This window comes from Pelophylax lessonae (genome assembly GCF_965119305.1).
Source record: "Pelophylax lessonae genome assembly, chromosome: 12".
Lineage (NCBI taxonomy): Eukaryota > Metazoa > Chordata > Amphibia > Anura > Ranidae > Pelophylax > Pelophylax lessonae.
The window spans coordinates 36,956,211-37,028,299 of record NC_138779.1 but is presented as its reverse complement, the minus strand read 5'-3'; the positions used below and the strand labels follow the sequence as shown (position 1 = coordinate 37,028,299).

The window sequence follows — 72,089 nt, the reverse complement described above, 5'->3', positions numbered from 1 at the left end:
TCAGCTGGTCTAATCACTAGGTTCTTCTTCTCACATAGGGATTTAATACCCTTTTGTAAATCTCCTTGAGGTTTGAATTCCAGCTCTTTTTCTTCTAGTTCTTTAAGAACCAGATCCCTAAATACCGTAACATGATGGCTTGGGACTCCTGGAGGATTAAACAATGAGGCATTCTTCAAACCTGATGGAATTACAGTTGAGGTTTGATAGGAAACATAGTTCCTCTCTCCTGCTTTTGACAAAAAATGTCTCTTTATGTTGAGTTTCCTCACATATTTGTGGATGTCCACAAATGTCTCAAACTTATTTAGGGGTTTCTTCGGGGCATATTTTAGCCCTTTACTCAGTGTATGTTTCTCAGAGTCGGAGAGATCTATCTTACTCAGATTGAAAATCCCTTGGATTTCGTGACTCGTCCTTCTTTTCTTTGAGCCTCCTCTGCATCCTCTATTTATTTTCTTATTTTTTTGCCTTTCTTTGGGCCCTGCCCTAAAAAATTCCTCTTGCTGTTTTTCATGGGTGTTTTATTCTGTGGAGGTTCAAATACCTCTTCCCTTTCTTCATATCCACTGTGTCGTATGGGTTCGAATCTATTTTGGGTATATTGGGGATAAACTCTAGGGGTATGGGGAGAATCATTGTAATTCCCCATATAGTCCATAGACATCCTTCTCGGTGATCGAGATCTTGATCTCCTTTTTTGTCTCTCCCTTGAATTCGTTCGTTGTTCATGTTTACTCCTAAAGGAGTCATGTCTGGGAGGTCTCGTTCTTTCTTTCTTGTAACTATTAGGATTGTCTCCCCCATTTTGCTGTCTCGTATTTTGGCTTGAGTTGTTCTCTCTCAAAGGTTTGAACTTATCAGTTCCTCTATACCCTAGATGTTCTGCATCTTTTTTGGGGGGTTCTTTTATTTTCACCTCTTTCTTAGGTACATCCTTCGGTGCTCTATAACCAAACGGTTCCAAAGTTTGCTGGGAGGTCCCTTCTCCTGGTGAATTTTGGGTTTCCATATTTTCTTCTTCTTCCACCTTAAGGTTAAGTTGCCACTTAAATACCTTTGAGGTCCGGTAATCATCCAGGTCTCTAAGATATTTTTTCCTTTTCTTAGTTTTTTGTTCTTCATCTTCCATAGCTAGTATTTCTCTCAGTTCTTGGTTGTATACCTTATATGCTTCTTCTTGCATGGATGGTACCAACTTCTCCTTAATTTCTAATATTTCTTTATTTAATTTTAGGACTTTCTTTCTCTTCCTATCAATAAGGAAATTAAGTAAGCCCATACCGGCTCCATTGAAAAAATGAAACCATTCCTTGAGATCTGGATCCCCTTGGTCTGGGTATAAATTCCACCTCAGACTCCTGGGGACCATTTTCTCCTGGACATATTTCTCAAGAAACGCTATGTCCCAAGACGCATGTAATTCAGAGATCATTACATTTTTTAGTCTCATGAAGACTCCTCTTAAATCTGTGGTCTCATGAGTGGTTTTAGTGAAGATGTCTTCTACTAACAGTTTCCGTGTGCTGTAATATTCAAAAATATCCATATTGACCTGCTGCTACTTGAAAGTGTATGTATAAATGATATGAAGAGTAAAGTGCGCTGGTCTGTGATATGCTGCTACCAGATGAAAAAATATGTGATAGAATAATTAATGGTGCGCTATATCAAAACTTATAAAGTGTGTATTCCAATCAATACAAAAACAATTCCAAATATAAACAAAATATATATACAGAAATGGTGAAGAAAAGTCCCACGACACAACTGTGTCAATAGTGAGACCACCAACAGTGATGGTGACAAGTGAATGTGTCTTCTATACAATACAAATCAATGTATAAATGTAAATAAACAGTGTATAAGTCCCAACACAATTTTATCAATGGTGAAACCACCAGCAATGGTGAGGTGCTGACAGGTGATGGTTAATTCGCTTTGTGAATTTAAGTTCCCTCCACCTGCTGGAAAGCCTCCTTACCGGACGGAATAGGGTAAGTGCTTTTCTATAGTGAAAATAAACAATCCTGGTGCCCAAACTGAACAAAGTGCTCCCCGCCGTGCATTCACAAGAGCCCGTCAGGCCTCTTACCAGATCAAATGGGTATATCAAGCACTGCTCACTGCTCTCAGGTTCAACCGATATTGGCAGCCACAATGGATGTAGAAGTCATATGCCACTCCACTGTTCACAGTCGGGTAGGTTTCTGTGTTCAGATAGTACTCATGGCCACTTGTTATGGGTGATTATGAGGATCATTTCGCTCCAGCATTAACATGTAAAAGAATAACTGCCCATGGTGCATTACCCTTGATATTGCTTTATTGAATAAAAATTGCACTTACATGTATGCGGAATAGACTTCACATAAAGTTAGAAAGCGTTGAGGGATTCCTAGATGCCTGGGTCCGGCTGCAGCTCGGATCCTAAGCGACGTGGTGACGGCACGCCTCCTGCCTGACGCGTTTCCGCCGATTGGCTATCTTCAGAGAAAGGAGGTTCTCGCGCGCCGTCACTTCCGTCCTTTTATTCTAAAGGGAGCCGCGTCACTTCCGGTGTCTGCAGAGGAGGCGCCGGAAGTCTCTTATGGGTTCCTCGGCTTCAAATTATTAAATATATCTTAATATCCATAACAGTAATCAAATCTGGAGGTGGTTTAGTGATATTTGAAACGGAAAGGTTCCTCTTCAATACTTTTAGTACATCGCAAGTGACTGTATATCCCCTCGTTTCTCGATCTCTCTACTGCTAAAATTCAACTATTTAATATTGGATGTACTTTAAACTCTCAATAGAGAGTACAGTCTATCCACATTTATAATTGGGATAAAATCTTACATAAATATCTCTATTTAAATGTCAACCTTGACACCGGATGTGAAGGGTCCGATATTCCTATAAGTACATCCAATATTAAATAGTTGAATTTTAGCAGTAGAGAGATCGAGAAACGAGGGGATATACAGTCACTTGCGATGTACTAAAAGTATTGAAGAGGAACCTTTCCGTTTCAAATATCACTAAACCACCTCCAGATTTGATTACTGTTATGGATATTAAGATATATTTAATAATTTGAAGCCGAGGAACCCGTAAGAGACTTCCGGCGCCTCCTCTGCAGACACCGGAAGTGACGCGGCTCCCTTTAGAATAAAAGGATGGAAGTGACGGCGCGCGAGAACCTCCTTTCTCTGAAGATAGCCAATCGGCGGAAACGCGTCAGGCAGGAGGCGTGCCGTCACCACGTCGTTCAGGATCCGAGCTGCAGCCGGACCCAGGCATCTAGGAATCCCTCAACGCTTTCTAACTTTATGTGAAGTCTATTCCGCATACATGTAAGTGAAATTTTTATTCAATAAAGCAATATCAAGGGTAATGCACCATGGGCAGTTATTCTTTTACATGTTAATGCTGGAGCGAAATGATCCTCATAATCACCCATAACAAGTGGCCATGAGTACTATCTGAACACAGAAACCTACCCGACTGTGAACAGTGGAGTGGCATATGACTTCTACATCCATTGTGGCTGCCAATATCGGTTGAACCTGAGAGCAGTGAGCAGTGCTTGATATACCCATTTGATCTGGTAAGAGGCCTGACGGGCTCTTGTGAATGCACGGCGGGGAGCACTTTGTTCAGTTTGGGCACCAGGATTGTTTATTTTCACTATAGAAAAGCACTTACCCTATTCCGTCCGGTAAGGAGGCTTTCCAGCAGGTGGAGGGAACTTCAATTCACAAAGCGAATTAACCATCACCTGTCAGCACCTCACCATTGCTGGTGGTTTCACCATTGATAAAATTGTGTTGGGACTTATACACTGTTCATTTACATTTATACATTGATTTGTATTGTATAGAAGACACATTCACTTGTCACCATCACTGTTGGTGGTCTCACTATTGACACAGTTGTGTCGTGGGACTTTTCTTCACCATTTCTGTATATATATTTTGTTTATATTTGGAATTGTTTTTGTATTGATTGGAATACACACTTTATAAGTTTTGATATAGCGCACCATTAATTATTCTATCACATATTTTTTCATCTGGTAGCAGCATATCACAGACCAGCGCACTTTACTCTTCATATCATTTATACATACACTTTCAAGTAGCAGCAGGTCAATATGGATATTTTTGAATATTACAGCACATGGAAACTTTTAGTAGAAGACATCTTCACTAAAACCACTCATGAGACCACAGATTTAAGAGGAGTCTTCATGAGACTAAAAAATGTAATGATCTCTGAATTACATGCGTCTTGGGACATAGCGTTTCTTGAGAAATATGTCCAGGAGAAAATGGTCCCCAGGAGTCTGAGAGACCTGGATGATTACCGGACCTCAAAGGTATTTAAGTGGCAACTTAACCTTATAGTGGAAGAAGAAGAAAATATGGAAACCCAAAATTCACCAGGAGAAGGGACCTCCCAGCAAACTTTGGAACCGTTTGGTTATAGAGCACCGAAGGATGTACCTAAGAAAGAGGTGAAAATAAAAGAACCCCCTAAAAAAGATGCAGAACATCTAGGGTATAGAGGAACTGATAAGTTCAAACCTTTGAGAGAGAACAACTCAAGCCAAAATACGAGACAGCAAAATGGGGGAGACAATCCTAATAGTTACAAGAAAGAAAGAACGAGACCTCCCAGACATGACTCCTTTAGGAGTAAACATGAACAACGAACGAATTCAAGGGAGAGACAAAAAAGGAGATCAAGATCTCGATCACCGAGAAGGATGTCTATGGACTATATGGGGAATTACAATGATTCTCCCCATACCCCTAGAGTTTATCCCCAATATACCCAAAATAGATTCGAACCCTTACGACACAGTGGATATGAAGAAAGGGAAGAGGTATTTGAACCTCCACAGAATAAAACACCCATGAAAAACAGCAAGAAGAATTTTTTAGGGCAGGGCCCAAAGAAAGGCAAAAAAAGAAGAAAATAAATAGAGGATGCAGAGGAGGCTCAAAGAAAAGAAGGACGAGTCACGAAACCCAAGGGATTTTCAATCTGAGTAAGATAGATCTCTCCGACTCTGAGAAAAATACACTGAGTAAAGGGCTAAAATATGCCCCGAAGAAACAACTAAATAAGTTTGAGACATTTGTGGACATCCACAAATATGTGAGGAAACTCAACATAAAGAGACATTTTTTGTCAAAAGCAGGAGAGAGGAACTATGTTTCCTATCAAACCTCAACTGTAATTCCATCAGGTTTGAAGAATGCCTCATTGTTTAATCCTCCAGGAGTCCCAAGCCATCATGTTACGGTATTTAGGGATCTGGTTCTTAAAGAACTAGAAGAAAAAGAGCTGGAATTCAAACCTCAAGGAGATTTACAAAAGGGTATTAAATCCCTATGTGAGAAGAAGAACCTAGTGATTAGACCAGCTGACAAGGGTGGAGGGATCGTATTATTAAATAAGGATGACTACATCCAGGAAATGGATAGATTGGTGGGAGATCAGACCACATACGAAGTCCTAAGAAGTGATCCCACCTCCGTATATAAAAAGAAGCTGGAAAAACTAATCCATAAAGGTTTTGATATGGGAATTTTAAATGAGAAAGAAAAAGAATTTCTAGTCCCTGTCTCACCGAGAATCCCGACTATATACTACCTCCCGAAAGTTCACAAATGTCTGAATAATCCACCCGGGAGGCCTATAGTCAGCGGAATCGAATCAATAACCTCGAGGATAGGAAAATACGTTGACTATTTCTTACAACCTCTAGTACAGGAAACACCTGCTTTCCTTAAGGACACATCACAATGCATTAAGGATATCACAGAGGTTGAGATTCAAGGTGACGTACTACTAGTTACAGCGGACGTCACCTCGTTGTACACCATCATACCACATGAGATGGGGTACGAAGCAGTCAGCGTATTCCTGGATGCGAACCATGATATTCCGCTCAAACAAAAACAATTTGTTTTGGACCTTCTAACCTTTGGGATGAATCACAATTATTTTTACTATAACCAGAATTTTTATCGCCAGCGAACAGGTGTGGCTATGGGGGCAAAATTTGCCCCCAGCTTAGCCAACCTGTTCATGGCTCTCTGGGAGGACCGGAACATTTTCACCAATCGTGTGAAAGAACTGGTCATTTGGAGGAGGTATATTGATGATACACTGCTGATATGGCAAGGAGATGAAATATCGTTGAAAAATTTCATGGATAACCTCAATTGTAACAAATGGGGTATTAGATTCACCTACCAATACAGCAATACCTCCATTAACTTTCTTGATTTGGTGATCTATCGTAAAAACTCGGGCTTTGCAACCAAGTCTTTCTTTAAACCAACTGATAGAAACGGTTTCATAGCTATCGACAGCTGTCACCATCCCAAATGGCTTGGCTCAGTACCTAGAAGTCAATTTAGAAGGATCCGCAGGAACTGTACTACACAAGAAGATTTCCAACAACAAGTAGGGACCCTGAAGCAGAGGTTCGTGGAAAAAGGGTATGACACCTCGGAGCTGGACAAAGAGATTGAAAATGTCATGCCCATGGAGCAAAAGAACTTAGTGGAACCAAAATGTAAAAATACTTCAACTTCTCCTCACTTTGAATACGCATTCACCACTAAGTTCTCCAGCAATTATAAGTGGCTCAATTATATTTTTAGGAAGTACTGGGGTGTCCTACAAGAGGACAAAATCTTAGGGCAAGTCTTACCGACCCAACCTAAAATAATCTTCAGGAAGGCGACTAACCTGAAGGAATTAATAGCCAGAAACCCAGTCGAAAGACCCATTAAGATGGAGATATTCCCAAACATGAAGGGCTTTTATCCCTGCAAAAGGTGCCGGATATGCACAGAGGCAATTACACTGAGAACCAACAAATTTATTTCCACCACTACAGGGAAAGAATATCCCATCAGAGAGTTCATAACATGTGATACCAAAGGTGTAATATACCTACTACAATGCGAATGTAACCTACAGTACGTAGGTAGGACTATTAGGACAGCAGGCATTCGTGTTGGAGAACACTTAACAAATATCCACAATGGATTCCCAGGACATAGTGTCTCCCAGCATTATGCTACTTGCCATAACAAAGATCCAAAAAAACTCAAAATCACGGTCATTGAAAAACACGTCCCACATTGGAGAGGTAGTAACCTACAAAGGTCAATTTCGAGACGTGAGACCTTTTGGATTTATGAGCTAAAATGTTACAGACCTAGAGGTCATAACATAGACTGGGATATCAACTCTCATATTAACAACAGTTAATACATAGCTAGTATTAAATTCATACCTTCCAGCATGTCACTTTTTTATACATACATACATCCAGACCACATGTAGAGATCTGGTATGTTAAAATTTTTTATTATTTTACAGAATGTATTTTTATATAGAGGTGTTTTATTCATTTATATATATTTTAAAAGGTATTATGTTGTATTTTAGCTTTAGATTTTAAATATATATCTATATGTCAACAAATCCCTAGTTATAGGAATATCGGACCCTTCACTTCCGGTGTCAAGGTTGACATTTAAATAGAGATATTTATGTAAGATTTTATCCCAATTATAAATGTGGATAGACTGTACTCTCTATTGAGAGTTTAAAGTACATCCAATATTAAATAGTTGAATTTTAGCAGTAGAGAGATCGAGAAACGAGGGGATATACAGTCACTTGCGATGTACTAAAAGTATTGAAGAGGAACCTTTCCGTTTCAAATATCACTAAACCACCTCCAGATTTGATTACTGTTATGGATATTAAGATATATTTAATAATTTGAAGCCGAGGAACCCGTAAGAGACTTCCGGCGCCTCCTCTGCAGACACCGGAAGTGACGCGGGTCCCTTTAGAATAAAAGGACGGAAGTGACGGCGCGCGAGAACCTCCTTTCTCTGAAGATAACCAATCGGTGGAAACGCGTCAGGCAGGAGGCGTGCCGTCACCACGTCGCTTAGGATCCGAGCTGCAGCCGGACCCAGGCATCTAGGAATCCCTCAACGCTTTCTAACTTTATGTGAAGTCTATTCCGCATACATGTAAGTGCAATTTTTATTCAATAAAGCAATATCAAGGGTAATGCACCATGGGCAGTTATTCTTTTACATGTTAATGCTGGAGCGAAATGATCCTCATAATCACCCATAACAAGTGGCCATGAGTACTATCTGAACACAGAAACCTACCCGACTGTGAACAGTGGAGTGGCATATGACTTCTACATCCATTGTGGCTGCCAATATCGGTTGAACCTGAGAGCAGTGAGCAGTGCTTGATATACCCATTTGATCTGGTAAGAGGCCTGACGGGCTCTTGTGAATGCACGGCGGGGAGCACTTTGTTCAGTTTGGGCACCAGGATTGTTTATTTTCACTATAGAAAAGCACTTACCCTATTCCGTCCGGTAAGGAGGCTTTCCAGCAGGTGGAGGGAACTTCAATTCACAAAGCGAATTAACCATCACCTGTCAGCACCTCACCATTGCTGGTGGTTTCACCATTGATAAAATTGTGTTGGGACTTATACACTGTTCATTTACATTTATACATTGATTTGTATTGTATAGAAGACACATTCACTTGTCACCATCACTGTTGGTGGTCTCACTATTGACACAGTTGTGTCGTGGGACTTTTCTTCACCATTTCTGTATATATATTTTGTTTATATTTGGAATTGTTTTTGTATTGATTGGAATACACACTTTATAAGTTTTGATATAGCGCACCATTAATTATTCTATCACATATTTTTTCATCTGGTAGCAGCATATCACAGACCAGCGCACTTTACTCTTCATATCATATATATATATATAAAAAAAAAAAATTACACAAATACCAGCCCTTAGAAGGGCTTTTTGGGGTGCTGTCCTTACAGCAGTAGTGGACCAAGAACACTGCAAGACCAGGAACACTGACTAACTGTCCCTAGCTTAACAGCAGCAGCAGCAGCAGCAGCTCTCTCCCTACTCTCACTACACACACTGCTTCAGAATGATCTAAGATGGATGCTGCCCTTGCTTATTTATAGGAGGTGGGAGGGTGTGGGAGGGAGGTATGCTGATTGGCTGGAAATGTGCCTGCTGACTGTAAAGTTCAGGGTCAAAGTTTGCCTCAATGATGTATTATGGGGGTGGACCGAACATCGCATATGTTCGCCCGCAGCGGCGAACGCGAACATGCTAAGTTCGCCGGGAACTGTCCGCCGGCGAACAGTTCTATACATCTCTATTGAGCATTATAGTTACTTTTTCTTCTGTAGCACACCAATCATCTTTTACATATTTCACTAGGCACAGTTTCTTGGTTGCAACTTTACTAATACCCACATATTATCAGCGCACTTTCATTTAATTTCTTTGTGATTAATTGCCCTTCATTTCCTTTTATAATGCTAATGTCCAAGAAATCAACCTGATGTGAATCGTACTTTATAGTGAAGAACAGGTTCATATCATTTTGGCTAAATTTCTGTAGACACTCTTCCAAAAGTTTTTCCGGACCGTCCCAGACTAGGAAGATGTCGTCGATAAACCTCTCCCACATAAGAAAGTGGCAGGAGTATATCGACAAGTCTTCACTGGAAAGAAAGTTCTGCTCCCACTCCCCCAGGTACAGATTGGCGTACGATGGGGCACAGCAGGTCCCCATCGCCACTCCCTGTACCTGGAGGTAGTGGGAGCTTTGAAAAGAAAAAACATTGTGATAAAGTATAAATTCCAAAATGTCCAAAATAAATAAATTGTAGCTCCATTCCTGTAGCCTTCTTTGTTGCAAAATATTTTTTATTGCACTGAGGCCTTTATCGTGAGGGATAGAGTTATACAATGATTCCACATCCACAGTCACCAATAAGGCATCCTGTGGTATTGCCACATTTTCCAGGATTTGTAACATGTGAATTGTATCTTTCGTATAAGATGCGAGACTGGTGACATGCGGTCTAAGGTGGGCGTCAACTACACGGCTCGCTGTCTCAGAGATACATCCATTTCCCGAGACAATGGGACGGCCCGCTGGGTTTTTGGGGTCTTTGTGAATCTTGGCGAGAGTGTAAAATATGGGAATGCGGGGATGTGGTGTCCGCATATATTCCCACATTTCCACTGTAATTATTCCATCTCTCTTAGCTTTATCAACAATTTCATAGTATTCTTGATTATACTGTTGGATAATAGAAAACGGTATCTTGCGATAGCATGATCTATTTCTAAGGAGCTTAAGGCGCATTTCCTCATAATCTTGGTTATTCATCAGAACTATGTTGCTTCCTTTATCACTTGATTTTATTGTGATCTGTGAATTCATTTTAAGTGATTTTATGGCCAAACGTTGGCCTGGAGAAAAGTTATCAGATGCTGGGCCGACCCTTAAATGTCCGATGTCCTTAGTCACTTCTCTGACAAAAAGTGACAAGGTAGGATTTTGGCTCATCTGAGGGAATCTGTGTGATTTTTTTCTAAATTTCTTTGTGGCAATTTCTTCAAAATTTCTTTCCGTAGTTTCTTCCTCATTGGAGGAACTGCTAAGATTGTCCCAAATGTCCGGATCATCGTATCCGCTTTCTTGTAGCAGTAAATTTAGATCACGGGTGTGCCCTAAATTCAGCTGCTTTTAGTTTTTGATCCGGATTTTCTATTACTTCTGTTTGTTTGAAAAATGTACTTTTATAAAATAAATCTCTAGCAAATAAATTAATATCCTTTATTATCCCAAACGTATCCATTTTTTTATTCGGACAAAAAGTTAGACCCAGCATTAAAACCTGTTTCTCCATTTCTGATAAAGTGTATGAAGAAAGATTAACAACTTCTCCGTTACCTTCACCATATAGGAGTCCATGCCTGTTTGTGTCCTCGGTGTCTGCCTAAAAAAAACCCTTATTAGTGTTACCTTGTGTTTTCCTTTGTTTGTCCACCACCAAACTATCAGATTGTGAGCCTTGTGTTTCTCTATCATGAGAGTACCCACCACCATTATCACCACATGTAGTGTCTGTTGTTGGTGTGGCCGATGTGCGTCCTCTAATTGAAGATGTTGTTTCCTTGCTACTTTTTTCTTTCTTTTTGCCTTGTTGAACAGTATTTTTTCTGGAGTGTTCTGGTGTCTGTGTTTGGGAAGAATTAGAAACAGAGGAATCAGATGAATAGTTAGCATTACTCCTTCCTTGTTCATATCTTTTTTTTTTTTTTTTCTCGTTTTAATTCAAAACGCTCCTTTAAATTAATCTTTACCATTTTTGGAATCTCTTTCTTAGAGATATTCTTTTCTCATAAGAAAGCCCCGTTTCTCCCATTTACCCCATCCGTCACCTAAATGTGTAAGGATGGTGCATCTGGGGAAGTGGGATTAGGATACCAGGAGATACAGGCTCCGGTTAAGTCCATGGAGATCAGTGGAACTGCTGATTTTGATAGTTAGAAGTTCCCAAGGCAACGGGAAGCTTCGGAGCGGCGGAAACAGGAAACCGATATATCCGGAAGTGACGTCAATACGTCCACACATACTGCGTTATACCGTTTGGTGCAGGCGCAGTCTTCTTAAGGAGACGCCGGGAGCCATTAGGGAGATGGATCACTCTCCCTTATCCATGTAGGAGGGAACCGCTCGTGGGGTCTCCGCGGTACAGACTAAACACGGATTGAAACCTTCAACCTGTAAGTACATGATTCTAAAGATTTTTCAGCCCTAATGGAGGTAAAACATTTCCGCCATTCTGGGAACAAGGCATTAAATTAGATCCCTCTTTTTTCTTTATTTTTATATAACTTATCAAGGCAAGTGGCAGATGACAAAGGCTGGGGACTATATATCTTCTATCTCATCTTTCCACCTACAAACAAACATCCAAATTGTGGGTTTATTGTGTGTATATATCATATACACCTCTATGGCCTCCACTTTACATCTACTTTGGGAGGTAAGACACTTTGTTACTAAGAAAGAGAGATCCTAAGGACAATACTAATTTCTATACTTAATTACTCTAGTGGGTCTTTTTCTTTTCAAATATACCTATTTTTCACTCACAGAAATGTGTATAAGGATTATACAGATACCTTTTTGAAAAATCAAGAGAACATTTTTCATGCCTATTTACCAGAGGTCGGTGCATGTCCTCCTATCGATCTTTATTCTGGCCACATATAAAAATATATGAAAGGCTTCTGCTTTATATGGGGGTAAGTAACAAGACTCCATTGTCTTTTAAGTAGGCTATGGGATAGAAGACTCTTTGGAAAACTTTTGAAAACTGTAGCTCATAGGGGCATAGGTATTTCAGGTTTAAAATCAGTTGGACCTTTGAGAAAATTGTTCATTTGGCTCTTGCATCTGTACGGTGAAGGGGAGCACACACAGGGGGGGAGACCCGGAGAGTGTTGGATACTAGGTATGCGCCATGATGGGGAGATAGATTGGAGACAATGCTCCCTCTTTAGGAGCATGTCGTTCATTGCATGTTTTTGAGATAAAGAATTTCTGTAATTTAGAAGTGTACTGATTACTGTTATGCTTTTCAGGAGTGGAGTATTAAATCCCTGATGAAGATTTCTCAGTATATTTACCTATCGAAACGCGTTGGAAGTATACACCACTCCATCAGTAGTTCAATATGTATTTTATGTATTGTACAATCTTTTGACCAATCAATATTAATTTTTGATGTTTAAATGTATACCATGTTGATCTATATAATCTACTATCTAGTAGTTTCTTGGAAAAATAAAAGTACTCATTTTACTAAATGTCATAACATTTTTTGGATGATATCCGTAGTTTAACTAATAAGGTTACCATAAAGTCACACACAATATAGGGTTTTTTCTATACAAAATTTGTCAAGAGATTAGGGTAACACATATACCCACAGGTAGTGAACACATTCATGTTCACATTTGGTATTCCACTGGGCCTGAATGGACTCCTTGGACCCCTGAGGCCCCTTCTTGAGAACTTCAGCCTTCTTGGCGGGTGGATCTTCTTCTACTGTTTCCCTTTTTAGCAATTCATTCAGTGGCTTAGCTATCTGTGCAAAGTTCTTCACAAATCTTCTATAGCAGGAACAAAACCCTAAGAAAGATCTCAGCTATGTAACAGTTGTAGGCCTTGGCCAGGTAGTAACAGCCTCAAGTTTCTTAGGATCAGTAGAAACTCCTGCAGCAGACACCACATGCCCCAGATAGGTAACAGACGTCTGGAAAAACTGGCATTTCTCCAAGGATAGCTTCAGTCCCTCTTCATAAAGTCTCTGGAAGACTTTCTCCAAGCGGGCCTCATGCTCCTCCAGTGTCTTCCCAAAGACAATAATATCATCTAGGTACACAAGAACCTTGATTAGGTTCATGTCGCTCACTGTATTTTCCATAGGGCGCTGGAAAGTTGCAGGAGCCCCTGTCAGTCCCTGTGGCATCCGATTAAACTCATAAAACCCCAGTGGGCTGATGAAGGCAGTCTTTTCTCGATCATCCGGATGCATGGGTATTTGGTAATATCTCACTCTTCAAATCTTGCACACTGAACCACTTGGCCCCAGACAGGCATTGTAGGGCATGAATAATGCACAAAGTGGTCACCGCCTCCAGCTATAACTGGTCTTAGTGGTAAGGAGCACTGGAAGGGCTCAAAAAAATGAAGAGATTTCCAGTCACAACTTACCAACCAGCCAGCGACCAACCGAATTGACCTGTCTAACAGTATGCATTAAAAACAGGAATTTGGTTGCACACATTTGCAAAAACATGCGTAAGCTGCAGGCCCCGACAAGGCACCCTGTGATCTGTAGTCCCTAACTCTACAATTTAAAGAGTCTCTACAATGAGAGCACATGCATTTAATGGGATAGATGGAGGACAGGTGACTAGAGGGAGCCCACCCCTCCTTAAAGACACAGGGTTACACTGAACACCCAGCACATCGCACAATGGCGGCAAAGGTGTCAGTGCGTTGCCTGGCTCAATATAGATATCAATAATGCACAAAGTGGTCACCGCCTCCACCTATAACTGGTCTTAGTGGTAAGGAGCACTGGAAGGGCGGATGCAGATCAAAAAACGAAGAGATTTCCAGTCACAACTTACCAACTAGCCAGCGACCAACCGCATTGACCTGTCTAACAGTATGCGTTAAAAACAGGGGTTTGGTTGCACACATTTGCAAATACATGCGTAAGCTGCAGGCCCCGACAAGGCACCCTGTGATCTGCAGTCCCTAACTCTACAATTTAAAGAGTCTCTACAATGAGAGCACATGCATTTAATGGGATAGATGGAGGACAGGTGACTAGCGGGAGCCCACCCCTCCTTAAAGGCACAGGGTCACACTGAACACCCAACACATCGCACAATGGCGGCAAAGGTGTCAGTGTGTTGCCTGGCTCAATATAGATATCAATAATGCACAAAGTGGTCACCGCCTCCACCTATAACTGGTCTTAGTGGTAAGGAGCACTGGAAGGGCGGACGCAGATCAAAAAAACGAAGAGATTTACAGTCACAACTTACCAACCAGCCAGCGACCAACCGAATTGACCTGTCTAACAGTATGCTTTAAAAACAGGGGTTTGGTTGCACACATTTGCAAATACATGCGTAAGCTGCAGGCCCCGACAAGGCACCCTGTGATTTGCAGTCCCTAACTACAATTTAAAGAGTCTCTACAATGAGAGCACATGCATTTAATGGGATAGATGGAGGACAGGTGACTAGCGGGAGCCCACCCCTCCTTAAAGGCACAGGGTCACACTGAACACCCAGCACATCGCACAATGGCGGCAAAGGTGTCAGTGCGTTGCCTGGCTCAATATAGATATCAATAATGCACAAAGTGGTCACTGCCACCACCTATAACTGGTCTTAGTGGTAAGGAGCACTGGAAGTGTGTTCAGATCCTCCCCTGAGTCCCTTCCAACCCGACTGACACTATAGGTTCTGATAGTCAACAACAAAGGTTCAATAATGAAAGATCAGTTTTACTGTCTTTTAGCAGAAAAATGAGCAATTGTGAATTCAACACATACAGGAAATATAGGCAAAGATAACCAAACTAAGCCTCTGAGTCCCAAAACTCCAATGTCATAAGGGGACTCAAGACTCAGAGTCCCAAGTAAACAAATGTAAATATCTTACTTCTTTGAATACGGAATAATATATTAGTTGCTACTTCAATAGATCATTCCTCCTTTAAAGATGTGAGAGTGATTGAAAGAATGGTGTCTTGGGAGAATGGTAAATCAGATTCTCACACTATCATGTGGTCAGTATGGCTCAATTTTAGTTTTTCCAGCGAATTTGATACTTTTGTGTCTGACTCTCCGGCCGATCCCCCATAGGCTCCCCCCGCTCTTTTTCCTCCTTTTTCTTTCTATGCTTTAACTCTTTCGGCTTTCTCTTACTAAATTAAATTTGCATATTTCCGTATATAGTCTTTATTAACACTTATGATTCCCCATCGCGGCGGTCAAACTGAGAACTTGGAATCATGCAATACACTATATTGTTTAAGCCCCTATACCGGTTATGTCGTTTATAGTTGCTGTTCCTATAGATGTTCATTACCTATCTGGTATTGGTTTACTGTGTGATTCGTTGATATTGTAAGCAATGTACATTATGTAACTTTCTCTGTGCAAATGCTTGTTCTAATAAAAATACATTCAACATAAAAAAAAAAAAAAGATGTGAGAGTGACCAAACAGGTATAAACAAATATCCTCAAGTCATTAAAGAATAATGTATTCAGTATGAATTAACTCAGCTGCTCTAACACTATATTGCAATACAATCTAATAGAGTGCACTCTGTCACCTATAAGGGGCCCCCTTCTCTATGGATTGTATGAGTCTCCTCCTGGGCAAGGCCTTGCTTATCTTCGCTGGCAGTGAAGCTCTTTAATCATTCCAAGAATGATATTTGTAATCCAGTATGAGAAAGGGAAATATTTGTAACCCAACAGGGAAAAGGAAATATTAATATCCAGGCTCTGTCTAGGATGTATACAGTTTAAGGGCTGGCGCTAATCCGTTGGTGTCTTTGTTCAGCAGTCCTCCACACCAGGCCGGTTACCCCCAGTAACACCCGTCTCTTCTCTCCGGTGTCTCTGCGCTCAGCCCGTCACCTTCCTCTGTGACGCACGCCATCTCTCCCCGGTGTCTTTCGCTAGGCCCGTGGCCTCTCCTTCTCTGCACTTCGCAGCAGTTCTTCCCTCCATCCGCACAGCACATTGTCCTTGAGGTAAGTGAGCGAACCTTTGGTCCCGTCCCTAATTTATATGCTCTCCCATCAGTTCCCCGAGGAACCCACAGCTCCCTGGGAGTACAGTCCAATCCAATCCGTCGTCCACAATCTTCACCCGCCTCGGGACTACATTTCCCACAATCCAACACACCATCCTCTTGACGGAGATCCAGGAATTAAAGAGATAGTCCATTAGCCTTAATCATACCGGAATTGATTTCTTCACCTGGCTATAGAAGGATCACAGGTGCTCTGTGATCATTTCAAAGAGAAGAACGGTCGGCTGTGCTTACAACAGCTGACTGTCCTTCTCTCTCAGCGGTGAGCGATCGCGGTTGGCCGGCGGCAATCTGTGCCGCCAGCTCTGTGCATCGGCATCCCCGCTGCCTAGTGGGGGTGGGAGCACGCCGCTGATGGTGTGCGCCCACCACCAGGAGCGCTCCGTATGGGTACTTCGGTTCGCGCAACCGAGCCAGCCTGCCGCAGTATATCTGCGGCAGGCGGTCGACAAGTAGTTAATAGGGTCTGCACGTTCACTAGAACTTTTTCCCTGTTTGAGATATTCTGGTGCGAACCAAACAGGGTGGTGTTCGGCCCTACACTATTTGGTACCAGTTTTCATCTTATAAGTAGGGATGATCGAACTTTTGAAAAGTTCGGTTCGACCAGAACACCCGAACTTCCCGAAAGTTCGGTTCGGATTTCAGAACCCCATTGAAATCAATGGGACCCGAACTTCTGGAATCAAAAAACACCATTTTTAAGCCCTAAAACCCAATAAATGCCCCTAAAAAGTGCCTAGGGTTCTGGGTCATGCCCCAGGGACTATTAATCACACAAAAAAAAGTTCTTAAAAATTGTCGTTTTTGATAGAGAGCCAATTATTGAAAAAATTAAAAAAAAAAAAAAAAAAGAGATTTCTTTGGATTTAGTGTCTGGGGGGGTCTAAAATGTGTACCTGTGAAGTTTCAGCTCTGTAGCATGTCCAGAACCAGAAATACAGCATACCAAACCTTCAAAAATGACTTTTTTTGCTTAACCGCACCATTCTTTTGCTCCTAATCAACGGCTCAGCCAATGTGTATGATGGGGACATAATGCAGTGCACTGGGAACAAGATTAGAGTTTTTTTTGGAAAAAGGTGCTGTCTCTTTAAATGTGCATATAATTAACGGGTGTATTTCCACAATGGGGCTATTATTACCAAATGTTTCAAGAAGTCCAAAGATGTATGTAATTGCACTTTATTTCATGTAAAATGGTGTTTGGTGCACTTTAACTTGAATTCTCACAAGAAACAGACATATATGCACGGATACATTGAGGGTTAGGGTTAGGGGTAGGGACCACAATGTAGTGCACAGTGAACAAGATTAGAGATGTTTTGGATGAATACTGTTGTCTCTTGACTTTGAATAGAAGTAAAGGATGCTTAAAAATTGGGCATTTGGTGGTGCAGACGATGCCTTGACACCATATCCCTATGAAAGTGCTGGTAATGAAGGCAATAATTGCCTTTGTAAGGAAAAAAATTACAATGATATGCATCTGTGTGACAGGTGCGCAAAAATTGTTGTTTGGGTGTTGGCGGAGCCATACCACTGTAAGCCCAAAGAGCTGGTGTTGAAGAAGGCGTAAAAATTATGAAGGTGTGCACATGTGGAACAGGTGCGCAAACATGGTAGTTTTGGTGTTGGCGGAGCCTCCCCACCATAACCCCAAAGAGCTGGCTTTGAAGGAGGCCCAAAAATTGTAAAGGCGTGCACCTGTGGAACAGGTTCGCAAACATGGTAGTTTTTGTTAAGCATAGCCTCCCCACCTTAACCCCAAAGAGCTGGTGTTGAAGGAGTCCCAAAAATTGTAAAGGTGTGCACCTGTGGAACAGGTGCGCAAACATTGTAGTTTTTGTTTTAGCATAGCCTCCCCACCTAAACCCCAAAGAGCTGGTGTTGAAGGAGGCCCAAAAATTGTAAAGGTGTGCACCTGTGGAACAGGTGCGCAAACATTGTAGTTTTTGTTTTAGCATAGCCTCCCCACCTTAACCCCAAAGAGCTGGTGTTGAAGGAGGCCCAAAAATTGTAAAGGTGTGCACCTGTGGAACAGGTGCGCAAACATTGTAGTTTTTGTTTTAGCATAGCCTCCCCACCTTAACCCCAAAGAGCTGGTGTTGAAGGAGGCCCAAAAATTGTAAAGGTGTGCACCTGTGGAACAGGTGCGCAAACATTGTAGTTTTTGTTTTAGCATAGCCTCCCCACCTTAACCCCAAAGAGCTGGTGTTGAAGGAGGCCCAAAAAATGTAAAGGTGTGCCCCTGTGGAACAGGTGCGCAAACATTGTAGTTTTTGTTTTAGCATAGCCTCCCCACCTTAACCCCAAAGAGCTGGTGTTGAAGGAGGCCCAAAAATTGTAAAGGTGTGCACCTGTGGAACAGGTGCGCAAACATTGTAGTTTTTGTTTTAGCATAGCCTCCCCACCTTAACCCCAAAGAGCTGGTGTTGAAGGAGGCCCAAAAATTGTAAAGGTGTGCACCTGTGGAACAGGTGCGCAAACATTGTAGTTTTTGTTTTAGCATAGCCTCCCCACCTTAACCCCAAAGAGCTGGTGTTGAAGGAGGCCCAAAAATTGTAAAGGTGTGCACCTGTGGAACAGGTACGCAAACATTGTAGTTTTTGTTTTAGCATAGCCTCCCCACCTTAACCCCAAAGAGCTGGTGTTGAAGGAGGCCCAAAAATTGTAAAGGTGTGCCCCTGTGGAACAGGTGTGCAAACATTGTAGTTTTTGTTTAGCATAGCCTCCCCACCTTAACCCCAAAGAGCTGGTGTTGAAGGAGGCCCAAAAATTGTAAAAGGTGTGCACCTGTGGAACAGGTGCGCAAACATTGTAGTTTTTGTTATAACCAAAATGAGGTTCTGTGAACGTAAAGAGAATGAGAGGAGGGTTTGAGGGTGGCACTATGGTCCAGGCTTAAACTGAGGCTCAACAGCCACATCACAACGATAGCCTAGTCTACAAGGTCTGCATCAGGTGCATTAAAGCTTGATATCCACGACTGATTTATCTTAATGAATGTCAAACGGTCGACTGAGTCGGTGGAGAGTCTCGTTCGATGGTCTGTGACGAATCCTCCTGCTGCGCTGAATGCCCGTTCCGATAGGACACTGGAAGCAGGGCAGGCCAACAACTCCATGGCATACTGGGCCAGTTCTGGCCAGTGGTCTAATCTTAAGACCCAGTATGCCAGTGGATCGGATTCGTCACATGAAAAGCCCTCTGTGTCACTTTGTGCCCTCACGTAATCGTCCACCATGTGATGCAGACGCTGTCGATGCGATGTGGCAGCTGAGAGGCCTGGGCGGTGAGGACTAAAAAAAGACCGAAAGGCATCCGTCAACCGCACGCCTTCTCCAACGCTCCTCTCGTGACCACCAGTAGAATCCATGGTAGGTTGTCCCCGCCCCTGCACCCTACGGGAGTCGGGGAACATGTTCACCAGATTCCTCTTGAGACTGTCCTCAAGGGATTTGATCCTGTGGACTCTCTGGGTGGATGGGAAAAGATCCGAGACTTTACACTTGTACCGGGGGTCAAGTAGGGTGGCCAACCAATAGTGGTTAGTCTCTTTAATGGCCTTGATTCTGGGGTCCTTTCGCAGGCTCTGAAGCATGATGTTTCCCATGCGTCGCAAATTAGCGAAGGCCTGAGAAGCTGACTCCTCGGGGTCACTCATAACGACATTATCTTCAACGGGCTCCTCCTCCTCCCAGCCACGTACTACTCCAAAGTGTCCCGAGGGAGTCAAACTAGGCCTTGCAGATTGCCGCATGTCTTCCTCCTCCTCCTCCTCAAACCCTGCAAAAGTTCCCGCAGAATCGTCCTCCTCCTCCTCTTCCACCCCTGGATCCTGCTCGGGCCTCTGGGAGCTAGGCATAATGGGGTCAGGATTCTCAGGATAAAGGGGGCCTTGAGAGGCAAGGAAGTCCTCCTCTTCCTCCTGCTGCTCTGCCTCCAGTGCCCTGTCCATAATGCCACGCAGAGTGTGCTCCAACAAAAACAGTACCGGTAGGGTGTCACTGATGCATGCGCTGTCCCGGCTGACCATCCTTGTGGCCTCCTCAAATGGCGAGAGGACAGCGCATGCATCCTTAATCAAAAGCCACTGCCGTGGTGAAAAGAAGCCCAGGCGCGCAGAGCCAGTGCTGGTGCCGTACTCGCATAGGTATTCATTGAGGGCCCTCTGCTGCGTGTACAGGCGCTGCAGCATAGCCAAGGTGGAGTTCCAGCGGGTGGGCATGTCACAGATGAGGCGGTGTACCGGCAGGTGAAACTCGCGCTGCACTTCGGCCAAACGTGCAGTGGCACTGTACGACCGCCTGAAGTGACTGCACACCCTTCTTGCCATCCTTAGCACATCCTGCATTCCTGGGTACGAGTTCAAAAACCGCTGTACCATGAGATTCAGGACATGCGCCAGGCATGGCACATGGGTTAACTTTCCCTGACGAAGGGCGGCCAGGAGGTTTGACCCATTATCAGTAACCACAATCCCTGGCTGCAGCTGGCGTGGTGTCAACCACCTCTGGGCCTGTGCCTGCAGAGCCCCAAGAATCTGAGGGGCAGTGTGCTGCCAGTCCCCTAGACACACAAGCTGCAGCACTGCGTGACACCTTTTGGCCTGAGACATAGAATAGCCCTTTGAACGTTTACGTGGTACCTCATCATATTCAAAGGACCATTCTGCAGAGGAGGGCATGGAGGAGGTAGAGGAGGAGGAGCAGGAGGGGGTAGAAGTGATCGATCTACCCGGATCAGCGACACCACCAGCTGTTTGCAGACGTGGGGGCAACACTGGCTGCAGCACCGAGCCCTGGCTACAATCCCTTCCGCTGGCAAGCAGTGTCACCCAGTGATCAGTGACAGAAATGTACCATCCCTGCCCATGTTTGCTTGACCAAGTGTCAGCCGTCAAGTGTATCTTACGGCTGACTGACTTGGCCAGGGACGACACTACATTGCCTTCCACATGTTGGTATAGGGATGGCAGGGCCTTACGGGAAAAGTAATGCCGACTTGGCACCTGCCACTGTGGAACTGCACATTTTGCGAAGTCACGGAAGGGAGCAGACTCTACCAGGTTAAATGGTAATAGTTGCAGAGCCAGTAGTTTAGCCAAACTACTGTTTAGACGCTGGGCATGTGGGTGGCGGGGAGTATACATTTTTTTTCGTTCCAGCATGTGTGGAATCGAAATTTGGCGTCTAGATGTTACAGCTGGTGGTGTGCTGGAGGTAGATGCGACACTGCCTGCTATATCATCAACCCTGCCAGTGGAGGCTGCCAACAGGTGACGAGTGACTATAGCAGGGCCAGGAACAGACTGATGTGCAGGTGGAGCAGATGGAGCATGAGGAGGAGCGCGAGGAGAACTAGGAGGCCGACTGACCAATCTTTGGCCCTTTTGTGGGTTCTTTAAATGCTCCTGCCAACGGGCCGAGTGGTGGGTTGTCAAATGCCTGTTTAGGCAGCTTGTACCCAGGTGGTTGACATTTTTGCCACCTTTTATACCCTTCTTACAAATCTTGCAGATCGCAACTGTTTTATCTGCATGGGATGTCTCAAAAAAGGCCCAGCAAGATGAGGTGTGTATAGTGGCCCGGGAGACAACAGGTGCGGCCTTAGATGGAGTAGGCCGTCTGCTCTCCCCTCTTGTTTGCTCTGCCTCCTCCTCAACCTCAGTCCCAACATCTGTTTCCATCAAAGACTGAGCATCAGGCCTGGCCCGGGAGACAACAGGTGCGGCCTTAGATGGAGCGGGCCGTCTGCTCTCCCCTCTTGTTTGCTCTGCCTCCTCCTCAAACTCAGACCCAACATCTGACTCCATCAAAGACTGAGCATCAGGCCTGGCCCGGGAGACAACAGGTGTGGCCTTAGATGGAGCGGGCCGTCTGCTCTCCCCTCTTGTTTGCTCTGCCTCCTCCTCAAACTCAGACCCAACATCAGACTCCATAAAGGACTGAGCATCAGGCTGGAGTAGATGGCCGACACTGTGGTCAAACAGCTCAGCTGACTCCTCTGCCATGTCTGAAGTTGGGTCTAAGGGAGGACATGAGGTGGACATGGACTCATCTGTATTTGTTCTGACAACTGCAGAAGACTGACCACTTTTCTCTGCCTGGGTCACTGTAGTTGCAGATGATGCCGATGATGAGGGTTTGGTCATATAGTCCACCACCTCCTGTACATACTGTGGACGTATAGCTTGGCCACTGCCGGAGAACAATCCAAACGGTGGCCTGGCTGAGGACTGACCACCACGTTCACCCCAGCCTCTAGACACCCTAGAAGCTGTGCCCCTTTCCTCAGCAGGGCCACGTATGCCTTTTCTTGGTCTACCAGGCATATTTCTCACTGATGCGTTGGCAACTGTGTGCGGTGAAAAACGCACACTGCTATGCGACCCACAGTTGTCGCTGGATACAGCACAGCAGATGTGTCACGCACAGTAGCAAAGCCTTTTGCACAGTGGACCTAACGCTTTGAACAACAGGTGTTAAGTTGTCACTGATGCGTTGCCAACTGTGTGCGGTGAAAAACGCACACTGCTATGCGACCCACAGTTGTCGCTGGATACAGCACAGCAGATGTGTAACGCACAGTAGCAAAGCCTTTTGCACAGTGGACCTAACGCTTTGAACAACAGGCGTTAGGTTGTCACTGATGCGTTGGCAACTGTGTGCGGTGAAAAACGCACACTGCTATGCGACCCACAGTTGTCGCTGGATACAGCACAGCAGATGTGTCACGCACAGTTGCAAAGGCTTTTGCACAGTGGACCTAACGCTTTGAACAACAGGCGTTAGGTTGTCACTGATGCGTTGGCAACTGTGTGCGGTGAAAAACGCACACTGCTATGCGACCCACAGTTGTCGCTGGATACAGCACAGCAGTTGCGTGTCACGCACAGTTGCAAAGGCTTTTGTACAGTGCACCTAACGCTTTGAACAACAGGCGTTAAGTTGTCACTGTATTTTGCTGCCTAGCAAGCACATATACCTGCTGTGATAGAGCAGCACTGTGCCACGTGCTCACTAAACAGAACCCTCACACTTTCCCTACAGAAACTCAATTTTCAAATCTAACTAATGTAGTACAAAGTTCCCTAACTACACTAGATATCCCTTTCCACTAAATAGAAAGCTCCATACAGCAGAAGACTGACACTGTCCCTTAAGTTTTTTTTTTTTTTTTGTAACTCTAAGAACCAGCACAATCGCTGTATCTATCTACACTGGCTGTAAGCTAAATACAATTCTGCTATATGGAGCTTTAGAACCACTCGATATATAGGAAATGTAGTGTAGCAAGCAGGAGTCAGACAGAACTGCTTCAACTCTCCTTAACAGGATCTGGATAACTGTGCTAGGGGTTAGGCGGGGCCATCTTATATAGTGTGGGGCGTATTCACTCCTGATTGGCCTCTGGTCCCCGTAGTCACTCCAATCACGTTCCTAGGAGACTCCTGCCCCCTCATTGGCTTTTGCAGACGTTTCTGGGCCAATCACGGGCTTTTAAAGCCCAGTTCCTGTCCCAGTGCATTTTGGGAGGTTCTGGTGGCCGAATACCGAACTTTTGCCGCAAAAAGTTCAGTATTCGGCCGAATATCGAACATCCAATGTTCGGGTCGAACCGATGGTCGACCCGAACCGTTCGATCATCCTTACTTATAAGCACTTTTGGAAGAAATACATACGGACTTTATGCAAATTTTGAGTGTCACACAACCTTTTGCACTATTGTATTGAGGTCACAGACACATTGGGGTTGATTTACTAAAATGGGATCTGGTGCAGCTGTGCATGGTAGACAATCAGCTTCTAACTTCAGCTTGTTCAGTTGAGCTTTGACAAAAAAAAAAAAAAACTGGAATCTGATTAATTTCAATGCAGAGCTGCTCCAGGATTTGCACTCTCCCATTCTAATAAATCAACCCCAGTTTTATTGATGTATTGATGATGTTTATTCACTTGTATATGTACTTGTTTTTTTTGTATGTAAATTTCCTTACATTTTTTACCTACTATATATTAATTTATTTGTGGTTGCATATCACTTTTTCTCTCAGCTATCCTGTTTCTGGTTTAACCACTTTACCACTGAGTACCGTAGTACTACTGCGGCAAAGTGGCTCGTTATCGTCTGACGACATAGTACTACGTCGTCAGACACTCCCCTTGTGGGCGGCTCGCCGCGGGAGGCTCGCTCCCACTGTTTTCAGTCACAGCGGGAGTTGGGCCAGGGGAGGAGCAGCAGCGATCGCCTCTGCTCTTCCCCGATCATAGGGGATCTAGTGTGGAGATCCGCCCGCTTGTGTAAACACAAGCGGGCGGATCTCCCAAGTGACAGGCAGGGTCAGATTGCAGGGTTCAGCATAGCTGAACCCTGGATCTGTCCTTTTGTCACACAGTCACCTCCCCCCCCCCCACACGTCAGTAAGCACCAGGCATACATTAACCCCTCCCTCTCCAATAAAATTAACCCCTTCCCTGCCAGTGTCATTTTTACAGTAACAGTGCATATGTATAGCACTGATTACTGCAGTAATGTCACTGGTACCCCCAAAAGTGTCAAAAATGTCAGTCAAGGGTCCGATCTGTCCGCCGCAATGTCGCAGTCCCGCAAAAAAAATCACAGATCGCCGCCATTACGCGTTAAAAAAAAAAAAACACCAAAAATGACAGAAATCTTTCCCTTTGTTAGTAAACGCAATAACTTTTGCGCAAACCAATCAAAATATGCTTATTGTGAATGTTTTTACCAAACATAGGTAGCAGAAAACAAATTGGCCAAAAATTTAAAAAAATTTAGATTTTTACATTTTTTTGGGGGGAATTTCATATAAAAAAATGTGAAAAATATTGTTGTTTTTTCAAAATTTACCCTATTTTTTTGTTTATAGCGCAAAAAGTAAAAATCGCGCAGGTGATCAAATACCAACAAAAGAAAGTTCTGTTTGTGGGAAAAAAAGGACGTAAATTTTGTTTGGGTACAGCATCGCACGACCGCGCAATTGTCCGTTAAAGTTGCACAGCGCCGAATCGCAAAAAGTGGCCCAGACGGAAGACAGCAAAATGCTCTAGTGGTAAAGTGGTTAAGAGATACATTTTTTAATCATTTGATACAATATAATGTTTAGCGAGGCATATTTTTTTTTTTTTTTTTTTACAGATCTGATGAATAATCTTTGGTGAGCTTGTCCCTTGCTGTGAGAAAACTAAATATAAAGTATATTCTTCTGTTTGGAAGGTGAGCACGGTGCAATCACCTGAGCCTCTGCAAAGTTTGGAAAATCATAATATTGTCTGACATGCCAATGAAATATTACTTAACGTTACACTGATGAGAAGACACGAGACACTAGAGGATCGCTGTCAGGGATTTAACCGCTTGCCGACCAGCCACCGTAGTTTTACTGCGGCAGGTCAGCTCTGTCCCGGAAAGGATGTACCTATACGTTGCTTCGCAGGACCACTAATGGGGGCGTGCGCTGCTGGAGGCGACCGCACGTGCCCATTGGCCACAGGGAGAGCCAATAAGCGGGTTTGGTGGCTGCAATGTCCACCGGGCACCTGCGAACACTCCCTGTGGAGACAGAACAGCGGTCTGCCGTTGTAAACCTGGCAGACCACTGTTCTGTCAGTAATGAACACAGGGATCCTGTGTTCCTCTTATTTAGGAACACAGGTCTCTGTGTTCATGCAGCAAGTCCATCCCCCACACAGTTAGAAAACACTCCCTCGCACTGATTTTGTTCCCTGTATTTTGTCAAACTTCAATAAAATGTTGTTCAAAAAAAAAAAGAAAACACTCCCTAGGGACACATTTAACACTTCGATTGCCCCTGGTGTTAACCCCTTCCCTGCCAGTGTCATTAGTACAGTAACAGTGCATATTTTAAGCACTGATTACTGTAGTAATGTCACTGGTCCCCCCAAAAGTGTAAAAATGTCAGTTAGGTGTCCGATCTGTCCGCTGCAATGTCACAGTCCTGCTAAAAATCGCTGATCGCTGCCACTACTAGTAAAAAAAAAAAATGACAAATATTTTCCCTAGCTTGTAGACGTGATAACTTTTGCGCAAACCAATCAATATACACTTATTGGAATTTTATGTTACCAAAAATATGTAACAGAATACATATTCGCCTAAAATTATGAAAAAATTAGATTTTTATTGGGAATGTTATATAGCGGAAAGTAAAAAAATATTGTTGATTTTCTTTTCAGAATTGTCTTATAGCACAAAAAATAAAAATCGCACAGGTGATCAAATACCACCAAAAAAAAGCTCTATTTGTGGGAAAAAAAGGACATCAATTTTATTTGGGTACAGCGTTGCATGACCATGTAATTGTCAGTTAAAATAACCCAGTGCCATATCGCAAAAAAATGGCCTGGTCATTAGGGGGTAAAACCTTACAGTCCGAAAGTGGTCAATATTACAAGATGATGCCTGGTCTGCCTAAGCTCTACCATGAACATTTCTTAATACCTATTTTTTCCAGAAATTCAGAACTGGCTGACGATTCTTTGAAAAACTAGAAGATAAGGGAGCGCTTCTGGTTGTGGCAGTTATAAGAAGACCAGTATATAATAAGGTTAAGGCAATTGTGTAACTATATATTGTATATAGAGAGATCTTGAGTAAAGCTCCACTCCAGAAAAAAAGTCCAGATAGTCCAGTTTATTAAGTAGGATAAAAACACCAATGAACAGTGTAAATTGTCACTCATAGGGTATCAGGCCCAAAGCGCGGAGCGCGAAACATGTCGTCATGGTGACGGGACCGTTTGCATTCACACTGGAGGAGTCTTAGGCTGTGTCCGATTCTTCTTCCTTGTATTTGCTCGCATAGATGAGTGACGTCATCTCCTGCGCCGCTGCTGCTCTCACCCAGCTGTCCTGAGGTTTGATCACCGTGCTGATCCTTCCCCCGGAGTAACGGTGCATCCATCGCCCGAACCACTACAGCAGCAGTACGGGTGCCTTCGCGCAATGATCTCCTGGCCACAGACATAGTGATGTAAGACCATCAGCAGTGGGGCAAGTACAGGGGCTCAACCTGATACCCTATGAGTTACAATTTACATTGTTCATTGGTATTTTTATCCTACTTAATAAACTCGACTATCTGGACTTTTTCTGGAGTGGAGCTTTACTCAAGATCTCTCTATATACAATATATAGCTGCACAATTGCCTTCACCTTATTATTTACTGGTCATCTTATAACTAGGGATGATCGAACGGTTCGGGTCGACCATCGGTTCGACCCGAACATTGGATGTTCGAAATTCGGCCGAATTCCGAACTTTTTGCTGAAAAAGTTCGGAATTCGGCAACCAGAACCGACCAAAATGCAATGGGACAGGAAATGGGCTTTAAAAGCCCATGATTGGACGAGAACCATCAGGAAAGCTAATTGAGGGGGCAGGAGAATGCTAGGAATGTGTTTGGAGTGACTAGGGGGTCCAGAGGCCAATCATTAGTGAATACTCCCCCCCAGTATATAAGATAGCCCCGCCAAATTCCTAGCATTGTAATACAGGGCTGTGGAAGAGAGTGGAAGCAGTTCTGTTACTTCTGCTCTCAAAGTGTCATTTAGCAATTATTAGTGTGAGGAAAGGGATATCTAGTGTAGTTAGGGTGCTATTTTCCACTTTAGTTAGATTTAATAATCTAGTTTCTGTAGGGAAAGTGTTAAGTGCCAGGGTGACTGTAGTGTAGTGTAGGGTTAACTGACTCTGACTGCTATGGCAGGGTGACCATAAGTGTGTGTGTGTATATATACCCCTATACAGAAGTTCAGATGTTTTGCCTGCCTCCAAAGACCCACAAAAATGCCCAAAAAAAGCCTGCGCCAAATAAAACGCCCAGGTGTGTTATTGCAGGCGTTTTTTTTTGGGCATTTTTTGTGGGTCTTTGGAGGCAGGCAAAACATCTGAACTTCTATATAGGGGTATATATACACACACACTTATATGTATTTATACACATACACACATATAGGTGTGAAAATAGCAGAACACTATGCTTGCGCTAATGAAATAATTAACAGGCATATGTCTCCGCTCCTATAACACCTATATATGTGTATGTGTATAAATACATATAAGTGTGTGTGTGTATATACCCCTATACAGAAGTTCAGATGTTTTGCCTGCCTCCAATAACCCCCAAAAAATGCCCAAAAAAATGCTTGCTACAAAACCGGCAAGGTGTGAAAATAGCGGAGCCATATCCCTGTTCTATATTAATTCTAATACAAATGACCTTTTTTTTCTGGTTCTGGACATGCTACAGAGCTGAAACTTCACAGGTACACTTTTTAGACCCCCCAAACACTAAATCCAAAGAAATCTCATTTTTTTTAAAAATAATTTTTTCAATAATTGGCTCTCTATCAAAAATTACATTTTTTAAGAACTTTTTTTGTGTGTGATTAATAGTTCCTGGGGCATGACCCAGAACCCTAGGCACTTTTTAGGGGCATTTATTGAGTTTTAGGGCTTCAAATGGTGTTTTTTGATTACCGAAGTTCGGGTCCCATTGATTTCAATGGGGTTCTGAAATCCGGGCCGAACTTTTGGGAAGTTCGGGTGTTCTGGTCGAACCGAACTTTTGAAAAGTTTGATCATCCCTACTTATAACAGGCACAACCAGAAGCGCTCCCTTATCTTCTAGTTTTTCTATTGATCAGATTCTGATCCTAGGAGTCCCCTAAGGAGCAGCTGAGATTTCAATACAGGTCCTTTTATTTACCGGTCACAATGGGCGCCTTGTTTCTCCTTGCTTGCCATTGACGATTCTTTAACACTAGCCGTTGAAAGATTTCACTCTGCATTTTTGCAGGTATGAGCAGTTCTTTTGGGATTCTATACCAATAATAAATCCCTCTAAATCATACGCAATGTGCAAAAACTTCAATACAAGTCCCAATCAAATAACAGTCCAAAGGTAATATAAATTGCTCCTGTGTGATAATTTCTTCTTCCTTCTTTTTCTAAAGGATAAGTTCACCTTTGGGAACATGTTACATGTTCCACCCTATTTTAGAGTGGAAGATGTATGATGTTCCCAGTGCTGCAGCCGCCGCCTGCTGCCCCCCCATACTAGCTGCATTACAGCTAATTTACTAGCTGAATTAAAAACCCTGACATCCTTACTGGCTGTTGGCTTGTAGTTCTTAATGAATGGTTTTGGCGGCCTCTGCGATTACGGAGCTTGGGAGTTTGCTTGTGGTAATTTATTTTCACATTTTCTTCTGGCCCTGATTTCTTTTGCAGTCTACTTCATCAGCTTACACCTTATCTTGGGTATACTTCCGCTTTATATTTATCTAATGGTACACCATCCTGATTTCCTTTTTTCCTTTGAGTCCTTCATTCCCTCGTGGTTTCACATTTCTACTACGTATGCTTTTCCACACTTTCCCTTGTGATGGTTTCACACACCTATTCCACACTTTCTTCACCTTATCCTGACTCACTGCCACTCTTATTTCACTTTTTCACTACTTCCAGTTATAGCAATGTCAGTATTATCATGTATCTTTATCAAGTATATACATATTCTCTACACAATTTTATCTTTCCACTGTGGCTTTACACACCTATTCCATACCTTCATCATCTTATTCTGATTTACCGCCATTCTTATCTTACTCTTTCACTCCTTCTATTTATACCTATGCTAGTGCTACCATGTATCTTTACTAAATATATACATACTCATTATACATTTTTATTTTATCTACTATAGATACTCCTTTATGTTACTACTAGCTTTACTCCATGCATTCCTACCCACGCTCCTCCCTGTGTGTGGTGTGGTCTACCTGGTCCGCCTGTCTTGTGCGCCCTCAGCTCCCATGGGAGACACCCAGGGTCAGGCTTTACCTCCAGTGCCAGTTGCAGCCAGAGCTGGTATGTAATTTTTGGGAATTTGGTGGCTTTGTCTCCCCTTACCTTTTCTCCCCCCTCCAGTTTCTATTAATCATCATTGTCGCTATTCTTATACTTATACATTTTTTATAGACCCATGTCATATATCTACTCCTGAGGAAGTGGCAACATTAGTCCACGAAACGCGTTGAGTCTGTTGATGTCATGATTCTATTCAATCAATCCTTAACTTTGTTGTACTTTACCATGTTGGTTTTATAAGAACCTGGATTTGGGGACCTCTTACCAGCTCTGTTACCACATCGATTTTCACATTATTTACATGCTATGTTTGTATACTTTATGTACCAATAAATGTGATACTATTGTCCTGCCAGTTGTGCCATGTCTCTCATCTAAAGTCCCAACCTTCCTTCTAATTCTACTTGAATAGGGATGGAGGCACACGACATTCCCATCGTGCGCCTCACTCAAAGTCCCACACCTCCCCCCCATTCATAATGAACTACCACGGTGCTGAGGAGCACTGTGGTAGTTCATTGAGTCTTCCTGTCAGGGACTATCGGCTATCTTGCTGGACGTAAAGCATCATGGGTTTACTGAAGGCCGATCATTTGAGACTGATTGAAAATTTTAACTATATTACCAATGTTTTGGACCACAGTGGTGCTGTGGACATAGCGAATCTTGAGTTCAGCAATGCATTGGATACAGTTGCACACAATAATCTAATATAAAAGTTGTAGAAGCAAGGACTTAACCCTTGTGTGGTTCAGTGGATATGCAGTTGGCTAAAGGATAGATACCAGAGTGTGGCTGTAAATGGGGTACCACAAGGCTCTGTACTGGGTCCTGTTCTATTTAATCTCTATGTAAGTGATATAACTAAAGGTTTGTTGGGCAAGGTATGTCTCTTTGCTGACAATAGAAAGGTGTGTAATAGGGTTTATCCCCCTGGAAGTGTCTGTGCTATAGAACATGATTTACCATTGCTGGGAAATTAGTTAAAGCAGTGGAGACTGCAGATCAATGCTTCTAAATGTACAATTTTGCACGTAGGGAAATAATCCCTTGAGATGGTACAACATTGGGGGTGCAGTGTTGTCCACCTCTATAGAGAGAGACAGGTAACAAAAATGGTGAAAGATCTCTAGGGGATAAAAGAGCAACTTCAGGAACTTAATTTGTACAGTCTGGAGGAAAGAAGGGAAAGGGGAAACATGATTGAAATCTTCAAATACAGCAAGGGGGTGAAAAAGGTTCATGAGGGCAATATTTCCAATATGAAACCATAATAAAAAACATATAGTGTAGTATAACCAAATATATATATATATATATATATATATATATATATATATATATATATATATATATATTTTTAGTATATCATATAATAATATACTTGTGCTTGCATGACCATAGTGACTATAGTGCAAATTGTGAAACCACTATCTTCACTGTATAAATTCTCCCCTGTGTGTCATATACCGCATGCAAACGCCCTCTTACCAGACTTACTGCCCTTCCACCCCAGGGCTCAATAATGCGTGAATTCATATTTTCCTCCTCCAGGGCTGCTGTTAGAAATCACGGGGCCCCGTACAACCTCCCTGGAAGCCCCCCCCCGAATAACTGAATATATCAAGACAATATCTTCATTAAAATCATTATTAGCGGACTCAAACATAACAGAGAACCTGTATGAATTAGCCCTTTTTAATTGTTTTTTTACATAAAAAAATAAATAAAACATTTTTTAAATGTTTACAATTATTTTGATTTACAATTTTCTTAAATTATTTATTACAATGTTTAAATATTATTTTTTTTTTAAGAATTTATTTTTTTACAGGACAGGGAAGCCTGCAGTGCTCTGGGAGAGAAAAGGGTGGAGAGGGGGGGGGGGGTAGCACAGTGAAAGGGGGCACACGGGGAGGGGGGGATCAGAAGCAGGCAGAACAGGGAGGGGGATCAGTGTCAGAGTAGCAATTACAGGAATGATGCCCTGTGTCTGTGTCTCTCCCTGCAGCAGCTGAAAGCTGGCAGGAGGGGGAGAAATTGGCTTTTAGCTGGTGCAAAGAGCCACACAGGGCTTACTTCTGTAATTGTCCCCCTTCCCGACCACACCGATTCCCCGTGCTGTTGGGGCCCTCCTGTGTGCCCAGGCCCCCTACAGGAGGACTGGTGGTCCCCCTTATCGGTGGCCCTGTCCTCCACACTTTTCCTTCAAGGCAGGCAAACTCCATAAAGTCCCTTGCTGTATTCAAATGTCTAGTTCCAGACTAGTGTTTACGACATAAACCCCCACCCTTTGTCTCTGTCATAGTTATGTGTTGTAGCACAACAATTTCTCTTCAGGAAACCTGAGATTTAGGAAAAATGTAGGAAAAATGCAGGCATCCTCCCAGTTGAAAAGGAAACTTGCACATTTTACCATCTTCTGTGTAAGAGACATACACATGGGAGTCATAGAGAAATGATCTTCACAGAAAACGGTAAATTGTTCAAGTTCACATCTTGTTAAAAGCAGATTGGCTACCATGTACAGATGCACCAGATTCTGAGTGCTCCAGTTTAAATTCCCCCTGTCTTCTTTATAGCTTATAAACAGAAATCAGTTTGGATACATAAACACATTTCAGGAACATATTACATACAGCCATTCTCAAAGTTTTTGCCATAGAGCATCCCTTAAATTAATTTCTAGCTCTGGCATTTTTTTGTGTAGCTCCCACCTAGATAGGTGCTAGGATTAGACGTTAAGAGCTTTAAGCTCAGGCCAGTAAGGACATGGGCTATTTTTGGTGGGAGATTAACGTAGCAGTCTCCTAGATAGGTGCTTGGATTAGAAAGATAGACTAGCGGGTAGTCATCCAAGCCGGGGTCGAGTCCAGTAGCGGGTAGTCTGCCGATGCCGGATCATCTACCAATGCCGGATCGTCTGCCAATGCGGAATCAAGAGCCAGGAAAGTCGTCAGCCAAGCCAGGTCATGCACGGAACAACGCAGAGAACAGAAGACTGCTAGCAGTGATGCACCTTGGAGCACAAACACAAGGGCAAGGACTGCAAGCCCTCCGGTGATATATATATTCAGGTGTGCAACCACATCACTGAGTGATGCCCAGGCAGCAGGCAAGTGATGATGCAAACAGAGTTTATAAAAGACAGCAGTCTGCACATGTCCAAGATGGCTGCCAGTACCCTCCCATCAATGGCCCCTCCTCTGTGGAGGACCTTAGGTGTGCGCGTTTCCCAGACAGGTAGAACAAGATTTCAGGAAATGCCCACCAAGGCCGCAATACAGACACCGACCCTCCTTCCTCCTAAAGGCCTGCTCAAGAAAGGCGAGTGAACCTAGCTGCATGGGTTCACAGCCAGACGCAACATCCCCAGCAGGCGTGGGGAGTGAGGGAGGAATGGGTGGGGAAGAAAACATAGGAGCCAATCTGGTAGGAGGCCTCCGCAGGCACTCCTTAAATGATGGTCTCTCCCTGAGCCTGGTATCGATCAAAATCAGGAAAGATATGAGAGCCTTGAGTTCATCAGGGAGATCCTTGGCCGCAATCTCATCCTTCAAAGCATTGGAGAGACCATGAGAGAAGACAGCCACCAGAGCCTCATTCTTCCAGCCCACCCCTGCTGCCAGGGTACGAAATTCGATGGCATACTTGGCAACGGTTTGTATAACCTGTTGAATGGACAGGAGCAGCTAAGCAGCAGAGGCAGAGTGAGCATGCACATTGAATACCCTACGAAAGGAGGCAACAAAACTCAGGTAATCGATTATCGCAGGATTATTGTTCTCCTATAAGGAATTTGCCCTGGCCAAGGCCTTGTCCGAGAGCAACAAGATTAGGAATCCCACCTTGAACCTGTCAGAGGGAAACGCCTGAGGAACCATCTAAAAAAAATGCCCACTTGGTTTAGGAAGCCACGATACTGACTCGGTTCACCCCCTAGCGCTGCTGGAGGAGAGCTGAAACAGTCATCCTGCTGATAACAGCAACTCCAGCTGCAGGGGCAGGAGCGGCAACAGGAGGAGCAGCAGGAGGAACCACTGGCCTAGCAGCACCAGGAGCAAGGTGTGCAACACCTGAGCAAAGTGACCCAAAAGGTGATCTTGTTGATCGAGCTAGGTAACCAGCATGGGGAGCATAGGAGCACCTGCATCGTCAGGATTCATAGCCCCTGTGTACTGTCAGGGTTCCAGGAAACCAGACCACACGAAGATGCAAGTAAAATAAAGCAGTTTATGAGGGCAAACAACAACAAATGCACATCAAGAGTGAGGAGCGAAATCTGGAACAGCTGGGGTCAAGTCCAGAAGCAGGTAGTCATCCAAGCCAGGATCAAGTCTAGGAGCGGGTAGTCATCCAAGTCGGGGTCGAGTCCAGTAGTGGGTAGTCTGCCGATGCCGGATTGTCTGCCGACGCGGGGGTCATCTGCTGATGCAGAATCAAGAGCCAGGAAAGTCATCAGCCAAGCCAGGTCATGCATGGAGGAACATGGTGAACAGAAGACTGCTAGCAGCGATGCACCTTGGAGCACAAACATAAGGGCAAGGACTGCAAGCACTCAGGTAATATATAGTCAGGTGTGCAAAATCATCACTGAGCAACACCCAGGCAGCAGGCAAGTGATGATACAAACAGAGTTTATAAGAGACAGCAGTCTGCACATGTCCAAGATGGCTGCCAACAGAAAGGCAAGGTAAGACCTTTGACAGCTAGGTCTGGTCAGTATTCTCAGCTGCTGCCAGTCTAATAGCACCCTCTGCTTTCCAGTAAGTTGTAGAATTCTCTGGAACAAGGTGTGGAGATATGCAGATGACAGTATGAATATTTATACAGTCCTGGTCAATCCCAGGGAGCAGGGCTCTGAAGGCTGCTGGGAGTCTGTATATATTATCTGGGAAAATGAGCTCTGGGTCTTTTCTTGCAGAAGATCCGTCTGGCCTGGAGAGCTGCTGCCCTTCAGGACAGTGGTGCCTTGTGCTTGCTGTTCTTTGGGCCTCAGATGGGCGACCTGAGGGCCTGGATGCTGAAGCTAAAGAGAGCTGACTGAGGGGCTGTTTGCTGAAGATCTAGTCTGGTATCACTGGGGAAAGCTTTCACTTGGAAGTTGGGAGGAGGCAACAAACTGTCTCTGGACATTTTGTGAATCCAGAGAGATCTTTGACACTTTTGGGCTGCTGCCCTCCCTCGTATGCTCAAAAGTCAGTTGTGTGTTTGTCTAAAAGGGACATCGACTGGTGTCCTGGAGAGCTTAGTCTGTCTGATTCTATGTGAAGGGACTCTGTTCTTGTGGCTCTAAAGAAAGGAGTTTGTATTTAACCGTTTCCACTACAAAGCCAAGTCCACAGTTTGCTTTAAGCAAGGACTTCTGCTTCAGCTTTACAGAAAATAGTTCACAGTCCTCAAGCTGTAAATAGTTTTTGTTTTTGGAGTATCCCACTCAATTCCCTCAACCCTATTCAAGTTCTCCAAAAATAAAAACAACAAAAACAACACCCCTAGACCGGATATTGAGGAAAAGTGTGGCTGAGATTGTGTGCCTGGGTGAGAGATAATCTACAGGGAAAGAACCTGGGCAAATTCGGGCGACTTCTACGGGAGTACGCGCTGCATTTGTAAAACCCCCTGTTCTATACAACCAGACCTAAAATCTTTGTAATAATTATGAAATAAAAGGATTAATAATGGCCAGAAGTGTATAAATTGCAGTGCCTTCTGCATTAGTGGTCAGTAAAAAAGTTTCCTCTTACATTTAGTCAAAAAATATTCAAAGTACAGTTCATGAACTTTATTTTATTCTGCACAAAAAGGTGAACTTAGCCTTTAAGAGGAATCTGAAAAGAAAATAATTCACAGCAGGGGAAATGGATCCAATCTGATCTCAATGTGCAGGAGACATACAGTGTATACTTGATCCAGGGGTCCTAAAAGCAATTATATAACTGTATACTCACGTGGAGCCTTAATGTTTCTAAATAAAATTTACTCTAAGTAAATCCTCCTGTGCATCGTTTTTCCTATAGCCTGTTTTCACAATATTTCAGATTTCTCTGGTATACCGAGGATCAATAATAATGTAATAATAACCATATAAAAGAAAGTTATGGAAAAACCAAAATTTGTGGATATCCGACTTTACACCTATAAGAGTTCGTTAGACATCCCATTCCAACACCATAGGAGCTGTCTCCCCACCACTTTTTTATGACTACAGCACTCTGGGAAGGCTTTCCACAAGATTTAGATATGTGCCTGTGAGAATTTGTGCCCAATGGTACCGATGTTGGATGAGAAGATATGGCATGCAGTTTGCATTCCATTTCATCTCAAAGGTGTTCAGTAGGGTTGAGGCCAGGGCTATGTGCTGGCCTTTTGGGTTTCTCAACACCAAAATGGCCAAACCATGTCTTTATGGAACTTTGTGCACTTAAATTAAAATGCTCTAGAATATTTTATATCATAAACACGCAAAAGCAAATTTCACTTGAATTCAGTTTTCTTCTATCTTAACCACTTGCCGACCACCGCAAGTACATATACTGTGGTGGTCAGCCCTGTGCAGGCAAAGTGACATACCGGTACGTCACTAGCCTGCGAGCCAATAGGGGCGAGCGCGCCGCCGGAGGCGCGCTCCCGCTCGTTCACGATGTCCGCCGGTCACTCGCGATCGTCAGTTACAGAGGGAGAAAGGCAGGCGGCTAATGTAAACACAGCCGCCTGTCATTCTCCCTTGTGTAACAGCAGAGATCAAACGGTCCTGCTATGTAGGACCGTAGATCTCTGCTGTTACATGAACAACCACATCCCTGCACAGTTAGAAACACGCCCCTAAGGACACACTTAACCCCTCCCTCTCCAAAAAAGTTAACCCCTTCCCTGCCAGTGTCATTTTTACAGTAACAGTGCATATGTATAGCACTGATTACTGTAGTAATGTCACTGGTACCCCCAAAAAAACAAATTGGCCAAAAATGTTAAAAATTTTTGATTTTTACTTTTTTTTTGGGGGAATTTCATATAAAAAAATTTGAATATATTATTATTTTTTCAAAATGTATGCTCTTTTTTTGTTTATAGCGCATGATCAAAAAAACGCACAGGTGATCAAATACCACCAAAAGAAAGCTCTGTTCGTGGGAAAGAAAAAAAAGGACGTCAAATTCGTTTAGGTAAAGCGTCGCACGACAGCGCAATTGTCCGTTAAAGTCACGCAGTGCCGAATCGCAAAATAGGGCCTGGTCAGGAAGGGGGTAAAATCTTCCGGGGCTTAAGTGGTTAACCACTTATGGACCGTCCGCCGCAGTTATACTGCAGCAGGCAGCCCCTCCTGCGCAAACCAATGTAGGTATACATCGGTCGCACGCCTGCAGCTAGGCGCACGACCGACGGCGGCACGCTCCCACCCCCCACTCGGCAGCGGGGAATCGGATGTACGGGGCAGGCGGCTCTGATTGCCGTCTGACACCTGCGATCGTTCCCCACTGAGAGAGAAAAACGGTCAGCTGTTGTAAACACAGCTGACCGTTATTCTCTCTGGAATGATGACAGAGTGCCTGTGATTCTTCTATGTAGGATTACAGGTCTCTGTGATAATTTCACAAGCCCTGCCCCCATATTGTTTGAATCACTCCCCTAGGCTCACATTTAACCCCTTGATCACACACAGTATTAACCCCTTCCCCACCAGTGTCATTATTACAGTAGCAGTGCATATTTTTAGCACTGATTACTGTAGTAATGTCACTGGTCCCCCCAAACATGTTAAAAATGTCAGTTAGAGGTCCGATCTGTCCGCCGCAATGTAGCAGTCCCGCTAAAATTGCAGATCGCCGCCATTACTAGTAAAAAAACAAAAAAAACAATAAAAAGGACATAAATCTTTCCTGTAGTTAGTAGATGCGATAACTTTTGCGCAAACCAATTAAAATACGCTTATTGCGTTTTGTTTTTTCACCAAAAATATGTAGCCGAATAAAAATTGGCCTAAAATGTTAAAAAATCTTGATTTTTAAATTTTTTTTTGAGAATGTCATATAGCAGAATGTGAAAAATATTGTATTTATTTTTTCAGAAATAAAAAAAACATCAATTTTATTTGGGTACGGCGTCGCACGACCGCGCAATTGTCAGTTAAAGTAACGCAGTGCCGAATCACAAAAAATGGACTGGTCATTAAGGGGGCAAATCCTACCGGTCCAGAAGTTGTTAAAATGCTCTACAGAAAAATATCTGTCCATCTGACAGTAAGGCTGTGAGTTCCTATATTCTTGTTGAAGCTGACCACACCTCTTCTGCTGCACTAATATTCCAGTCATTGTTGTCAGCTTTGCATGAGTTCTCCCCTACTGGACTACAGAATACTCCACTCCATGTCTGCATAACATAAAGGGGCGATGTTCTGCAGTCTAGCAGGGGTGAACTGGATTTCTGGCAGGATCGTTGGGTATTTTTCTGTTCTTGCTGTGTTTTTAGAGAGAAAACAAGAGCAAATGTGTGTGCATTGCAGAGATAACCTAAATATGTCTAGGCTTTATTTTGAATTGAAAATATTGTAATGTACGGTGCATAGCGTGCTAAATCAAATCTACCTCATGTCTAATCACAGTACTATCAGCTGAGTGTATGAACTATGCATACAGTTAGTCACACTGTAATAATATTAATCTGTATGCAGTAATGCGTGTATATAAAAATGATGAGATTTTGAGCTCCAGGTACACTTATCAGAAGACAACGGACAGCAAAGACTCCCCCCCATTTCATTAGAAGATGGATCCAGTCCAGCATAAACTCTACCACGTGGATAAATTCCATTCCAGGAACTTTATAGAAACTTACTTTGACAATAAACCAGGAAAAACCTTTGAAGAGGAAGGTTTAAAACTACCCATGGAGAAACTTCATTATTTTTTTAAGTTTGGTATGTATGCCTAACAACATTTAAGAAAACCTTTACCAAGCTAATTTAGTCTTAGTTGGGAAGGTGGGGGGGGGGGGGGGGGGGAGCTATGCAGAAAAAGAGACCATTGTGTCACCCTGTGTAAAAAAAAAAAAAAAAAAATTGGACGATACCTAACTACCACCAGTAAAGTTATTTCATATGTAATGTAAGAATATTGTTTTCTTAGCTTTCCCATGCATGCAGCAATTTTTTTATATGATCCCGGAAGTATTTACAATATGGTAGGTGGACCTGTGTGTACACTAGAAAGACCAACGAGCATTATGTTTCAAAGATTCCTATGAGAAAGCCAACTGGAGGTCAAGTCGCCTAAATTGGAAAATATAATGATATAGAGTGAATTTCCTTTTTCTTTTAAGTTTTAAAGAATTAAAACTGATGTTTTTTTTACATGTTGACAATCTTTACTTTAATATGTAACATTTAATAAATGACGAAAGGATTTGAAAAGTATTAAGGGTTTTGTAAGGAAAGAACATACCAGTAGCTCTTGCTTTCGGGCTCATTTCTGTATGAATAAAACCTCAGATGGATATGTAATGACTGGGTAGGATGGTGAGGGTATTGAGAACCGGATCTCATATTTTTGATACGGTTTCTAATTTTTGGTCTCAGCTTATCTGTAGGAATTGTTTTCCGGCACCGCTTTGGAAAACAGGTTACTTAGATCTTCTAGTAGAGCTGGAAATATGTACGGGAAAGCACCAAATTGGCTCTACTGTGTCCACAAGTGTTTTTTTATTTTTTTTATTGAATGTCTAATTCCATAAAAGGACAACACGTCTTGAGGGTTGCAAGGGACCCCTTCATCAGGGCTGGAGGGATGATCATATATTTAGGAATTGATTAGTAATGCAATAACAAAACTAGTTAAAGGGAAACTTCATCTTAAAAGTGAAGTACCTCTCATAATCTGCCTCCCCCAGTCTGTAACTGAGTTGTGGGTTTTTTCTTTGGAAAAGGGGAGGGGGGGGAGTACCATTTTTGTTGGAACCAGCGCCACCTCCCTTAATCCTTGCCTAGTCAAAGACGAAGCACTGTAAATCCTTGTGAAAACATAGATAAATTGAATAATTTTATGAATTTTGATTTTTGTTTTTAGCTAACGTCAAGGGAGACACATTGATTGACATCAGCTTCGGCTCTGCCTGTTACCATCTTTATTCAGCCTGCGAATATTTCAAAGAAATCATCCTTCTGAAATTCAATGACCACTGCATCCTAGAGCTGAAAAAATGGCTTTATGATCATACTGGAGCTTTTGATTGGAAGCACGCCTCATTATTTCTTGTGGAGAAAGAAGGAAAGAGGTTGAGTATTTGTTGAATTATCTTGTTGCTCTAAAGGTTTTTAATTTTATGGGAATGTATAGTGTATATATATATACTTGTATATGGATATTTTTTATTAAAAAAGTGAGGTAAATTATTATTTTATCTTTAAATCAAGCAGGTGAAGTTGTAGGCTCCTTTCTACATTTACCAAAGTAATCATATCTGCTTTAAAGAAGATACACAGCTGTTTGCGCAGCATAAGATCTAAAGTTTAGATTCAAACACACCATTGACTTAGTCAACTGCCTGACCTCACATATACGTATGTACAAGTTTCACTTTTAAACTGACTCCGGACATCGAATGGGGACCGATTATAAACTTTAAAGTTTTTACTGTCTCTGTTGGGGAGATTATCTCTCATTTTACTGTTCTGGTGACCAAAAAGGAAGTGCTCAGAAATCTCTCAGGTGGAGTCCCAGGCAGCAACAAATACCAGGAAAGATTTTGAACCGTGCCTGCTTTACCCATAAACTAAAAATTGAACTTTTTGATTATATTCCAATTTTATGAGATGCACCTTTACTTGTGTGTGAAGCCTTGATGGTTCTTCAATTCCTCAATAGATAACCTGTGTGACTTCATATGGTGCAAAATACATACCACAAATAAAGTGCTCAAGTACAATAAATGTATACATACATACATATGTAAAAAACATGCAATGTTAATCCAAATTCGTGCAGTTCTAAATAAGTCCAAAAAAGTCAGATTGAAATTGGAGCCCCTGATCTAAATAATTGTGTCAGGGCTGATGACTCATAAAATGCTGTATCCATGGGATCAGAATGACAGCCATTCAACTAGCTTCTCCAGAGGATCAGCAGTGGCAGCCATTCTCTTACGACAGGTTTCCATTAAAGGCAAGAAGCAAGGTTCATAGGGGAAAAGCCTCAGAGGAGATTCCTTAAAGCGGAGTTCCACCTAAAACAAAAAAAATTACATAAAAATACCCCCGGGACAGTCAGGGCTAGTACATTCCACAATGGATAGCCTCTGAACTGTCCCAGGTTGCACTTACCTTTTAGAAGAAATACTTACTTTGAGTATGTCCTTTCCAGCGCTGCCATCTCAGGTGTGGGCAGCTGAAGCCAGCGAGATCCTCTTCTGTGTCCTCTTCCGTCCTCTTCGGTGCCACAATGCACTGCACCGGCCCCGCCGTCACTTCCGGGGCTGCAGCATCATCCCTGCACAGCTTCTGGGCATGCCCAGAAGCTATTTAGCAAGGTATGACGCGCCTGCACCGGAACTGACGTCGGGGCCGGTGCAGGCGCATTGATTCCTGGGAGCGATGACGTTCAGCTCCCAGGAATCATTGCAAGTCAGGAAGTGACGGCGGGCCGTGGCCGCAGAGGGAGGAAGAGGAAGTAAGATGAGTATATTTTCTTCTAAAACAAGGTAAGTAAAAAAAATAAATAAAAAATAATTGTGATTATCCATTTGTTTTTCAAGTGACCCGGAGCAAGAAGATGGACTGAAGTTCAATTTTAGGGTGGAACTCCACTTTAACCTCTGGGTCATATATTAGGTCCAGGGTGATTAGGTGGAAGATAAAAAAAATCTTTCATAGTTAGATCACTGTGCTGGAAATAGTATGTAGTGTGGACTTTAGAAAATGGCAGCTGCCATCAAGGCTTTGCACACAAGTTAAGGTGCATCTCATAAAATTAGAATATAATCAAAAAGTTAATTTATTTCAATAATTCAATAAAAATGGTAAACTCATATATTTTATTAAAATGTGTTACACGCAGTGATATATTTCATGCATTTCTTTCTTTTAATTTTGATGATTATGGCTTACAGCTAGTGAAAACCCAGAATTCAGTATCTCAGAAAATTTGAATATTACATAGAGCCAATAAAAAAAAGTATTTTTAATACAGAAATGTTGGCTTACTGAAAAGTATGTCCACATACAGAATAGTTTGCACTCAATACTTGGTCGGGGCTGCTTTTGCATGAATTACTGCATCAATGCAGTGCGGCATGGAGGGGATCAGCCTGTGGCACTGCTGAGGTGTTATGGAAGCCCAGGTTGCTTTGATAGCGGACTTAAGCCAATCTGGATTATTGGGACTGGTGTCCCTCATCTTCCTCTTGACAATACCCCACAGATTCTCTATGGGGTTTAGGTCAGGCGGGTTTGCAGGCCAATCAAGCACAGTGATACCATGATCATTAAACTAGGTATTGGTAGTTTTGGCAGTGTAGGAAGGTGCCAAGTCCTAGTGGAAAATGAAATCAGCATTTCCATAAAGCTGGTCAACAGAGGAAAGCATGAAGTGCTGTAGAATTTCCAGGTAGAGGGCTGTGCTGACTTTGGACTTAATAAAACACAGCGGACCAACAGCAGCAGATGACATGGCTCCTTAAGTCATCACTGAATGTGGAAACTTCACACTGGACCTCATGCAACTTGGATTCTGTGCCTCTCCACTATTCCTCCAGACTCTTGGACCTTGATTTCCAAGTGAAATGCAAAATTTTCAACAGTCCGTGATGATTTGGGAAGCCATGTCATCTGGTGTTGGTCGACTGTGTTTTATCAAGTCCAAAGTCAGCGCAGCCCTTTACCAGCAAATTCTGGAGCACTTCATGCTTCCCTCTGCTGACCAGCTTTATGAAGATGCTGATTTCAATTTCCACCAGTACTTGGCACCTGCCCACACTGGCAAAAGTACCAATGCTTGTTTTAATGATCATGGCATCACTGTGCTTGATTGGCCAGCAAACTCGCCTGATCTAAACCCCATAGAGAATCTGTGGGGTATTGTCAAGAGGAAGATGAGAGACACCAGACCCAACAGTGCAGAGGAGATGAAGGCCACTATCAAAGCAACCTGGGCTTCTATAACACCTCAGCAGTGATCGCCTCCACGGCACGCCGCATTGATGCAGTAATTCATGCCAAAGGAGCCCCGACCAAGTATTGAGTGCATACTATACAATACACAGACATACGTAATAGTAAGCCAACATTTCTGTATTAAAAATCATTTTTTTTATGTATTATTCTAATTTTCTGAGATACTGAATTTTGGGTTTTCACTAGCTGTAAACCATAGTCATGTAAATTAAAAGAAAGAAATGTTTGAAATATATCACTCTGTGTGTAACACATCTACATAAAATATATGTTTCACTTTTTGAACTGAATTACTGGAGTAAATTAACCTTTTGCTGATATTCTAATTTTATGAGATGCACCTGTATTTAATTTTGTTACAAATATTCCTTAATGCACCATTACATGTTTTTGAAGGAAATTTAGGAAAGTAAATATAATACCCTGTCTATAAAGTATTGTATATGTGAACTGTTACCTTGTAAAACAACCATTTAGGGTATGATGCATGATGTCAGCAGGTGACAAAGGAAGAGCAATACACTGAACTACTCAGTAAAGAGCTGCGTAAGGGGGCATGTCAGCACAAGCCTTGGCCACTGGAGGACAGGGAGGCTACGCTCTCAGCACAGCCAGAAAACTGACCACACTTGGATGTATGGACTTCTTACTTTGTTTTTCCATAAATATTTTATTGAAGAATAGGCATGTTATACAGATCACAGTACAATGAACAGGTAAGTGGAACAAGCAAGGTATGAACCAAAAGAAAGAAATGTGAACAAAGGAGAACATCACATTTGTCAACAAACATGGCTATACTCTTGCATGGGTACGAGGAGATACATTTAATGCAAAAAAAAAAAAGACGTATCAACTGTCAAGCATCACTTATGTATGATAAAGCATGGGTCGGCAACCTAAGTGAAGGAAAAACAAACCAGAGACAAACTCAGGTGCCACAACAATGGAGCAATGGTGAAGATTAGCCAGGTTGGATGGAGTACAGGTGTCAAATGCGACCAAAGGGGCGGGGGTATCCCCACTAATCGGTAGGTAGAGAAATGTATAGCCGACAAGGAAAGGGAAAGTACAGGCATAAGTGGGAGAGAGGGAGGGAAGAAGGATCGAGAAGAGAGTAAGTAAGAGACGGAAGAGGGGGGAGAGGAGGGAAAAAAAAAGGGGGGGGGGGAGAAACAGGGGGAATATCAAACTATCACCTGAGTGGCCAGGGAGAAAGGAGCAATTCGCAAATGGGGGTGCAGGAAGGTGGATCGTCAGGGTCCCCAGGGGGACTCAGCATGGACTAAAAAGGTCACTTAAGACCCAAAGAGTTCTTGTAGGTGTCATGGAAATATGGACTTCTATGCCTAGAGTAGTCAGTTTGAAATAAGAAACTAGGGGGACTGGCAGGATCACCAGGTATTTCGCATAAAGAGCTGCAAAGCAAATAGGACACATTTTAACACAACCACATAGTACGACATACACATATCAGGAAAGTGAAATGTGGGGGTAACATATACTTTAACTCAAACCACACAATGTAATCCATTAGGTCCTCACACTTGTTTGTCAATTTCTACATTTCAGTGGCCAATCTGAATCTGAAGAGAAGGAAAAGTGTCTGAAAGCAACAATTAGACATGTGATGAAATGTTACATTGATAAAGAAAACATCGTTGACCCCCTTGAGTTACAGCCAGCTGACTGCCTCTTCATTGGAGCAATCCTGGAGGCCATGAGCAAAGACGAAGATGACTACATCAGAAACCTCAAAAAGTTCACCAAGCTGCTAAAGCCTGGGGGACTCCTAATATTTTTTGGGTTGCTGAATGCAACATATTTCACAGTTGGTGATGAAAAATTTCATTTATTCAAATGTGAAGAGAGTTTCCTGAAAAAAGCTCTTGAAGGAGAAGGGTATGACATCAGCCATTGGGACATTCGTCCTAGGAAAGCAGAGAGTGACCTGACTGATTTTAAAGCAATCCTCTTTGCCATAGCCCGTAAAAAGGAGTAGATGATCACAGAAAACAATAAAATATACTAGTTATGGTGGACCTAATTCACTATAGCAACTAGTCGTCAAATGGGTGAACAAATGGTCACAAACTACTAAATCTATTTAGAAATGGTATTCACTATAGCATGCAGTGAATATTTACTCCCAAAATCAAATTCACTATAGGTCACATAAATCAGTGACCGTCTTAATCAGTATTCGTGCTAGAAGCAGGTGAATTGCACATGGAAATAAGGTTTAGAACCTAATCTCATAGATGAAATGGTTCCTAAACATGTAGTATATTGTTTGGAGATGATCTGCTTTTAAATTTCTTGAAATATTGTGAAAGCAGAAATATGTTTGAAAGTCTGAGAAGAGATAAATTCACCCTGTTTTTAGAACTCTACTGACACAACTGAGCATGCCCAGACTAGAAAACTAGTCACAAACCTACTCTCATTTTGTTTTAGCCCATGCTATGAATTCTGAAATGTGTGAATGCCTAACAAGCGTGAATTTGAGAGCTGAGATCATTAGAGAGCTAGCAAACTATGTACTATTTACTGTATATATATAAATGCAAGTGTCAACCATTGATTCTCATTGTATAACTGTTACTTACAAAAACATACATTTTACTTTTGACTCTTTAATTCCTAAAATAAATGGTCCTTGCTGGGTTTTTATATTGTTTCTCATTCCTTTTTTTTAAAACAATGCTAGTAATGAGTAATCTATCTATCTCTATCTATGGAGAGAGAGGAAGAGAGAGAGGTTTTTTTTTATATATATATATATATATATATATATATATATACACAGTATCTCACAAAAGTGAGTACACCCCTCACATTTTTGTAAATATTTGATTATATCTTTTCATGTGACAACACTGAAGAAATGACACTTTGCTACAATGTAAAGTAGTTAGTGTACAGCTTGTATAACAGTGTGAATTTGCTGTCCCCTCAAAATACCTCAAACACACAGCCATTAACCACTTAAGCCCCGGAAGATTTTACCCCCTTCCTGACCAGGGGTTTTTTTGCGATTTTTTACTGCGTGACTTTAACGGACAATTGCGCGGTCGTGCGACGCTGTACCTAAACTAATTTCACGTCCTTTTTTTTCCCACAAACAGAGCTTTCTTTTGGTGGTATTTGATCACCTGTGCGATTTTTCAATCATGTGCTATAAACAAAAAAAGAGCGTAATTTTTGCAAAAATAACAATATTTTTCACTTTTTTTAATATGAAATTCCCCCCCAAAAAAATGTAAAAATCAAAATTTTTTAACATTTTCGGCCAAATTGTTTTATGCTACATATGTTTGGTAAAAAAAAATCGCAAAAAGCGTATTTTGATTGGTTTGCGCAAAAGTTATCGCGTTTACTAACAAAGGGAAAGATTTTTGTCATTTTTGGTGTTTTTTTTTTAACGAGTAATGGCGGCGATCTGCGATTTTTTTTGCAGTACTGCGACATTGCGGCGGACAGATTGGACCCTTGACTGACATTTTTGACACTTTTGGGGTTACCAGTGACATTACTGCAGTAATCAGTGCTATACATATGCACTGTTACTGTAAAAATGACACTGGCAGGGAAGGGGTTAACTGTATTGGACAGGGAGGGATTAAGTGTGTCCTAGGGGCGTGATTCTAACTGTATTGGGACATGGCTATTGGTGTAAGAACAAAGATCAATGGTTCTACATAGTAGAACCGTCTGATCTCCATTTTTACACAGGGGAGAATGACAGGCGGCTTGTTTACATAAGCCGCTCTGCCTTTCTCCCACTGTACCGACGATCGGCGAGTGACCGGCGTACATCGGGTCCGCCGGTCACACGCCCGCACTCCTCCCTGAACGAGCCTGGCTCCAATCCCAGTGACAGGCGAGTGACGGAGATCTACGTCACTCTGCCTGGCCGGGGCTGACTGCTGCAGTAAATATACAGTGCGCAGTCGGCAACCGGTTAATGTCTAAACTGCTGCCAACAAAAGTGAGTACACCCCTAAGTGAACATGTTCAAATTGGGCCCAAAGCAGTGGCGGCTGGTGCTCAAATTTTTGTGGGGGGGGGGGGGGGGCACAAAAAGAAAAAAATGTAATAGATATTGCTTTGCGGCAAAAAACACGGTAAAAAATTGCGTGACTTTGAGGTCACACAAGTGTGAAAGGGGCCTTCAGTAATCAAGGAACAGTGCCTTGAAAAAGTATTCATAGTTATCCCTTGAAATAATCCACATTTTGTCATGTTATTTACAACCAAAAACGTAAATGTATTTTATGTGATAGAGCGGCACAAAATTGTGAAGTGGAAGGAAAATGACAATGCAGATCTCTAGAGGGGGTCAGTGATTAGATAATCTGCAGACCATAAATCTAGATGGGACAGATAGATAGAAGAGAACTATATTGTGCCTATCTATTTATATGTTCCGCAGATTATCCCCATCACTTACCCCTCTACAGATCTGCAGAACATTGCTCTGTCCCATCTAGATTTACGGTCTGCAGATTATCTAATCACACAGACCCTTCTACAGATAGAAGATGACTATATTGTGCCTATCTGTAGAAGGGTCTGTGTGATTAGATAATCTGCAGACCATAAATCTAGATGGGACAGAGCAATGTTCTGCAGATCTGTAGAGGGGATATTCTGCCAACAATATAAATGGAAGAATTATATTCTGTAGATCTCTAGAGGAGTAATTTGATGGGTAATCTGCAGAACAGAGATATAGATTGGTCTGAGCAATGTTCTGCAGATTTAAAAAAAAAAATGGGTCAGTTATGGTATAGGCTGCAGAACATATATTTAGGTGGGACAGAGCAATGCTCATGCAGGGGTCATTGATGAAGAAATAATCAGAATATATCTGTCAGTGATCAGATTCTGAATTCCTCTGGTTCAAGATCAATGACTCGGAACATATCGAACCAGAGAGCCAGATTGAGAGCCTTGGCATGGTGTCACTGTGGACGCAACTTCAAACACACACACATCATATGGCTGCAGCATTGGTAGTTTTCAGCGATGGATTGGGGGAGCAGAATAATGGCCGTTTAATAATGTGAGAGAGGACATGTGAGTCAGGGGATGCAGAGATAGGAAAGCCTTGGGTAAACAGTCAATTGTGGAACTACAAATCTCAGTATTCCCTGTGAGTCAGGAGATGCAGAGGTGATTTGTAGTAGATTTGGAAATTTTTAGATTTGGTAAATGTAGTGGTAGGGAAACTGGGAGCACAGAGTCATTTGTGGAACTACAAGTCTCAGCATATCTTGGGACTCAGGGGCCGATGGAGGCAAGCTGTGTCTTGTAGTTCCAGGTCATTTCATGGTTTTGTTGTTCCTTGACAAATATTCAGAGGATAGCAGGGTAGACTTGCTCTTGTAGTGTACACAGAAAGCTATGTAACAGGGCATGCTTAGTCTTGCAGTTCCAACTAATCTTTTCAATTGGTAACAGCAAGGAACGATTAGTCCTGCAGTCCCTAAAACGTATTTCAGAAATTGTATGCAGAAGCCTATAATGCCCTATAGCTTGGGTATAAAGACTAGCTAGAGTTTATACCTCAAATTATAGGTTGGGAGGGCATGCTGGGCTTTCTAGTTTTACAGCAAGCTTATAATCTAGCATAAAACATGTGCTTCCACTATTGATGGTTACACACACAATCTTATATCTAAAGAAGCTATTATAATACAGAGGCGTATAGGTCAGTGGTGTGTGAGTTCTCCTAGGATAGGTAACATATTGGCCAGGGATGCAGGGCCGGATTAAGAGAATTATTGGCCTGGTGCTGAGGATTTTGGTTGGCTTTAAGGGCTGTGCGTTGGCGTGCGCTCTGAGATGAAAGGGTGCAGCTGAACAGGCCCAATGCTATGGAAGTCCCAGGAAAGGGTGCAGCTGAACAGGCCCAATGCTATGGAAGTCCCAGGAAAGGGTGCAGCTGAACAGGCCCAATGCTATGGAAGTCCCAGGCTTCCATAAGAGCCCTACATGGGCGTGAGTGGCGCGCCCTGAGGTGAGGTTGAAGGGCGCAGCTGTGCAGACCTAACACAACATTACAGAAGCTAAATAACTGGCTTCCCTTAGGATGGCCCGCAGTGCCCGTTGTTAATCCCACTACTGGCCCAGGTGGTGCATTTGGAATGCAGGACTGGTCATGCCAGGGGAGATCTCTTCCTGTCGGCCCATTGCTTTCCATGCATGGCCTGTTCTTTTTGGGTGGCTGGGCCTAGGGCCACATCATAGGGTGGGTGTGGCTAAATTGTAGAGCGGGGGTGGTTTTTTAGAGATATACATAGAAAATTAGTGTTGCCATCATCCCTGAATATATTCAAAAGGAAGGTTTGGTTCCTCAAGCCAAAGAAAAGAAAAAGTGGGATTTTGTAGGCAAAGGTAAATTATGTCAGTTTTATTAAAAGATATAAACATACATATAGTAAGGTGCAAAAAAAACAAAAACAAAATAACTAAGTAATTCATGTGACAGGTTTACAAGTTATTATGAACCATTTTACTTATTAAGATTGAAGTGGTGATTCCCGGTTGTAGAACTGGGGTTCCGACGCGTTTCGGCACTAATAGCCTTTATCAAGGAACAAATACCACCATATGCTATAAAGTGAAAGGTGAAAAAAAATACAGAGAATTAGTGACTTATTGTGATAGGTCATATCAGCAAAAGCAAAATAACAGTATAACATGTTTTTTTTTGTTTGTGTACCTAGATTCCAGGACTTAGTTATGCCCCCGAAGCAGCGGGAGGGTTCTCAGGTCCAAAAGCCCCCCAGGCTTGTGACTGGATCCTGGGCTTAGTGGGTCTGCAAAAAGTAAATTTATTTTGCACAGGTAGGTGTTGCCTAATCCTGTAAAAAAAAGGGGGGGGGGTTTTAATTACCTCAGGTTGTACAAAAATCTCTTGGGGATGGATGAAGGCCTGTGGTATATGGAAAACCGCACTTCGAGGTGATGCCATACAACACCTGGTTGCCCTAGGAGGATGGACATAATTTTTAATTTTTATATATACGTAGGAAGTGAGGTGTAAGTAATAAATATAAAGTTGGTGTGCAGACAGAAGACTCATGTTTGAGACTAAAAAAGACTTATCATTCTCCAAAAAGTCCCTGGGAAAAGGCACCTGTAGCCCTGTATTGAGAGAAGGGGGGTTTTTTGTTTTACTTATAATTTAATGGCAAAATAAAATAAATATTCCTCTCAAAAATAATACTGAGGAGAAATAAACAAGCCATTGCTTACTTGGAGTTATAATGATCCCCAGAAAAAAATCCTTAATTCAGGGGGTCACAGCAAAGCCCTTCTTCCTATTGGTGCAGGGTCCATAGATTGTGTCTGCTGAGTAAGGAAAGTACATCATTTTAAAAAAAGGTGGTGTAGATGTAAGTACAAGTTTGGCCAGCATGCTGGGACAAGACTGGCTCCACTCTCCGTGTCGGCGGCTTCCGATTATGCCGAGCCTGCGTCCCGACACTGACAGGCTGCGCGCGCAGCCTGTTGACAAGCACGCACTATGTGCGGCTGGAGTACGTGACGCTCCACATCGGCGTCGCGCAGCGCGGAACCGCGCATGCGCGACCGGCATAAAAGGACGCCGGGGATCCACAGGATCTCACTCATGCTCCTTCCAGCTAGGAGTGACGATCCAGGAGCCGCCGGTCTGCAAGTGAACGCTTCAACCTCCTTCATCCCAGGGAACCAGCCTGCAACCAAAGTAAGTTTCGGCTCAGCGCCACCTGCTGGCCAAACTTGTACTTACATCTACACCACCTTTTTTTAAAATGATGTACTTTCCTTACTCAGCAGACACAATCTATGGACCCTGCACCAATAGGAAGAAGGGCTTTGCTGTGACCCCCTGAATTAAGGATTTTTTTCTGGGGATCATTATAACTCCAAGTAAGCAATGGCTTGTTTATTTCTCCTCAGTATTATTTTTGAGAGGAATATTTATTTTATTTTGCCATTAAATTATAAGTAAAACAAAAAACCCCCCTTCTCTCAATACAGGGCTACAGGTGCCTTTTCCCAGGGACTTTTTGGAGAATGATAAGTCTTTTTTAGTCTCAAACGTGAGTCTTCTGTCTGCACACCAACTTTATATTTATTACTTACACCTCACTTCCTACGTATATATAAAAATTAAAAATTATGTCCATCCTCCTAGGGCAACCAGGTGTTGTATGGCATCACCTCGAAGTGCGGTTTTCCATATACCACAGGCCTTCATCCATCCCCAAGAGATTTTTGTACAACCTGAGGTAATTAAAACCCCCCCCCCCCCCTTTTTTTTTTACAGGATTAGGCAACACCTACCTGTGCAAAATAAATTTACTTTTTGCAGACCCACTAAGCCCAGGATCCAGTCACAAGCCTGGGGGGCTTTTGGACCTGAGAACCCTCCCGCTGCTTCGGGGGCATAACTAAGTCCTGGAATCTAGGTACACAAACAAAAAAAAACATGTTATACTGTTATTTTGCTTTTGCTGATATGACCTATCACAATAAGTCACTAATTCTCTGTATTTTTTTCACCTTTCACTTTATAGCATATGGTGGTATTTGTTCCTTGATAAAGGCTATTAGTGCCGAAACGCGTCGGAACCCCAGTTCTGCAACCGGGAATCACCACTTCAATCTTAATAAGTAAAATGGTTCATAATAACTTGTAAACCTGTCACATGAATTACTTAGTTATTTTGTTTTTGTTTTTTCTGCACCTTACTATATGTATGTTTATATCTTTTAATAAAACTGACATAATTTACCTTTGCCTACAAAATCCCACTTTTTCTTTTCTTTGGCTTGAGGAACCAAACCTTCCTTTTGAAATTGTGGAGCGGGAGGGTCCTAAAGAAACATTGTTAAATAAAAACCAGGAATGCATAACACACAAGCACAGGGTTCAGGAGAGCGTAATACGCAGTGTGCTGGGTTCAGGAGAGCGTAATACATAGAGAGCTGGGTTAGGAGAGCATAATACACAGAGAGCTGGGTTCAGGAGAGCATAATACACAAAGTGCTGGGTTAGGACAGCGTAATAAACAGAGTGCTGGGTTAGGACAGCATAATACACAGAGAGCTGGGTTCAGGAGAGCGTAATACATAGAGAGCTGGGTTAGGAGAGCATAATACACAGAGAGCTGGGTTCAGGAGAGCATAATACACAAAGTGCTGGGTTAGGACAGCGTAATAAACAGAGTGCTGGGTTAGGACAGCGTAATACACAGAGAGCTGGGTTAGGACAACATAATACACAGAGAGCTGGGTTAGGACAACATAATACACAGAGAGCTGGGTTAGGACAGCATAATACATAGAGAGTTGGGTTCAGGAGAGCGTAATACACAGAGTGCTGGGTTCAGGACAGCATAATACACAGAGTGCTGGGTTCAGGACAGCATAATACACAGAGTGCTGGGTTAGGACAGCATAATACATAGAGAGTTGGGTTCAGGAGAGCATAATACACAGAGTGCTGGGTTCAGGACAGCATAATACACAGAGTGCTGGGTTAGGACAGCATAATACATAGAGAGTTGGGTTCAGGAGAGCATAATACACAGAGAGCTGGGTTAGGACAGCATAATACAAAGAGAGCTGGGTTCAGGAGAGCGTAATACACAGAGTGCTGGGTTCAGGACAGCATAATACACAGTGTGCTGGATTAGGACAGCATAATACACAGAGTGCTGGGTTTGGAGAGCGTAATACACAGAGAGCTGGGTTCAGGAGAGCATAATACACAGAGAGCTGGGTTAGGACAGCATAATACACAGAGAGCTGGGTTAGGACAGCATAATACACAGAGAGCTGGGTTAGGACAGCATAATGCATAGAGAGCTGGGTTCAGGACAGCATAATACACAGAGAGCTGGGTTAGGACAGCATAATACACAGAGAGCTGGGTTAGGACAGCATAATACACAGAGAGCTGGGTTAGGACAGCATAATGCATAGAGAGCTGGGTTCAGGACAGCATAATACACAGAGAGCTGGGTTAGGACAGCATAATACATAGAGAGTTGGGTTCAGGAGAGCGTTATACACAGAGCACTGGGTTCAGGGGAGCATAATACAGAGAGCTGGGTTCAGGAGAGCATAATAGACAGAGCGCTGGGTTTAGGACAACATGTTACAGAGAGCTCTGGGCTAGGAGAGCGTAATACACAGAGTTCTGGGTTCAGGACAGCATAATACACAGTATGCTGGATTAGGACAGCATAATACACAGAGTTGCTAGGTTTGGAGAGCATAATACACAGAGAGCTGGGTTAGGACAGAATAATACACAGAGCACTGGGTTAGGACAGCATAATACACAGTGTGCTGGATTAGGACAGCATAATACACAGAGTGCTGGGTTTGGAGAGCGTAATACACAGAGAGCTGGGTTCAGGAGAGCATAATACACAGAGAGCTGGGTTAGGACAGCATAATACACAGAGAGCTGGGTTAGGACAGCATAATACACAGAGAGCTGGGTTAGGACAGCATAATGCATAGAGAGCTGGGTTCAGGACAGCATAATACACAGAGTGCTGGGTTTGGAGAGCGTAATACACAGAGAGCTGGGTTTGGAGAGCGTAATACACAGAGAGCTGGGTTAGGACAGCATAATACATAGAGAGCTGGGTTCAGGAGAGCATAATACACAGAGAGCTGGGTTCAGGACAGCGTAATACACAGAGAGCTGGGTTCAGGACAGCGTTATACACAGAGCACTGGGTTCAGGGGAGCATAATACAGAGAGCTGGGTTCAGGAGAGCATAATAGACAGAGCGCTGGGTTTAGGACAACATGTTACAGAGAGCTCTGGGCTAGGAGAGCGTAATACACAGAGTTCTGGGTTCAGGACAGCATAATACACAGTATGCTGGATTAGGACAGCATAATACACAGAGTTGCTAGGTTTGGAGAGCATAATACACAGAGAGCTGGGTTAGGACAGAATAATACACAGAGCACTGGGTTAGGACAGCATAATACACAGAGCGCTGGGTTAGGACAGCATAATACACAGAGTGCTGGGTTAGGACAGCATAATACACGGACTCCTGGTTTCCGGACAGCATAATACACAGAGCACTGGGTTCAGGAGAGCATAATAGACAGAACGCTGGGTTTAGGACAACATATTACAGAGTGCTGGGTTAGGAGAGAGTAATACACAGAGTGCTGGATTAGGAGAGCGTAATACACAAAGTGCTGGATTAGGAGAGCATAATACACAGAGTGCTGGGTTAGGAGAGCATAATACACAGAGCACTGGGTTCAGGGGAGCATAATAGACAGAGTGCTGGGTTTAGGACAACATATTATAGAGTGCTGGGTTAGGAGAGCGTAATACACAGAGTGCTGGATTAGGAGAGTGTAATACACGGATTTCTGGATTAGGAGAGCATAATACACAGAGTGCTGGATTAGGAGAGCGTAATACACAGAGTGCTGGATTAGGAGAGCATAATACACAGAGTGCTGGGTTTAGGACAACATATTACAGAGTGCTGGGTTAGGAGAGAGTATTACACAGAGTGCTGGATTAGGAGAGCGTAATACACAGAGTGCTGGATTAGGAGAGCATAATACACAGAGTGCTGGGTTTAGGACAACATATTACAGAGTGCTGGGTTAGGAGAGAGTATTACACAGAGTGCTGGATTAGGAGAGCGTAATACACAGAGTGCTGGATTAGGAGAGCATAATACACAGAGTGCTGGGTTAGGAGAGCATAATACACGGACTCCTGGGTTCAGGACAGCATAATACACAGAGTGCTGGATTAGGACAGCATAAGACACAGAGTGATGGGTTCAGGACAGCATAAGAACACAGAGTGCTGTGTTCAGGACAGGATAATACACAGGAGGGTTTGCTATGCAAAGAGTGCACTTCTGCCCCCACATCCAAAGCTTACTCTGCACCCTTCTCTCACACATCTTTGCAGTCTTCAGCCACTTCCTAACTCTCCCTCAACAGCTAAGCTCTGCATTCTGCTGCTTTAGCTTTGAGCCCTGCTTTCTCACTGCCCTAACCTTTGCACAAACAGACACCCCCCCCCCCCAATCACCTTACCTCGGAAGCAGCCAGTCTCAGCCTCCCACTGGAATATCTAGCTACCAATAGAGCTGATACAAGGACTCACCACCCCCTCCGTCAGCAACCCCTCCTGAGCACACAGTTCAAGCTAATCATTGACAGCACTTTTACAATTCAGTTCTATAGCAGCTGAGATAAGACAGCGCTGGCTGCAGAAGTCCCCCATACCAGGCTGTTCTCAATGTTCTGTGTACCGTACTGCTCGCTGACATGTCTGTCTGTCACATCTGACTCTGAGTGTTCTTGGCAGGCTCTGCATTACAGTGGCGGCCGGCGACAGAGGAGAAACACAAGGCAGCGGATTTACTTACCTGCTCCTGGCTAACTGGAGACATCTCGCGAGTCCGACTGTCGACCACGCTCAGGGCCAGTGCTTCCACTAGGCAAACTAGGCAACCGCCTAGGGCGCATTGCCACCTAGGGGCGCAGCACTCACTCTCTCCGTCATGAATGATCCTTGTGAGCTGAGGGGAGGGGCGGCAGTGGGGGAGGAAGAAGGGACAGAGGAAGATGCCAGGTGTCTGGGGCAGTGCCAGAACTACCAGGCCCTGGCTTTCCACCATTGTTGGGGGAGCCCCAAGGGGAAGGAAACAAGCCCACTGGAGTGCTACCTACACGATGATCCTCTTCGTCTGGAGCTGAGCGGCCTAAACCCTGGGAGGGAAGTGACACTCTACACTGAGCTGGTAGGCAGCCGTTCATTTCTCTGGGGCGGTATATAGGAAGGAGTGGAGGAGAGCTGAACCTGAGCCGGAGCTCGGCACTGGAGGGCGGTATCTTTACTGGAGCAGAAGCGATGAGGCACCGGAATGGTCTGAGGATGTTGGTGATGAAGGAGGTGCAGAGCTCTCTCTCCACCAGGAGCCGGTTGGAGCTGTGGTGAGCACTGTGGTCCAGGAGAGGAGCGTCCTCGGAGAACGGAATAAGCATGATCATGGTGAAGGAGGGCAGAGTGCAGGCCACTCTCTTCATACTGCCCAGTGAGTGTCCCCAGACAGGGGATCAGGGTTCCTGGGTGTGACATGGAGGATCCCTGGTGTGAAAGAGAATTGGGGTCACCAGGTGTGCCATGGGGAATCAGAGTCACCAGGGTGATATGGGTGAGAGGGGTCACAAGTGTAAGAGGGGTTCGGGGTCACCAGGTGTGCCATGAGGAATTGGGATCCCTGGGTGTGCAATGGGGAATTGAGGTCCCCAGGTGTGACATGGAGGAATATCAGGGTCCCCAGGTGTGACATTGAGGAACATTATGGTCCCCAGTCTCTGAAGGGAGGGGATCATGCTCTGCTTCAGTAGGTCACAATACATGCTGGCATTCATGATTCCCTCAATTTACTGTAGCTCCCCAGTGCCAGCAGCACTCATGAAGCCCCAGACCATGACACTCCCACCACCATCAAATGGTCAGGAGGACAGAGAACCGCTCAGGTGAGGGGGCAATTCCAAAACGCATCCAACCCAGGTGCAGGCACGGATCCGCAATCCTGACAGCAGCAAATGGAAGAGCACAAAAAGCTGCACAACCGGTTGGAGATGCAAAAGATAAAATCCAAATTTTATTGTAGACAAAAAGATAAAATCATCCAAAATGAGACCATAACAGTCGGAGACATGGGGGGAAAAAGAAAAGCACGGTGGTTGACGCATTTCACGGAGTCTTCCGCTTAGTCGTAACCATGCTTATACAATACAAAACACTGCTATATATAGAGGGAAAGACATTTCAGTTCAATTGACATGTACCTCCCAGATTGTGCTTGGTTGAGCCCACACAGCTGCAGATAATAAATCCCAATTAAGGGCACCCAAAGAACCAGCAGGAATTGTATGTTTGTTTCTGTTTCACCTTTATCCATGCACATAGCAAAAGCTTCTATACATGCAAGCACAAAAAACAAAACTATGTATCTTGTGCAATAAAAGTATTAAAGAAAAAGTATATATAAAAGAAAAGGATAAAAACTGGTGAAAACCAGAAACGAAAAAAAGAGAGAGAGAGAAAGAAAGAAAAAGGAGAAAAGAAAAAAGAAAAAGAAGAAGAAAAAAAAAAAAAAGGGGGGGGGGGGAAGGGGATAAAGAATAAAAAAAAAAATAAAGAAATAAAAAAAAAAAAAAAAAAAAAAAAGGAAAACACCATAGTATGGAATGACAAAAAATTCTGAAACCAAAAAACAGGTATATATGCATATATATAGTACGCATAGAGAAATAGTATATGCGACTGCACATACATACACAACATTCCCATTCTACAAAAACGTATATAGAAATAATGATGATAGATACATATATAAAGATTTCTTCAATATCATATGGCCCCATCCATTGAGTGGCATATCTGCAACTGTGTTCACATACATAGCGCAATCCGTCCAATCAAAAAACTCATATATATGTATATAAATAGCTAATCAAATATGTAAAAACTCCAGACCTTTTTCATATAAAAAAAAAAAAAAGTGACTAAGTAGATAGGCATAATAGTCATGTTGGTCAATATCGGCATATTAGCAAATACATATATATACATAAACATAAATACATAGCCTGTAAGCTGCTGTATATCTTTCTGAGGAAAAGAAAAGAGAAAATTATTTGTATGTATTGTGTCAATGGTTTCAAACGTCCATAAACATATATGCCATCTAGATAAACACATGGCCAGAGACAGTGAATACGGATACATGTCCATTTTAGACCGTACAAAACGCCGTGCACATCGTGCACATGTATACCATAATATCAAAAAGTCTATAGTAAAATACATATATATATGGTCACGAGATAAACCGGATGATAACACACGTCAGGGAACGTTTGCATTCCAGGGAAAATAGGAATAGAAAAAAGAAGAAATAACTCCCACCACCATGCTTAACTGTAGGCAAGACACACTTGTCTTTGTACTCCTCACCTGGTTGCCGCCACACACACTTGACACCATCCGAACCAAATAACTTTATCTTGGTCTCATCAGACCACAGGACATGGTTCCAGTAATCCATGTCCTTAGTCTGCTTGTCTTCAGCAAACTGTTTGTGTGCTTTCTTGTACATCATCTTAAGAAGAGGCTTCCTTCTGGGACGACAGCCATGCAGACCAATTTGATGCAGTGTGCGGCGTATGGTCTGAGCACTGACAGGCTGACCCCCTACCCCTTCAACCTCTGCAGCAATGCTGGCAGCACTCATATGTCTATTTCCCAAAGACAACCTCTGGATATTACGCTAAGCACGTGCACCAACTTCTTTGGTCGACCATGGTCGGGGCCTGTTCTGAGTGGAACCTGTCCTGGTAAACCGCTGTATGGTCTTGGCCACCATGCTGCAGCTCAGTCTCAGGGTCTTGACAATCTTTTCATTATAGCCTAGGCCATCTTTATGTAGAGCAACAATTCTTTTTTCAGATCCTCAGAGAGTTCTTTGCCATGAAGTGCCATGTTGAACTTCCAGTGACCGGTTTGAGAGTTGAGAGTGAGAGCGATGACACCATATTTAACACACCATCTCCCTATTCACACCAGCGACCTTGTAACACTAACACGTCAAAGGACACAGAGGAGGGGAAGAAGTTAATTGGTCCCAATTTGGAAATTTTCACTTAGGGGTGTACTCACTTTTGTTGCCAGCGGTTTAGACAATAATGGCTGTGTGTTGAGTTATTATGAGGGGACAGCAAATTTACACTGTTATACAAGCTGTACACTCACTACTTTACATTGTAGCAAAGTGTCAGTTCTTCAGTGTTGTCACATGAAAAGATATAATAAAATATTTACAAAAATGTGAGGGGTTTACTCACTTTTGTGAGATACTGTGTATATATATATATATATATATATATTTTGTGACAGGAAGTCAGGTAAATCTGTGGTGTTGTCACAGACGGGAGATACATTTCTGCCTTGTTTAGACAATTCACCAATTACTATCAGGTGTCGGCTGCAGACGTAGCCAGAAAGGTTTAAGGATGTTGGAAAGCTTCAGCTATTCAGAATGAGGCAATTAAGGCCTCTATAAGTTATCCAGAGGATGACTACTGATTGCTGCATCCTGAGGCTTTGTGCGTTAAGGAGAGCAGTGAGCTGAGAGCCTTCTGAAGGTGAGGTGGTGTTGGATTTTTCTGTGTAATAAGAAAACAAATAGACTATTGGTTTTCTGCTGTATGACCAGCAGTGTCTGCCCAGCAGTAGGTTGGGACAGCCACCATAGGTAGGTTTCTGTGTTGTGAAGGAAGACGCCCCAAGTGGCCAGGGTTTATTTTATGTTTGTTTGATTTATGCTGTATGGATGCTTGCACTTGTTTCCAGGAAATTGGAAGAATAAACCATAGACCGTTGTTTTCAACCACTCCTCGGCTGTCTCTCTGTGTAACGAACCCAACCAAGGGGTCACCCGCACCCGCTACTGAGCCAACCCCTTACAGTATATATATATATATATATATATATATATATATATATATATATATATATATTGTGACAGGAAGTCAGGTAAATCTGTGGAGATAGTCAGGTAAATCAGACAGGAGATACATTTCCACCTGGTTTAGAAAATTCACCAATTACTATAGGGTGTCGGCTGCAGAGATAGCCAGCAGGAAGTTGAAAACCATTCAGCTGTTCAGAATGAGGAAATTAAGGCCTCTATAATGTGTCCAAAGGAAGTCTAAGGATTGCTGCCTCCTGACGCTATGTGAAGCTGGGAGAGGACAGTCAGATGTGTACCTCCTGACGCCATGTGGGCAGGGGAGAAGGAATGCCCCCTGAAAGCTGTGTGAGCATGGGGAAGACCTCCAGAAGCGATGGGCGCTGAGGAGGGTAAAAAAGTGTGAAGACTTCTCAAGGTGAGGAAATGAACTATTTCTATGTGGAAGAAATAAATGAACTGTTTGCTATGTGAAGAGACAAGAAAATGAATGGTTGCTATGTGAAGAGACAAACAAATGAACAGATTCAATGGACATTTGTTGTGTGAAGAGATAAAACATGGACTATTGAGAGTCTGCTGTATGATCAGCCAAGTCTGCCCAACAGTAGGTTGGTGACAGACTTCATTAGATAGGTTCCTGTATGTGAGAAGGTAGCCACCCACTGTGGCAAGGATTTATTTTATTTATGTTTATTTTGAATTATGCTGTTTTTGGAGCTTGCACTTGTGTGAAGAAAATTGCAAGAATAAAACCTTACACTGTTGTTTTCAACCACTTCTCGGCTATCTCCCTGTGTAACGAACCCCCCCAAGGGGTCATCCACGCCTACCACCGAGCTAATCTCCCACAATATATATATATATATATATATATATATATATATATATATATATATATATATATATATATACACACACACACACACAGAGTTTTTTTTCTCAGAGAATGGGTGCTGGAATCCACCCTCCCCAGTCAACTCCCTGTCCCCAACCCTATCACCTCCCCCATTGACAGCCAACCTTTTTCCCCCCTTGTTAAAGCTCACCTTCCCATCCACAGGTCACCTTCTCTATTCTCGTCCATAGCTCCCCCTCTCCCCCTGTCCACAGCTCACCTCCCCATCCACAGGTCACCTTCTCTACTCTTGGCCACAGCTCACCCTCTCCCCCCAACAGGTAACCTTTTCTTCTCTCGTCAACAGTTCACCCCCTCCCCCCCCCACACTGCCCCCCTCTCCCCCCCTCTTCCCAGCTCGCCCCCCACCCACAGGTTACCTTTTCTTATCCACAGCCCCCCCACCAACCCATTCACAGCTCAGCATCTCACCCTCCACCTACAGCCTCACTTTTAACCTCAGTCAAAATGTCACCTCTGCACACCTTCCCCCCCATCCACAGCTTACACCCCTAGTCCACAATCACCTCTGCACCACTATCCACAGTTTATCTTCCCCCCCTCCACATTTCACTTCTGCATCCCTATCTACAGCTCACCCCAATCCACAGCTCTAAACCCCCATACTGATCTGACAGGCATGAAGCGGGGATAGCTGCCTCTGGAATCCCCCATTAATGCGGACAGTTGCGGCGTCTGGACCCAGTCCCAGAGAACACATCAATCACATGGGGGGCACATATGCCCTGGATGCTGGTGCTAGCATATAGAAGCTGGTGGAGGAAGTGACTGGTATAGAAAACTTCCTCTAATGGCTTTTGTTTAATGCGACAGGCTGCAGAGAAGAGGGCTGCCAGAGGAGGCAGAACTGCATTCCACCATGTTCCGGCAGAAAAAAAGCATCAGATAGATAATCACAATCAGGGGTCAAGCTCAAAGACCAGTAGCTATAGCAGTGAAGCTCACACAGGAACCAGTAGAATAGGAACACAGGCAGGTCACTCTGGCAGGTGACGCAGACTCACCTGAGGTGCGGAATCTAAGTACTAACTGGTGTTCACCAGCGCTCCTGATGGTGGAGATGGATTTTGCTGCGTGTTAGTACCAGGTCACAGTCCTCAGGATCGCCCCACCAGGAGGTGAGCAAGCCAGGGTCCGGTAGAAGATAAAGCAGGTAGGAATCAAGCAGAAGCTTAGTCAAGGAGTAGCCAAAGGTCGGTAACGAGTAGATGCAGGTTGGGATTAAGCAAAAGCGTAGTCGAGGAACAAGTCAAATGTTGATATGGATGGTAGCAAAGCTACGGATGGCAGCAGGAGGGACAAGCGAGATATTGGCTGGTGAACGCACAATATTCTGCAACCAGGAAGTGCAGAGACATGGCTCAAATCAGGAAGTTCATGGGAGGAGCAAAGGGTTCAAGGTTCAAGGCAATTAAGATTCAGGATCATTCAAGGATTTGTCCAGGGAGCTGTCCAGCATTCCAGGTGGCACAGTAAGCAGAGTCTTTGCCAGACACAGAGGAGGTCCCAGGTTCAAGTCTGGGTCCTGACATAGATAGATATGTACACTGCTCAAAAAAAAAATAAAGGAAAATGTTTTAATCAGAGTACAGCATCAAGTCAATTAAACTCCTGGGATGTTGATCTGGTCAGTTAAGTAGCAGAGGGGGTTGTTAATCAGTTTCAGTTGCTTTGGTGTTAATGAAATTAACAACAGGTGCACTAGATGGACAACAATGAGACAACCTCAAAAACAAGAATGGTTCTACAGGTGGAGGCCACTGACATTTTTTGACTAATCTTTTCTGACTGTTTTTCAATAGTTTTGCATTTGGCTAGGGTCAGTGTTACTACTGGTGGCGATAGGCGATACCTGGACCCTATAGAGGTGGCACAGGCAGTCCAACTCCTCCATCAATACATGCCATGGGCAGTAGGTTTGCTGTGTCTCCCATCACAGTCTCAAGAGCATGGAGGAGATTCCAGGAGACAGGCAGTTACTTTAGGAGAGCTGGACAGAGCTGTAGAAGGTCCTCAACCCATCAGCAGGTCTGGTATTTGCTCCTTTCTGCAAGGAAAAACAGGATGAGCACTGCCAGATCCCTACAAAATGACCTCCAGCAGGCCACTGGTGAGAATGTCTCTGACCAAACAATCAGAAACAGAATTCATGAGGGTGGCCTGAGGGCCCAACATCCTCTAGTGGACCCTGTATTCATTGCCTGGCACCGTGGAGCTTGATTGGCATTTGCCATTGAATACCAGAATTGGCTGGTCCGCCACTGGCACCCTTTGCTTTTCACAGATTAGAGCAAGTTCACCCTGAGCACATGTGACAGACGTGAAAGGCTCTGGAGAAGCCATGGAGAACATTATGCTGCCTGTAACATCGTTCAGCATGACCAGTTTGGTGGTGGGTCAGTGATGGTCTGGAGAAGCATATCCATGGAAGGACGCACAGACCTCTACAGGCTAGAAAATGGCACCCTGACGACCATTAGGTATCGGGATGAAATAATTGGACCCATTGTCAGACCCTATGCAGTGGGTCCTGGGTTCCTCCTGGTGCACAACAATGCCCGGCCTCATATGGCGAGAGTATGCAGCCAGTTCCTGGAGGATGAAGTAATTGATATCATCGAATAGCCCCCACACTTGCTTTACCTAAATCCAGTAGAACACCTCAGGCACATTATGTTTCGGTCCCAGGGTGCACCTCAGTCTGTTCATGAGCTCATTGATGTCCTGGTCCAGATCTGGGAGGAAATACCCCAGGACACCATCCATTGTCTCATTAAAAGCATGCCCCAACATTGTCAGGCATGCATACAAGCACGTGGGGGGGCCATACAAATTACTGAGTACCATTTTGAGTTTGCTGCATTGAAATTTCATCAACATTTCTGCTAAATCATTTTTTAACTTTGATTTTAGGGGTGTCTTTGAATTCAGCCCTCTGTAAATTGATAATTTTCATTTCCATCAAACTATGTGGTATCCTTTGATTCCTAACACATTATCCAGTCCATATCAGTATTGATATCCATTACTTTTGGTCCCTTAAAAAGTGGGCGGCACATATACAAACTGTTGTAATTCCTACACCTTTCACCTGATTTGGATGTAAATACCCTCACATTAAAGCTGAAAGTCTGCAGTTAAAGCATATCTTGTTTGTTTCATTTAAAATCCATTTTGGGGGTGCATAGAGCAAAAAAGATTAGAATTGTGTCGATGTTCCAATATTTATGGACCTGACTGTACATATGCTTATATAACTGATATATTCTTTCATTTGCCAAGAGTGTGCGTTCCTGATCAACAAGTGTGAGTACTTGAGGCATACATGAAGAGACAGAATTAATTTGTCAGAACTAAGAAAAGGAATCATATAAGGCCCATACATATTATTTTATAAATATTGTTATATTGGGCAGCCTGGCAGCCATTTTGTCATGAGGTGAATGTAAGTTCATTGTCCTTGGGTAAAGATTCTTACAGAAAATCTTAGGGTCTCAGCAAAGACCTTCTCAAGCCAATAAATTAAAGGGGCCCAGACAACACGCCAAGATAAGGACTAGCCATGGTGCCAGGTTAGGTTATAACGAGAGTGATGTCATTCTTGTCTGGATTTCAACAATGAACAAGAGATCAGAATGTTTCATTGCTTTTGAGGCTCATTTTAAAATATTCTTGAGGAAACCTTATTATTATTTGTAGTAATTGTATTAGCAACAATATTATTATGTTGTTGTGTTATATGAAGCATATACATAGGCCTACTTAATTGAATAAGTTCTAGGAACCTTTTATATATATTTACTGTTAAAATATTCAACCGATATTCATTATATATTTTGGGAAGGTACTCCTTGAATTATATGTGTATTACCATTGATATAGTAGATATAAGCTTTAAATATATAGAATAGGGTAATATGTCTACCATTGTCTTTTTATGCATAAATAACTAATTGGTATATAGGGATTCCACTTTAAGTTACCTCACTTTCAAGGAATGTTAACGGCAGTGGTCTCAAATCCTATACAGGTAAAATATATCTTGGGAGAGTCTGTATTCTTGACAGTAAAGTGACATGGGGGGTAAACATCCATACGATTTAAGTTTTTCTCCATGGCTTAGGTCAGAAGGTTATCTTTGAGAAAATAGTTGAATTAAACCATTTTTCCCAAATTGTTATACAGACAAACAGTGCCCCCTATTGATATGGGAAGGTAAAGCCATATAGAGGATGAGCCCCTATCTGATGTATTTTCATGAGGAGAACAAAATCTACGCCCACATTCCTATAGGATAAATGTTTAGTGTAAGTGAGAGACGTGGAGGAAAATAGAAAAGATCAGAAACAAACTAAGATGCTCTGACACACTGATGGGAGACATTGGAAGCCGAGGCAAGCTACTCAATAGTGACATCCCAGACAACAGACATAGAAGTTTTTGGTAAAGTATACATTTCTATATTTTCTACAGGCAATTCATTTTCCATATACATCTGACTGAACCAATATTATCCTTATAGCATCAATATTTTAATTTAGATCATTCTAACTGCAGTATGACTGGTCTATTTTTTTATCTTGGGACCTTGAGGCTGATTTCAGTCCATAGTAAACAGTGCAGTCGTGATGTATTCTTAAAATAAATGAACTAAATAGTAGTTTATTTTACCAAAATATATCTTGACTTCTAGCAAGTCTTGGTGCATGGTGTAACAGTTTTTGTCTATGCATTGTTTTAAACATTGAGTTGTGAATGTCTGTCACGTGTCAAATCTGTCAAATTTTGTTTCCATATTTTATGAGCTCATGGAAAGCTATTAACCACTTTAGCCCCGGAGGATTTGGCTGCTAAACGACCAGGGGGTATTTTGCGATTCGGCACTGCGTGACTTTAACGGACAATTGCGCGGTCATGCGACACTGTACATAAACTAATTTGATGTCCTTTTTTTCCCACAAACAGAGCTTTCTTTTAGTGGTATTTGATCACCTGTGCGATTTTTACTTTTTGCGCTATAAACAAAAAAAGAGCATAAATTTTGCAAAAATAACAATATTTTTCACATTTTTTTATATGAAATTCCCCAAAAAAAAATTTAAAAATCAAAATTTTTTAACATTCTCAGCCAATTTGTTTTATCCTACCTATGTTTGGTAAAAAAAATCGCAAAAAGCGTATTTTTATTGGTTTGCGCAAAAGTTATCGCGTTTACTAACAAAGGGAAAGATTTTTGTCATTTTTGTTGTTTTTTTTAACGCATAATGGCGGCGATCTGCGATTTTTTTTGCGGTACTGCGACATTGCGGCGGACAGATCGGACCCTTGACTGACATTTTTGACACTTTTGGGTTTACCAGTGACATTTCTACAGTAATCAGTGCTATACATATGCACTGTTACTGTAAAAATACACTGGTAGTGAAGGGGTTAACTTTATTTGGGAGGGAGGGGCTGTGTGTGTCCCTAGGGGCGTGCTTTCTACTGTGATTGGCTGTGGCTTGAGGTGTAAGGACACTGATCAACGGTTCTACATAGTAGATCCGTCTGATCAGTGTTTTTACACCGAGGAGAATGACAGGTGGCTTGTTTACACAAGCCGCCTGACTTTCTCCCTCTCCCCCGACGATCGCCGAGTGACCGGCGGACATCGGGTCCGCCAGTCACACGCGCGGGGGGGTCCGTGACCGCGCGGGAGCGGGAGCGCGCCTCCGCGGGCGCGCGCTCGCTCCCCAGACCCTCCCAGGCTAGTGACGTTAATTAACGTCACTCTGCCTGGCCGGGGCTGACCGCCGCAGTAAATCTACTTGCGGCGGTCGGCAAGCAGTTAATCACATTCCAGAAGTTATGGGTTTTGGTTACTTTGATATTCTGTAATAATATCCTTTGATTGCATTTCTCACATTACCTGTGTCATACACGTTATTGAATTTTATTCCGCATTTTGTGTTTATCACCAGTTATATTTGTGACATTATTCTGCACTGACTTTATTTAATAAATATATATGTTTTTTGCACAAAATTGTATTCCTCTTATCTTCAGGTTAGCGCCAATAAACAATCTCGAGTTTTTGTTGATTTATGGAAATAAGTTGAGAATCTCCTTATGTATAGATCCTTGCTTATTTGCATAAATAGACACTGTTTATCAGAGCAGCATAAACATTCTGACAAATTGCACTGGTGGGTGTGTCCTTTTCTGGGTGGGTGTAGGTGTGCTATCAATCCAACCTTTGTTATATAAAGTAAGCACTAGGGCAGTTTGCTTTGCCTGAGAAGAGGCCAGATTATTTGCAGGCAGGGTGCGATGTGTGCATAATGACCCACACTGGCTGTGGTTTGATGAATGTTTTATCTGTTAGCTGTAATTGTTTTGCATTTTGGCCCTCAAAAGTGGATTGTTCTTTGTCTTTGTCCAGTGTGACCATGTGTTTCTTGTTTGTGAGCGTCATCTGACCCTTCTCTTTTGATTGTTACTTACAAATCTCATGTGTTAGACAACTCCTAATGTTGATCTAGTTTCCTAAATTGTTTTTTAAAAATGAAGCCTTCTGCTAACCCTAACCAGAAATGTATGTGTGTGAATTTGGAGGGGTTTAGTTATTGCGCTGCCTTTTATTTTGTCAAATTTTGTATCTTGTTGGTTGTTGGGGGGTAGTGAGAGTTATGTTATGTTTGACCTGGCTAGTGCTCTATCCTATTTTTGTCTCTGCTGTACACTATAAAATGTAAGGTGTGTCCAATTTAAGTGTTTCTCTTTTAGATTGTAAGCTCTTTAGAGCAGGCCCTTCTAACCATATTGTAAAGTGCTGTGTAAAATGTTGCAACATTAAATGCCAGTCAATTTTTTTGGGCAAAGTACCCGAATGAACAAAATAGTGTTCCTATTGTCCAAATAAAATGTAGAATCAGTTTTGAATTTGTTTGTTTTTTTGTTGAGGTTTATTAAATATTTTAGAAGTGGAATGTCTTGTTAACACACCTTCCAATCTCTATTAATTCTACTTTGCTACAAAATATTTTTATTCTGCACACATGCAAGTCATTAAATAGAGAAAGTATAAATCCAAAACTAAAAGAGCAAGCTTTTAACAGTTCCAATGCTGATTTTCAGATTCCAATGATTTTTGCTATGGTCTAGGTAAACTATTGAACATGTCAAATTAAGTATTCATTTTCTCTAATCACCTGTCCCCTTAAACACCATTTTTTAAATAATTATTTAGTGAAATAAGCATATTGCACACAACTGTTTGCCTGGGCCGGCTCCCGGCCTGCAAATGCATCCTCGTGTGTGTGGAAGAACGTTTGGACGCACTTGCAAGTGTAAGTGCTGCTCAGAGTTGTTAGCAAGTTAACATGGTAAGATCACAAGGTAAGTGTGGGAGACGTCTTGGTGTTCCCAGGGTTTAGGAGGATGTAGTGTTGGAATTTTGTGTTTAGTGATCCTCAGAACACACATCACTTCCTGATTCTATGCACAGTAGACTTCCTGCATGTGTACTTGTAAATACTGTGTGGAATGTTTGTGTGCATTTTAGCAAGTGCTGCACAAACTGTTGGCTAAAATCAAAATTTTCACCACCCCATACATACGTGTCTTGTTGCCTCATCCTGGTGATGTTCACCATTCACAGAAAATGCCACAGATGAGTCGTATCTGGTCACATTTTTTTTTTTTCAAATATTTTATTTAGAAAGGCAGAACAGTGGAAAAGTAAACATAAGTACACATTTGTCAGAAAGGTACAACAATCATAAGGTGTAAATACCATCAATACAAAATATATAATCAATACAATGTTCAAAAAGTGCAAAAGAAAACTGTAGAACCAGCCCCCTCGCCCGGGGGAAAGCCCTCGAACCAAGTCCGGAACATAACAGAGTAAGGCACCCTAAGTTGCATAGAAATATAGGCAGGGTAACCAAACATTCCCAACTGTCACTACCAGGCCTTTTCAAGGTGTCAGAGACACAAGATAAAGGAAGTTAGAGCGCAGGATGGAAACTCAGAGGGAAGACAAAGAGAGAAAGAAACGGAGAGGGGCTAAGAGGGGGAAGGAGGGGGGAAGGGACAAGGGGAGACCTCTACATGGACGATACCGTGAGCCACTCAGGCCATGTCTCTAGGCACACATCAGGGACTTCCCCTTGTCAGATAAAATGAAGACGTTCCAGTAACCCCAGATCTTCTCATATCGCTCCCGTCTGTGCTGCGCCGTAAGGGTAAGGTCTTCCATCCTGTTCATTTCCTCCCTCCTACGCATGCAGTCTTTAATAGTGGGGGCCCGAGTCGATTTCCAAAACATCAGGATGCAGGATTTAGCTGCACAAAGCACATGCGGGAGGATCGATTTCTTTCACTTGGAAATCGGCATGTCAGATAAGTGAAGAAGATAAAAGTCTGAGGTGTCAGGGATGTCACGGTCCGTAAGTTCCCCCAGGAGAGCCCAGACATCTTTCCAGAAGGTCTCAAGCCGAGGACACGACCAGAAGATATGCAACATGGTTTCCACCGCCTCCTGACATTGCCAACATACCTCCGACGTGTCCGGAAAGAATTTATGTAGGAGGGAAGGAACTCTATATAATTAATAAAATCATTTTGTAATTTGTTTCCTGCAATTTCGTACAAGTCGGGATTTTTAGGGCCAGGGTACAGATCTTCAACTGCTGAGCAGGGGTCAGATGCAGTTGTAGATCCTTTTCCCATTTCCCCAGGCAGGGCAATGCATAGTCATCTGCCGGAGTGATCAACAAACTATATGATTTGGACAGAGAAATGGGGAGACAGCCACTGCCAATGCAATACTCCTCGAAAGGCGTAAGGTCCCGTGTATATAGAGTGGGCGCTGGCAAAGAGTGCAAAAAATGATGGAGTTGGGCAGCCTGCCAAAACCCCAGACGAAAAAAGGCCATCCATCACCATCAAGTCTTCCATTGATGGCCATTGGTCCCCTCAAACAAAGTGGGAGGCCTGGAAGATGCCCCGAGTCTTCAACCTGCGGAAGGCCGTATCCGCGGTGCCTGGAGCAAAAGCTGGATTACCTATAATAGGGTGAAGTGGGGACGTCGGCATGGAGATCGTAGATCTGGCCACATTTTACCGGTTTTCCCTGACAGCTGAGTGTGTCTGCATATGCCTCACTTAAAGGCTAAGTTCAATTTTCATTCTAAATTCCAGCTCCTCTATGTAACAATATACCATTAATGTACCTCTGTTGCAAAACAATACACAATTTCTTTAATTGAGAGAAGGCCTTACCTGTGCTTTTGCTATATTTCCTTAGAACGGTTCATCACTTGCTGGTATGTAGATATTAAACATAGAAGCCAGTAATGCTGGCCATACACTATACGAAAAATCATTCCAACTCATTTTCTAAAAACAAGCACTCGGCTGTGAGAGCAGCTGATCGTGCCATTATTTAATGACTGATAAATCGTTCAATGGACATAAATGAATCTATTTGACCATGTCCACTTTTGCCTACATATACACTGCTGGCCCCCTCACAGTGCCACGGGAACATCTGCCTCTCCTTGTTGGCCTCCCAGACATGATGGGGGGCTTATTAATCATATGTAATAAAGATGTGGAAATGTGTAGGTAGATACACTTTGAACAATAGAAAGTGGTGTTTGGTGCACTTTAAGTGAAGTATTCACTGCATAGACACACTCTATTGACACACTACAATATACTGTAGTAAAAACTGTATTGACACACTGCAATATACTGTGGTAAACGTGCACTAATGCACTGAAATATACTGCACTAAAATATACAACTTTAAACATGCACATACACACTGAAATATACTGCGTTAAACGTACACTAACGCACTGCAATAAAATGTGGTAAATGTGCACCAATGCACTGACATATACTGCATTAAATGTGCACTAACGCACTTAAATATACTGTATTAAACGTGCAGTAATGCACTGAGATGTACTGTATTAAACATATAGTAATGCACTAAAATATATTGCATTAAACGCGCAGTAATGCATCGAAATATACTGCATTAAACGTGCATTAATGCACTGATATATACTGCGTTAACGGTGCAGTAATGCACTGAAATATACTGTGTTAAACGTGCAGTAATGCACTAAAATATATTGCGTTAAACGTGCAGTAACACATTGAAATATACTGCGATTAATGTGGTTTTTACAGTATGGAAGCAAGTTTTATTCGTTTTTTTCTCATGGATACCTTGACTTTACCAGTGTGAATAGCCTTTGCATTTCTGTTTTGGATCCCTATTCCTCCAGTGGATTGCATGCAGCACAGGACTGGGTCAATAGGATGCATGTTACTACTATAGGATGCAGGATTACTACTACATATAACTGCCAGCCCATTTTATGGTTGAGCGCCTTGAATCTGTTGCATTTTTACAGTTGTCAGCAAGCAAACTGTCTATCACTCTGTACCAAACTTCAGTATGATAACCTTTAGCAACATCTGCAAAAAAAAAAAAAAAAAAATAATAATAATAATCTTCAACTATGTTCATTAGATGTTTGCCATTTTATTTGTCAGTTGTAATCTTTTTTATTTTTTTGTACATAAAGTAAACCATTTATTAGGGTCCATTTTATCTGCACTTAGGTTAACAACAAAGGTTAATGTTGGAAGAAGCTTGCTCAGTATCTTGATATCTTATACTTCAGAAATGTAGAAAAAAAGGGCTGCTCTAAAACCCACTTTTTTATGATCAAATGAAAACACTTGTATGTCTTGAACCCTCAAAAAAATGCTGTGCTGTAAACACTGGGGACATCATGCCTCTGATGATGTCACATATGATGAAACGCATTGAATGGAGCTGGACACACACACCCTACTCTGCACACTGACGAGCTAATTGGACTGTAAAGATTGGGATCCCAGTATTTAGTAATATTGAACTGCGCTGTAATACCTGGAAAATGTGAGTTTTTAATTTTGCATTTTAAAAAAGTCATACCTATGGTTTTATATTATTGGGAGTGCTTCCTGTGTTCATTTTTTTTTTTTTTTAAATATATACATGCACACTTGAGTGGAAGTTGGAAGATCTTTATATGGCTAGAGGATTTATTTTCATGTTCTGTGGATGTCTATACCATCATAGGCTCATTTTTCTACTCAGTGTATGGGGGTCATGGAGATCTGGTAAGAAGCCTCTGTTTCCACAGTGGTGGTGTGCTGTGTCCACATATTCTTTGC

General features: G+C 42.8%; 1 protein-coding gene across 1 annotated transcript; it reads left to right on the top strand.

The window, feature by feature from the left end:
• Positions 1–38,988: 38,988 nt before the first annotated feature.
• On the top strand, positions 38,989–45,418 carry LOC309568065 (indolethylamine N-methyltransferase-like). The gene is made up of 3 exons (XM_082273635.1): positions 38,989–39,149; positions 40,294–40,501; positions 44,967–45,418. Exons 1-3 carry the CDS (start codon positions 38,999–39,001, stop codon positions 45,394–45,396), a joined length of 789 nt encoding a protein of 262 aa, XP_082129761.1. The 5' UTR covers positions 38,989–38,998; the 3' UTR covers positions 45,397–45,418.
• The last annotated feature ends 26,671 nt before the right edge of the window (positions 45,419–72,089 follow it).

Coding starts and splice junctions, on each gene's coding strand:
- LOC309568065 (XM_082273635.1), top strand. CDS start 38,999: ATGGATCCAGTCCAGCATAAACTCTACCACGTGGATAAATTCCATTCC. Junction 39,150..40,293: donor TCATTATTTTTTTAAGTTTG/GTATGTATGCCT, acceptor TTTTGTTTTTAG/CTAACGTCAAGGGAGACACA. Junction 40,502..44,966: donor GTGGAGAAAGAAGGAAAGAG/GTTGAGTATTTG, acceptor TCTACATTTCAG/TGGCCAATCTGAATCTGAAG.